This window comes from Anoplopoma fimbria, chromosome 11 (assembly GCF_027596085.1).
Source record: "Anoplopoma fimbria isolate UVic2021 breed Golden Eagle Sablefish chromosome 11, Afim_UVic_2022, whole genome shotgun sequence".
In the NCBI taxonomy this organism is placed as follows: Eukaryota; Metazoa; Chordata; class Actinopteri; order Perciformes; family Anoplopomatidae; genus Anoplopoma; species Anoplopoma fimbria.
The window spans coordinates 12,549,332-12,614,237 of record NC_072459.1 but is presented as its reverse complement, the minus strand read 5'-3'; the positions used below and the strand labels follow the sequence as shown (position 1 = coordinate 12,614,237).

The 64,906-nt window shown below is 40.2% G+C and overlaps 9 protein-coding genes and 1 non-coding gene across 13 annotated transcripts; 3 read left to right on the top strand and 7 right to left on the bottom strand.

Moving 5' to 3' along the window:
• Positions 1-18,609: 18,609 nt before the first annotated feature.
• On the bottom strand, positions 18,610-22,020 carry slc25a10a (solute carrier family 25 member 10a). Its single transcript, XM_054607328.1, is given in 9 exon segments — positions 18,610-18,647; positions 19,713-19,792; positions 19,935-19,993; positions 20,168-20,245; positions 20,315-20,393; positions 20,395-20,408; positions 20,602-20,651; positions 21,242-21,356; positions 21,931-22,020. Coding segments are annotated over 9 exon segments (603 nt in total).
• Positions 22,021-24,600: 2,580 nt separating this feature from the next.
• Positions 24,601-24,672, top strand: trnae-cuc (transfer RNA glutamic acid (anticodon CUC)). The gene has a single exon. It is a non-coding gene; the product is annotated as a tRNA-Glu (tRNA).
• A 497-nt stretch (positions 24,673-25,169) lies between these two features.
• On the bottom strand, positions 25,170-28,864 carry mrpl12 (mitochondrial ribosomal protein L12). Its single transcript, XM_054607884.1, has 5 exons — positions 28,606-28,864; positions 26,996-27,200; positions 26,829-26,900; positions 26,473-26,610; positions 25,170-25,800 (listed from the first exon to the last, which is right to left on the bottom strand). Exons 1-5 carry the CDS (start codon positions 28,662-28,664, stop codon positions 25,684-25,686), a joined length of 591 nt encoding a protein of 196 aa, XP_054463859.1. The 5' UTR covers positions 28,665-28,864; the 3' UTR covers positions 25,170-25,683.
• An 860-nt stretch (positions 28,865-29,724) lies between these two features.
• On the top strand, positions 29,725-31,065 carry zgc:103625 (methyltransferase-like 26 B). Its single transcript, XM_054608331.1, has 7 exons — positions 29,725-29,734; positions 29,827-30,029; positions 30,224-30,386; positions 30,525-30,584; positions 30,694-30,761; positions 30,853-30,931; positions 31,018-31,065. Exons 2-7 carry the CDS (start codon positions 29,830-29,832, stop codon positions 31,063-31,065), a joined length of 618 nt encoding a protein of 205 aa, XP_054464306.1. The 5' UTR covers positions 29,725-29,734; positions 29,827-29,829.
• Positions 31,066-31,297: 232 nt separating this feature from the next.
• Positions 31,298-41,499, bottom strand: hgs (hepatocyte growth factor-regulated tyrosine kinase substrate). 3 transcript variants are annotated; one of them, XM_054606748.1, is made up of 20 exons: positions 41,300-41,499; positions 39,340-39,424; positions 39,127-39,202; positions 38,921-39,013; positions 37,956-38,079; positions 37,171-37,223; positions 36,912-36,980; positions 36,652-36,776; positions 35,735-35,852; positions 35,423-35,521; positions 35,248-35,343; positions 35,050-35,088; positions 34,777-34,941; positions 34,444-34,657; positions 34,174-34,346; positions 33,946-34,086; positions 33,488-33,671; positions 33,216-33,352; positions 32,937-33,119; positions 31,298-32,815 (listed from the first exon to the last, which is right to left on the bottom strand). In XM_054606748.1, exons 1-20 carry the CDS (start codon positions 41,334-41,336, stop codon positions 32,681-32,683), a joined length of 2,346 nt encoding a protein of 781 aa, XP_054462723.1. In that variant the 5' UTR covers positions 41,337-41,499; the 3' UTR covers positions 31,298-32,680. The 3 variants fall into 3 exon arrangements, with proteins under 3 accessions (XP_054462723.1, XP_054462724.1, XP_054462725.1); XM_054606749.1 differs by having other exon boundaries at positions 35,741-35,852; XM_054606750.1 differs by having other exon boundaries at positions 37,956-38,073; positions 41,300-41,498.
• Positions 41,500-44,262: 2,763 nt separating this feature from the next.
• Positions 44,263-46,429, bottom strand: cldnk (claudin k). The gene is given in 3 exon segments (XM_054606751.1): positions 44,263-44,615; positions 44,618-45,322; positions 46,277-46,429. Coding segments are annotated over 2 exon segments (645 nt in total). The 5' UTR covers positions 45,123-45,322; positions 46,277-46,429; the 3' UTR covers positions 44,263-44,475.
• A 513-nt stretch (positions 46,430-46,942) lies between these two features.
• Positions 46,943-49,936, bottom strand: btr02 (bloodthirsty-related gene family, member 2). Of its 2 annotated transcripts, none has more exons than XM_054608186.1 (7): positions 49,884-49,936; positions 48,543-48,815; positions 48,379-48,456; positions 48,043-48,291; positions 47,806-47,953; positions 47,682-47,708; positions 46,943-47,580 (listed from the first exon to the last, which is right to left on the bottom strand). In XM_054608186.1, the coding sequence occupies exons 2-7, from the start codon at positions 48,810-48,812 to the stop codon at positions 47,036-47,038; spliced, it is 1,317 nt and encodes a 438-aa protein (XP_054464161.1). In that variant the 5' UTR covers positions 48,813-48,815; positions 49,884-49,936; the 3' UTR covers positions 46,943-47,035. The 2 variants fall into 2 exon arrangements, with proteins under 2 accessions (XP_054464161.1, XP_054464162.1); XM_054608187.1 differs by having other exon boundaries at positions 48,046-48,291.
• Positions 49,937-50,254: 318 nt separating this feature from the next.
• Positions 50,255-52,249, bottom strand: LOC129099083 (GTPase IMAP family member 9). The gene is made up of 2 exons (XM_054608249.1): positions 52,174-52,249; positions 50,255-51,459 (listed from the first exon to the last, which is right to left on the bottom strand). Exons 1-2 carry the CDS (start codon positions 52,190-52,192, stop codon positions 50,435-50,437), a joined length of 1,044 nt encoding a protein of 347 aa, XP_054464224.1. The 5' UTR covers positions 52,193-52,249; the 3' UTR covers positions 50,255-50,434.
• Positions 52,250-54,067: 1,818 nt separating this feature from the next.
• Positions 54,068-58,086, top strand: rsad1 (radical S-adenosyl methionine domain containing 1; the record flags this gene model as incomplete). Its single annotated transcript, XM_054607327.1, has 9 exons — positions 54,068-54,187; positions 54,743-54,876; positions 54,966-55,170; positions 55,257-55,622; positions 56,407-56,470; positions 56,552-56,699; positions 56,992-57,046; positions 57,196-57,299; positions 57,655-58,086. Coding segments are annotated over 9 exons (1,344 nt in total), but the record flags the coding sequence as incomplete, so codon positions are not given.
• Positions 58,087-60,146: 2,060 nt separating this feature from the next.
• Positions 60,147-61,467, bottom strand: rasd2a (RASD family member 2a). The gene is made up of 2 exons (XM_054608200.1): positions 60,918-61,467; positions 60,147-60,658 (listed from the first exon to the last, which is right to left on the bottom strand). The coding sequence occupies exons 1-2, from the start codon at positions 61,465-61,467 to the stop codon at positions 60,147-60,149; spliced, it is 1,062 nt and encodes a 353-aa protein (XP_054464175.1).
• Positions 61,468-64,906: the final 3,439 nt, after the last annotated feature.

Genomic DNA, 64,906 nt, shown 5'->3' with positions numbered 1-64,906 from the left:
TCTATCTGGCTCTCTGCACATTCATTTACCCAGCAGCCCCATGAGTGAACACTGATGAAACACTAAACTCCACCTGGTAGGAGACGCAAACACAGAAACTAACAAGTTAATGATTATATGTTGGGAGTTGGACTGTCTGCTTATTAAAAGCAGGTGGATTTCAGAAAAAGACACAAACTTGCCTGCTATAAATTCATGTCTGCTCATTAATCCTCGCCGCATGTATTACGAGACCGCTGAATCCTCGGTGCCCCTGGCTGCACCGGGTCAGAGGAGTGTTGCAGACAGTGATAGCCCTACTGAGACGGTCACTCGCAGATGTTGTACTGCATTCAGATGTTTCATTAGTGTTCAGTCAAACAGAAATTACGCTCTGCTCCCTTGAGTGTCAGTCACAGATGAGGTTATTCAGGATGGGAAGAAGCAAAAAGGACATAGGGCAGAATTCACTGAGTAGACTCTTTATTCAAAGTGGGAAAAGTTTCAAACTTCCTGCAAGACTCCTACAACTCCTAACCAGTAAATTATGTGTGAATTGCAGACCACTATACCAAAGACCAAACCTGTCTCAGCTCAGTTGATAGAAACATCTCTGGCTTCTCATGGTTGGTTGACAAGTTGTATTTATTTCTTCATCATTCGTGATATGGATACATGGTTCAAATGTTTTATCCAGAGATCAAAAGTAATTTGAAAACAGAAAAAAAAATATATATAACTCTTTCATTTTAAAATGGTGTGAATGCAGGAAGCATGTTCCTACCAATTTACCTTCTTCCTAAACATTCAAGAAAGCTATTCAACGTCAGTTTTTGAGCATCCACCATTCACACTGGAATTTTTTCACAGAAATTGATGTTTGGAGTTCTTTGTAATCCATTTAGCATAAGAGCCCTTATAACAAAACAAGCTTTTACCCGCTCTCCACAAAATCACGTCCTCTGACCACAGACTTCTCTCTCACCGTACAGCCTCTCTGTGCTTTCCCATTTGCAGTCCGCCTACAAGCCTCTAAAATCGAAGGAATAAGAAAGATTAGTCTGCTTATCTGAGACGTTCACAGTTTTATCCCCGATCCCACCTGCAGCATCAGCTGGATACATTAGCACTTCACTCTCACTCAACCCTACCTGCTCTGCCTGTTATCACACAGAATAAACACTCAAGGCTGCTCCTCAACAGTGATGCATGTCATTACTGTGGTAATAGAATGTCCGTGTTTCTGCCCATTTGCTTTGAGCTTAATGATAACATCAGCATGCTAACACACATAGACAATGCTTAAATGCAGATGTTTACCACTACATTTGAGGTTGATGGTTCATTAGTTAAGCAGGTAATTGGTCATAAAGCAAAGTATTGGACAAACTTAAATACTGACCTGATGATAATGATTCATGGTGGACCGAAGTGGTGTAACGATCGACAAACATTGCAATCCATAAAGCGATACTATCGAACTAAAATTCTGATGCATGGGATCCATTATTCTACCTGGTTTATTGACTGTAGTACCCGTATTGCTTACTGAGTATAATGTTTCAATAGTACTTACAGAAAGCTAAAATATGCCCTGTATTGCCTGTGGAGCCTTTCACGCCAAGAGCACTGACTGAGTAAGTAAGAAAGTCGGCATAATGAGTGAATAGAAAACAGCTGTGAACCTCCAGCAGCACATCTCTTACTTCTCTTGTTGATGACCTTACATCCATGCTAAAGCAAAATGTCTGCCTCATCACTCATCTTCTCTGTATGTCTCCAAGCTGGAACACAAGCTGGATCCTGGAGTGAGGCAGAGGCGCAGAGTGCCAGCAGCCAGAGGTGGCAGAAAGCGAAAGTATCGTATAGAGGGAAATAGCTGAGCGTGTCTCTTGAAGGGATGTAGTGTTTTTTGCCTAAACGGGAGTAAACAGGACAGCGGACTTTCGGAGGTGCTGAGAGCTTTTAGGAGGAGTAAACAGGCACTTTGGTGATAAACAAGCAACTGAAACCAGACGTCCCCGTTTGTCCGGGATTGTCCTGGTTTCAGGCTGGATTTTCCAGATCCATTATTGAGTCCAGACAAATCTCACTATGTCTCCACTGAAAAAATCATCATGTATACGTTTCTTTTTACTGGACTCAACAATGAACACAACACAAGAAAAGTCAATGTACCATAAAGTAGTGCTGGCAAGCATACACAAGGTGCCGTCTGGTAAGCGAATGCATATTACTTTTGTTTAAATGAGCATGTTGAGTATAGTAAACGATAGAAACCTCCTAAAGGCTGTATTTTTTTTTTTAAAGGTTCAGTTTGACCTACTAAGAACTAAAAGGGAACTGTTTATTTTATTGAAAGAGTCCACTCTAGAGAACTTTTACTTTGTTATACGATGTCAGTCTTACCCTGTTGGTGTACCCACCGACCCAAACCTGTATTAATTGCTTTTTAGCCATTTGAGGGACTTTCATTACAAAGCAGCTTTCTGGTGTTCGGACCACTCAAACACTTCCTACCAAAATTCATCACATTCACAGCGCCCCTACACACCCCTACACAACAGGTGTGAACATGTCAAGCTACGTTTTATTTATTTATAGCTACATTTATTTGCATGTCCAGTTATGGGGCTAAAAATAAAAAGTCCTCCCTTTAGGATTCTTTGCACTGATTCAGTTTTAGTTCCATCATTATGAAGCTATTACCTAGCTGATATACAGGCCAAATAATGTGCAAATCACATTAAACGTTATTTGGAAATAATTGCTTACTGTAGAATTTTATTAAGCGTCATTAACTGGAACGTCCGTCAGCTCTAATGAGGCCTCTGCTGAGACAGGCTTTCATCAGCAGGCAGTGTACAGGCCATGGGAACCAGGGCCACTGTAATGGAAACGCTCACATACAGTATGATGCAGTACGACCACTTGATATCAGACAGAAATAGGCCACGGTTCATGCATTTCCTCCACTTGGTTATCTTTGGATACCTCTGTCCCTGTATGGCATTAATGCTCTGCCCTGACGTTAAGTGTTTCCAATCTGCACTGTTTAGAGGTGATGGAGCATCCCAAGAGCCTCACAGACACAAAGCAGCACATTATCACTTTGAGTAGCTGCTAGTTTGCCTCAGGAGAATGAAAGCTAGTTTGCCTTGCAGATTTGATTCAATCATAAAGGAGGGTGCTTCACATCCCAGATGCCGAGATCCTTAGAAATGTGATTTAAAAACAAAAAACAAGAAAAGACCACCAGCAACATTAAAAAAAGATTGAAAAAGAGCCAAGAGCCACTTGCTCTGCTCACAACTTACACTTAAATATCCTTAACATGAAATAGCAAGTAGATATAATACTATTGTATGATGATAAAAGTGGTCTTTATAAAAACAAAACTGACATAATGTATGATCGCAATGAGAAGCCTGCTTTTGCCTGCCCCCGTCTAAAAGTAAGGACTTGTCGTTTTAAACATTACTAAGAATTTCAAGTGGTAAATCTGCCATTAGGCTAATCATTGCTTGCTTGTGCCCAGAAAGCTTAACATGCATAGCAACAGTAACTAGGGCATTTAGCATTACTGATGAGGAACATTGTAGAGGAGTAAATGCAGTGTATCCAAGTTCAGCTGTATTAAAGTTTGCCAGAGTGACGCCAATTACTCTTTAAAATGGCTTCAGGGAGTCCTGCTGTTGAATGTGCTCAATGATCCCAAACTTACCAAATGTAGTGAGCCTAATTAGAGTTATCAGTGGGAAGAAAGCCTACCGTCATCAGAGCTCCCAGATATTAATGATAAACCATTGCTTCATTTTCAAAAAAAGTCATTATTGCTTTTTTTTTTTATAGCAGAAATGACTAAAGGAAATTATTAAATTACAATCTAATGAGTGCTTAGAAACAATAAAAGGGGTGGATGTTTGTACATTTGTGTTTGTATGTGGGTGGGTGGTGTCACGGCACTCGTATTTAAGAAAAATCTGGAAGTTAATGTCAGATTCTCAGTTTGCACATTTTCATCGTCATCATATGTTTTCCCCCCTCAAGGATGAACCATCTTGCATGTTAAGGCACATTACAATAGGAGGGAACAGTTGTTCATACTGTACGTCTGCAAATTTGTTCCCCTGAATATGGCTTTCTCCATCTGTTTGTGACATCCATGAGGTCTGACTTTGTCTTATTGGGTAATTAAAATGTCAAAATATCCATCAAGCACAGCAAACATATGGATAATTGTTACTTCTACAATTAAATGGCTATTTAGGCTGCTCAAATGTCAGTTTGCCTGTGCAGTTTGCATAGGACAGATTCACAATATTACCCCAAACACAGCTTTACTCCTCTGCAGTTGTTTTTCTAAGAGATTAATCCTCAGCTTTGTAACATCAGCCCTTCCTGTTGTTCTCTCTGGGAATCTTCAGTTTCATTCACAACACGTATCCGAGTGAGCGAGCCAGTTCTGCTACGATGCTTAGTGTGTTTTGTTTTTTTCCCCCCCAGAAGCCCCAACTGCGCTTTGCGTCTGCCCTGATGAGCAAAATAATTGGTGCAGAGATGAGCGGTATCAGAAAACTGATATGTAATTTAAAAAAGGGGGTAACAAACATTTGCGATGAACCAAACCTCTGCTTTTAATAAGAACAACTGATTTTGTTAACTTACTGCAAACTGAATGAGAATTAACTATCCTGCAAACACATTCACACTCCCAACTCGTCAGATACAGATGCTTGGTCAGTGCTCTTGGCATCGGAGATTGACACACTAGGTAACCCTACAGTGGTGGTTTTCAACCTGTCGCGATCTTGTAGATGAGACTTGTTGGATGGGGTTAATTCCAATGAAGGCAAGAATTACATGAACACAACTTGTTTTTGTGGTAAATATGAAATAAGGTTCATTAACATTTGAAGAAAGATTGCTCAAATTAAACCTTAAAACGTATGCAATATACGTGTTTTATTGTCATATGGTGTGTTACAGGATATGATAAAGGCTGTGTATGTGTCAAATCAAGCAAACCATTTATGTATCAAAAGAATATCACTTTGCAGCTCTGTATATGAGATCCAAATTCCTTTTTCTGTCCAGGTCTCTACATCTTCTTAATCTGCTTTACAGTGTCAGTTCCCAGGACTCTTCATCCTGACAAAAACAGCCATATCCTCGGACGCCGTGGTTTCATAATGCCCAGAAAGCTGAACATGAAACTGCCGGTAAGATATTTCACAGCTGTGACAGTTTGACTCGCCGGCTTGAAGGTTGCAAGGTATTGTGGTGATGAGAAGAAGATTGGAGGAAGAAGGCAGAGAGGAGTTATCTTTGGAAGGCAGCGGGGCAATAATTCAGCTATCGTAGGGAACGGTGTGATTCACACATCACTGAGTGGAATTAGGTGAGCAATCTGAGAAGTGTGGAGCGGAAAAGGAGAGCAGGATAATGAGGCAGCTGACCAAACATGTCCAGTGAGAAGAGAAGAGGGCGGGAGTGCAAACAGTTACTGTCATGGTCGGGTCCGACTGCCAATCCACTGCTTCAACATCTGTCGTGTACTGGCCATCTGTGCCCACGACCGCAAATAAAAACCTGGCTTCAGTTGAATAACCCCTCCGAGTAGGATCGGACATCCATCCTCTAGCTTGAAGTATAGATTTCTCCTTTTTCTGTGTCATTAATATTACAAGGCTAATTTGGCTCCATATAATTGCTCAAAACATCATAAGGGCAATGAGCATATTTTATATGAGACTCAAGGATCATCCAATTATTTAAGGACTTTGTTATTAAATTACAAATGTGCTCACTCAGCACATTAAATGTCCATCTGCCTTATAGATAATGAGATATCTTCTTTGCAATGCTGACATTTTCAAAATGGGTGAAGCTGTCCAAAATGGATTGTGATATTAGCGAGTTGAAATCACTGAAAACGCTTCCGATAATGTTCTGGGGAAATGCTTGTCAGATCATTGGTTGTGTTGCTGGTGAAGAAGAATTTTTGACCTGACAGTGTTGCTTCATGAGAGCTCAAGGGGCCACAAAAATCATTAGGAATTATTATCGGCTGTTGATAAATATCCCTCAGTAAGTTATTGTTAATCAGGTCATTAGTTTTCAAAATATCTTTATGCAACCCCATCTACTTGACAACAAGACCTTCAAATGATATGAGAAAATATTCATGCCGTCTAGCACAACACACAGGTTGCCTCCAAATTTCCAAACCAACATGTTATTTAGTTCACTTAAGCAGTATGCAAGTTATTTTTTAGTACATCTCAAACCTTAGTATGAAACTAGAAGTAGGCAAATTGCATACCATTTCTGATGAAATATAATATACAAACATTGGACACAATGCAATGCTCTAGTTATAATAATGTTCATATTAGACAATGGACCGCCCTAACGCTTCATTGCAAGTGTAAGGTTCCACTTTGCATGTGAAAATATATTTTCTTAAATAGTTCAGACTTAGATTTAAGTCATCACACTGCTAAATGACTGTAATCACTTAAAAAGATGCATAATACTGTTAGTTGCTAAAATAAGAGATAAGATAATCCTTTATTTATTAGTCCCGCAGCGGGGAAATTTGCAGGATTACAGCAGCATAGGGTAAAGTGCACACAAGAGACATAGTAAAAGAAAGACAAGATAAAAATAAAATGAAATAAAAACAAGTATTATAAATAAGCAATAAAAAAACAGTAAAGAAAATCCACAATAACTGAAATATTATATTTACAGACAGAAAAACTATTATAGCTGTATGCTATGACTAGCATGCTATATGCTAGTCACATTACCTTATTATGTTGATTAAAAGAAAGTAATTGTGCTCCAAAACGTATAAGCTGTAACACAGCAGTTGCATGAAAAACAAAAAGGGAAAAATAATCTTAGCGACAGGTTGCTTGATATGGATGGACAGCCAAACACATCAGTAAGACACCCAGATAAACACACACCTAGCATGCTGAACCACGAAGTTTAATACACAGAGCAGATGTCTCCGATATTCAGGTCTAAAATGTTAACCTTAAGGCATGATCCTGCATGGTCGGCTCCGAGTCAGTTTAAATTAGAGCCGGTTGTAACAGAGCTCTCACTAATGTAGAGTCTTGTTACATCATCAGTGGGCACAGAGACAATTGGGGACACACGGCAGCCCCTCATTAAAGAGAGACACGAAGCTGTCACTAATAAGCTGGACCAAAACAACAATTTAAGAAGGTGTTTTTTTTTTTTTATTTGAGCCATGGTTTTGTGATTAAAATAATATGTACAGGAGATGAATGCCAGTTTCCTGTTCCCACACACTTTAAAACATCATACACTTTAACATTTCAGACCATTTCAGAATTAAAAAACAAATACTTGGTCTGGCATCAAATTGTTTTGACTTGAAATATAAACTGCTGTGACTGAACTCATTAAATTAAGTTTCTAAAAGAAACATAGTGAGCATATCAGCAGAACAATTTGCATGCGTTGTTTTAGAGTTTAAAATCAGAGGGATCCAGGGTGCAACAAAAAAAGCTTAAAACTCCATTGAAGATGAACTGGAAATAAATCTTTGTCCGTGCAGAAATGATAACACATCACCTAACACAAATGAAAAACATCTGTGATTCTCACAAACCTACACTCCATGTACAAAGTTATTAGACTACATTGTAAATTTCCATCTTCAGCATGCCACCAAATTTGTTGTTGCAGACACCAGAACAGCATTGTAAACTGATCTTTTCGTTTTTCCACAAGTATGTAAAGAATAGCACCTCATCTGCATTTCATTATGTAAAGGTCAAATTCGTGCAGTCCTTATCCTACTACAACTTAAAACCCTCAAAAGCTCTTCCTACTAACGGAGTTAAAACAGGATGATTGTCTTTGGGCTGTGATCCCCTCAGTGCTCCAGAGTGAACAGTGCTGGTCGTGCCATGGCACCGGCATCTCCCCTGACGGGATGATTGCCCTGTCGGCTTAAGGCTCTGTGTGATTATGCAAACTTTCACTTTGTTTTCATTCAACAGCCTGAATGCCAACTGATTCCGGGGAAATGTGCAGGAAGGGATGAAGCTGCTAAAATGTAATTAATCTTTCTCAACTATTTGTGGTCGACAGCGCTCTGCCCGGTTCCCATAAAAATACTGGCCCGTTAGACACAACGACGAAAACACCAGCAAGGCAGCAGAGTGATTGGTAGAGAGTAGACGGGCTTTTCTTTTACCTCCAAATGCGAGCGGTGTGGTTGAAAAGTGGTTTTCACCAAAGTGTTTGATGAATATGTGTTATTTGCATGATGATTATCATTTGGAAGTGCACACATAACTGCCTTTGGGGGTGCATAATGAAAAAAAGGAAAGTTGTTAACTTGACAGACCTTTCTGCAGTCTGTGTAATGGCCCACTGTATAGATTACAATTCTGTTTCTCTTTGTATTTAGATAAATGTGTAAAATAGTGCGGCAGAATTCACAAACCTATCAAATTTATATCAAATGTATCAATTCACTGCAAAGGCTTATATTCTGACATCCTTGCTACTGTAGGCACTCTGTTAGACACTGTGGTTAAAGGAGCAAAATGCTAATATCGGTGTGCTAACATGCTCAAAATGAAAATGCTAACATGCTAACCCTATAATGTTACCCTGATTGTGTCATGGTCGGTAATGCTGGATGGATCCCAAATTCAGCAAGCTGAGGCAGCAGGATGAATTCAGAGGTTTAATGACCTAATTAAGAACCATCGAGAGTCCAAACAGGCGTTAAATCCAACGGGCAGGTAACAGAAAAACACACTGCAACTCAGATGATCTGACCGAGGAAGTGGATTGGTATACGTGAAGAGTGGCTGATGAGTAAATTAGATGCAGGTGAGGAGGAGGAAGGGGAAGGCCTGGCTGAGCTGATTAGGGAAGTGGGGACAGGTGTGTAGGTGGGAGGGGATGTCAGGTGACTTGGGATGCATGCCAAGTCTCTTATTTGTCGTTTCCTCGCTCCTCGATCGCTTGAACCGGAAGTCCTTATTTCGGAAGTCCTTATTTCGGCATCGAGGAGCGGGGATCGAGGAGCGAGGAGGCATCATCGAGGAGCCATGAGCGAGGACGCACGAGAGCTTCCTTCCAGGAAGTGTTGTGAGGGCCGACACGCCCCTCATTGTTCATCTGTTATCTGATTGGACGCTGCAGCCGATCGTACTGATCTGATATAGCTCATCATCACTGGAGTTTAATACCAGAGTGATGACAGATCACAGACTGAATGGATTAAAGAGTTAGAGAGAGAGTTAAAGAGTTGGAGAGTCTGTCTGTTTGTCAGTAGAAACACTTTTACATAATTTATCTTCATTTCCATTCATTCATATGAGGCTAATAATTCCTGAGTGTCAGGTTGATGAGTTTACCCCGAAACATTGAGCCTAATAAATTAATTCCAGTGTTTAGGAGAAACCATAATCATATTCTGGATTATTTAATAATGACATCACAATCCCAATTTCAAAACATACAGACGTTAATAATTCATAAAGAGGAAAGGACGTCTCATGTCTCTTAAAACACATTTCCTCGTTTCCTCTCTCCTCAATTGGTTTCCTTGCGTCTCTCCATGCATCCCTGGTGGGCGGGACTAAGACGCAAGGAAACGACGCAAGTGAGGGAATCGAGGAGGCAATTTAAGAGACTTGGCATGTACCCATGGACTGGCAGGAGAGTCTTAGGGCATCTAGTTGGTGGTTTCAGAATGGCAGGTGTGGGAAGTGAGAGGAGAGTATGTGGGCTGAGGGAAGTGAGCAGGGGCTGGAAACAGGGACAGAAAAACACAAGTCCTCATGACACATTGAGGTGGGATTAAAAGTTAAGGGATCACCAAAATGATTACAATTCATCCTGAAGGGAACATGAATTCTATTGCAATCCATCTGAAAGTTTCTGCAAAATTTAAATCAAAATCACAAACTCATGTCGATGCTCGGGGAAAAAGCCAGGGGATCACCAAAGTCAGTAGGATTCAACCTGAAAGGACTATAAACGCATGTAGTAGTAGTAAAGCCATGCTGCTAAATAAATATTTCATTCTGATTGAAGATTTTCACATTCATTCCAACATGTTATCAATCAGATTCAGTAAATTCTGGAAGGAAATGACTTTAAATTTCTTATAAGATTTTGAGCTTACAAATGTCATTCAGAATGAACAGCAGCACATTTATGGTGTGATTGTAGGAACCATCTGCACGTTAGCAGATGTGTGAAGAAACATTTCCGCTGCCTGTCTGCCCACACATGCACGTATCATCCACGCAGCGAAGGGTGAGAGCTGGAACTTTGCTTGCAACAACACAAACTGTAGAAGTGCCTGCTGGGAGTCATTATCCAGCACTGGAAGCTTAACAGAGGCTGCAATGAGTTTACATCCTGCTACCTTTTCACCCACACTCTATGTGGATAGATTTACTCTCGCTATGCCAGAATATTGAGGAGTAAAGCACAAACACAACCTGGTGCAGTCAACTGAGGGATAAAAGCCACTCACACACACTTACGTACTCACACAAACTCTATTGTTTGTGTTTTTGACATTTTCGCCTCATCTCTGTTTGAATCTCTTCTGCAAGAGTGAATCTCAGCGGGGATAATTAATCAATTAGAGATTTAAGAGGCTTGCTGTCCTCTGGTGAGTGGGTTTAATGGGCCCATTATGTGATGACAAGGTTTTTACCGGGGGCTCTGACGCTGAGTTAGACGCTGCATGCAGACATAACCATGGCGAGGTCGCATCCGGGTTGCGGTGTTCAAACCTCCACCTTGTTAGTCTGTGAGTCGGTTATAATCATGTTCCACTGGCTGTACCTGATAAGCACCAGCAGTGTTCCCATTCAGGCCCTGTGGTATCTCTCTGTCATTTCTCTGGATCATTTACCTCTTCCAATTTTTCCCCCGAGAGACTCTTTCAACCGAGAATCACAGGACATAAAATACAAACAACCCCTGCGATGAGAGTGACTGATGTTCCGATGCAGAGGCAATCATCTCCTGTATCTGAATGACTGTATTCAAGAGCCCATCAGTAGGAGATATGTGCACACAGAGTACGTCACATTCCTTCAACTTTTTTGGACACATTTGGATGCATCGCAAAGCAAAGTGGACCTCATTAGTCAAACTATAAAAATGAAACATGAGGTAAACCAAACATAGCAATAAGTCATCCCAATTACAACATGCATTAAACATCTTTTATCTGTTTTCCTTGAAGATATACTCTCAAGTGGTGGTAGTTTACATTAGTCTGAAATACAGCAAAAAAAAGCACATCAGAGGGGCAAAAAGAGGAAAAAAAACACTTCAAAATGTATAGAGACCAAATGATTAGAGCATTTGGACATAATGAGCGATGTTGATGAACTGTATGTTTGCGTTTTCATTTGTGCACATGTGCATTCAAAGGTTGAAAATACCTGCAGACCTTCAACGATAGACTATTTTATTATCATCAATATTATTTTATTGTTATTATTTTATGGTAAACCAGACAAATGTCTTATTTTTCCTATCCGCAGCTCGTTTTCAATATAAAAAAATATGCAAATTGTTGCTTAAATTTTGTGTGGAATTATGTGTTGGAAGTGTACACTGCAGTGAATGTATGAATAAGAAGAAGAAAAAAAGAAAAAACAATTTCACAGTGTACAAATTACAACAAATTACAAGTACAGGTAAGAATCAAAAGTAAAGGCACTCATCCTGCTTAAATTATGCCTGTGTCTGACATGTCTAGCCCATCCAGAGACTCACAAGCTTAATATTTGGGGTAAGATGTTTAGTACTGTTCAGAAACACAAATCTAATATAACTCTAATGTTTGTTTTTCTGTGAGATATAAAATCGTACCTCTTTAGGCCTTCAATAGTTTTTACAAGGACCCATTTGAGATTTTTAGAGGTGGAACTGCTAAAAAGGCATAAACATCTGAGACGTGTCAAGAAGCCCCAACTAGACTTTGTTTTGTTTTGTCAGAGCTCAAGAACAGAAAAGACACCGGTTTCGTGTTTTCAATGCATTGTATTATATAATACTATAGATTGTTTTTGTGTCTAAACGTTTAATCTGAGAAGTGTCTTCCAAGTATAGCTGTCAGATAAATGTATTAGAGCAAAAAGTATGAATAATATACACTATGTATAATATCAAAATAATACTATTTAGTATATTACAAGTACCTCAAAATGATACCTGACTAAATAAACTAAAATGGATTCGACGCTGTATGAAAACAAATCAAACTCTGGAATGGTTGCAGAATAATGCCACACTGAAATGAGCCTTCATCTTTGGCCCGTTGCAGCTCAGTGTGTCACTCTGAATACATTGTGCTGAAACCTATTAACCTGCCACAGTTTTGGTAGAAAATGTCAATAACACACGGCTCTGCAAATGACTAACATCCGCCTCACTCAGGACAGCTCAGAGGCCAAGGTGTGAGCAGAACAAATATCCCACTAACTCTGTTCTTCCGCTGTTTAATAGAGGAGGCATATTAGGGTTTATAATGAGAATCTTAAAGACATCAGCATCCAAAAGAACATTTTAGCTTTAATGCCAGGTGTTATTTCCATCATCTGAAATATGCATTTATAGGTGAATCTACTGTTTATTTCAAATCAAGTCAAATTGGTCACAGGGGAAAACGTACAAGGACAGGAAATGAAAGCAATTGTTTTATAATGTGACCACAAAACAATATTTGACTCTTCACATGTGTTAATGGAAAAAGAAGTAACCCCGGGCACATTCATACAAAACATAAAAAGTGAGTTAGAAGCAGGCAGAGGCTGGGACAAGTGACTATTTTAGAGATCTATTTGGACTAAATGTCAGGCCAGTTTACAACAAACAAGGCTTTAGTGAAGGGGAACATTGTTGCATTTGTTTTCATTTAACTTATAGCCACTTTTAGAGAGCCAGAGACATTTTACCATAAAAATAAAAGCCATTCAGATCAAATGCATTATGTGTTGTCTCTGTCTGAAATGTTACACAACTTTGTTTTGGTAGTCTGGTTTCATGCTCCATTACAATTGACATAATGTTGCTGCAAATTGAATGTAAGAGAAAAAACATTGAACCTATCTCATCCATCTAAGATTCCTTAAAATGTCAGATGTGTTTTGACTAATAACATACAATAGTGATGAATAAGAGGGAGCTTTATCAGCGAGTAGATTAAGATGCAGTGCTCCTTATCAACAAATTTGTACCAAAGAAATTTGATTAATGACTTAAATGTAGTGAAAATATGGAAATAAATCATACTCTGGCTACACATCCCCTTTTTCAATTATTCATATAAACTATAATGATTTTGTATAGCTCACTGAATGTTTTAGTTCCATCTTGTAAAGTTTCAACTTATATTGAATATACGTTTGGAGCTCAGCAAACATGACATATTATGGTGGCTGTCCGCATTGAAGAGCCTTGTGGGACATGCAGGCTGGGTAAGCAGCTCTCAGCTTCACTCATACAAGCATTAAAAGAACATTCTGTTTGTTAGAGCCCAGTGTCTACAAACTGTATGATATTTTATAAAGCATAGCAGAGGTGTCAGTTTAAGCCAGTGAATTACATTGGTAATCTTTTTGTCAGTTTCATTGTAGCATAGAAATGCAGTTGAAAGCACTGACTTAAGAACTTCATGGTCTATTCAGATCTGTGGAAGAAGCAAATATGGGGATTTCATTGCTATCTCTGAGCTGTGCAGCCAGAAAACAAAACTCATAACAAACGCATTAAGGAAATGAAGATTATAAAAATAATGAAATAGTTTAGCCTTTTTTCATTTCAGGTTGCTGTTCTCAAAGATGCGAGTATTTCCCATTTAAAAAAAATCCAATAATAATAAACTTTTCCAATAAATAAATGAAAGTACAAAAAAACGTGATAAATAAATATGCATTATCGGGCTGCGCTGGCCTTAAGAGAGACAAATGCAGCCTTAAAGAGAGTAAAAACACATCAGTCTAAAAATCTGTAGTTTGCTTTGGAAAAGTAATTTAAAAAGCTTGCCATTCGTAGTATGTTGGCTGTAAAATGTGAAAACATGGATAATCCAGTGGTCTTTCCTCTCATCAATGACATACTCAAACTGACCGAAACCTACATAACAGGGAAAAACTAGAAACAACGGCTGAAACACTACACACTGACTGCAAAGAACAATGACGAACTGCAACAAAGAGAAGGAAGCACAGAGACTAAAGTCACAAGAAAAGGAGGGTGTTAACACAGACATGTGAAACAATCAGGGAGGAGGCGACAATCAAACAGGCGGGAAAACAAAGACAGCATTGAAGTTGTCTGCCATATTAAGCGGAGGAGAGTATTTAAAAAAAACTGGAAACACGGAACATGAATGTATAACAGAAATAAGGTAATACTAAGGGGAAACAAAAAAGACTAGAATACAAAATCCTCTATATGATTGATCTTCATAGAAAGGCATAGAGCCAAACTGTGACTAGTTAGCACACACAGATTTGAAGAACTACATGCTCTGTTATTTATGTAGGTGTTGAAAACACCGTATCCTGCAGGAGTAGGAGAGGATGTGTCCGCTCTCTCCACCAGCCACTGGAGCCAACTGGGCAGCCTTCAACCTTAGCGACTGGAGTAATGAGATCATGCCTCATCGATTATCAACATAGCTCCCAGTGCAACACTGGTTGATGGCTTATTAAGTAGCCAGAAGAGTAAGTGTTGAAAGAAGTACTCAGATCTTTCACTTTAGTAAAAGTAGCAATACCACAGTGTACATTTACTCTAATACATGTAAAAATACTTCAGTGCATTCAAAGTCTTACTTTTAAACATATATATATATATATTTCCCTATATATACATATATATAAATATACATTGGATTATGATTATTGATGCATCAATGGGTAAGCATCATTATTTACACATCATTATTTATAGGTGATGTATTTTTTCCACAGAGTAAATCCAACCAAACTTGAAAATGTTTCTCCATTTCAAAGCATTACAGCGAAGCACATTCTCATTCATCAGGTAATGATCATGCATACTGCATTTTCAGGACAGCTGAAGAAAAAAATTGTTGGGATTTGTTGTAACTTTAATTTGAATCTTTACATAATGGCATCCCCTGAGGAAAAACCAGAGAGAATAAAAAGCATGAGGATAAACTTCCTCCTTCAGAAAAGCTGCAGATTTGCATGAGTCAACTTTGCTGTTTATCACAAACTTCCACATAAGTGAAATTCAGAGCAAACCTAGTGGATCATTAGAATTAAGGATAGTTCCTTTTCTTTAGGTCTCAACTTTCACTCTCTGTTGTTGTAATCATGCCTTTATTATAGGACAGCCAAAGGTAACAGGGTTCATTGTCAACCACTGGGTGTCTATATCAGGATGAAAGTCAATATGATTACCTTGGTCCACTAATAGCGTATCTAGGTCCACTGATGTTATTAGGCATTGTGATGAATGCAAACCCCACAGTTAAGCCATCAGTTATGCTTTGTAACTTCACTTCCTGATGCACTGAAATTAAAGCCAACAATAAATTGCTCTGACAGGGAAAATGGACCTATGAGATTTGGATGTATAACACAACATGTTTCCATTACTGTAGCAGTTATTTTGGATGCGGGAGTCTGACCTTTCTAAGGACGCTGGATGAAAGAACCACTGTGGGATAATATCCTTTGTTAGCATGAGTCTGTCTACCAAACATCTCTGCTGTTCCAGAATAATGACCTGCTCTCCTATGATCTGTTTTGTTTTCACTGAGAACCTGTCCTGCTGGCTTTTTAAAAAATCTTTATCATTATCATTAGCAGTCGCAGCAGCAGCCTCTTGTTTTGTCTTCTCCTATAATTTCGCTGTCAGATTGAAAGAGCTCGTTAGCCCTGTTTTCCAATTAGAGAAACTCTGAGAGAACACACTGATATAAACACAATTAAAAATATTTTGTTTGTGGTTTTAGACTAGTTCCAGGTTCAAATATATACTACTTAACACTTTGCTCAGATTTGTTTAACACTGATTTGTAAAACAGAAAACAAGTTTGGGAGTTTGGGATGTTTTCGTTTTGTTTTTTTGGTTCTGCACCAAATGCTGAAATCAGAATGGTGCTCTTTACTGCCAGTCACAAGACTCACTGTGATCCTTATGTTAAGGCTTTGTGGCGTCTTCCCCATTTGGCTTTAGATCATGTTTGTGTGAAGATCACTGCTCTGGCTGGCAACAAATGGCTAAAGAAGAGAAGAGAAGGGAGGCACGTAGGCTCAGATCAGCAGTCGGACCTCGAGAGAAAAGCCTGGCTCCCACTCTCCATCCCACAAACTTTTCCATAATATGAAACCATCGCTCATTCTCTCAACTCTGTCATTGTTCCAAACCAAGGAGATCAGCACTCTTACCACCCAGTGAGAAACAGGCAACACAATACCTCAAGAGAGAGGAAGAGAGTAATATCACTGTTTTCAAGTTAAGATCTGGTTTTCCATATAATTATACAGATTTATGGCTCCTCTGAAGCATTTTGAAAGACTTTGGAAAAGTGGCAGATCGACTGTACAGGTGGTGCCATGGATAAGTACTGCACAAGTCGAGATACTGCAGACATGGATATTAAAAAGGCAAACAAAGATCCTCTCCAGCCATCAAGAATATTGGGTGGAAAGGGAGGGAAACTGGCCCAGTCCTGTCCTCCAGTGTCAATTTGAGGGGACCTGAATTGACTAAGTTACTGTTGCTATGTCTTTCAAACTTTCCATTAGCCCGCCACATAACTGCACCACATATGCAGTTTGCAATGATAACTCGAAAGTCCTTTATTTTAAGACAAAAGCAGGTTTCTCATTTCTAGCCAGTGACTGTCAATAGAATCTTTACTGTCACCAGATGTTTTTTTTCCAACTGTCGTTTGCGAGCTAAATTAGCTAACGCTAGCTTCAAGAGATGGTTGCATGGATGTATAAAGAGAACTGGAAACAGCATTGGAGGTGGGGTCCCGTTCCTATGAAAGTTGCTCAGTGGCACATGAAGTATAAAGTATAGAATTCAGATGAAAATACCCGAATCCTCTGCATCCATATAGGGCCCATAGAACATGCGCATCAGTGTTATCAAATGGTAGATTAGCAGCTTGACCTTGTTTACATTGTTACCTATTACCACCCAAAAAGTAAGAGCAGTGGTGGCCCCCGGTGTCTTCACACCAGCCTTCCAGAAAATAGCAGCTGTGCACAGCCAGGTTCTGTTTGCAGTGAATTTAGTTGTTAGAGTTTTGTAGCTTATTAGTGTTGCTCCATGCAAGGACAGTCACAGTTTAAGTAAACAGCATATGTTCTCCTTTAAAAGGATAACTTTCTCTGGGGACCTTGACCTTCATTGAACTTTGATTTTAAAATGCAAAGGAAATCTTGAGGTTGACAATTTATATATTGCTCAAAACACATTATTCAGTCAGGATTAGGCATTGATGCACATTGAAATAACATTACCAATATTCTAAATCAGGTAGTAGCATTAAAATAAACAGTAAAATTAGCATTTTCAATGGATTTAAGTTTTTCTCCTGTAATCCTGTCACATGCTGCTAAGACACGAGTCATAACGTGTGCTGGTGTTGACTTTCCATTAAGAGGCAAATATCTCATTAGTGTTTACCATTATATAAGTGGAACACAAACGTTGTTAATGCTCCTGTTGCACACCATGAAATTGAATGCCTGTCCTTTGCCCATTTTTCATCAAACAGTTGTCAACACTGTGATTAATCTTTAGTATTTGCACTGGCCATGTATCTGTGTGAGAGAGAAATGTGCAGTGTTTGATAAGACTCACAGTGACCGAAAAACTTTCTGACTATTTTAGACATTCAAAAGGAATATAAATATATATTATATATTTGTCCACATACGCAGTGAACATCTTATCTGGTTAAAATCAAAGCTAGAAATCTTTTTTCCTTGCGTGTTAAGTTATGTACCCGCAACATCTGGAATAGCATTTATTCAAAGCTAAAATCTCAAATTCAGTCAGTTTCAGGCCTTTTTTTTCCAGAAACAAACATAGAAAATGAAAGCAGGTATCTAAGCCTCTGTGTGTGTGTGTGTGTGTGTGTGTGTGTGTGTGTGTGTGTGTGTGTGTGTGTGTGTGTGTGTGTGTGTGTGTGTGTGTGTGTGTGTGTGTGTGTGTGTGTGTGCGTCATTACCATCATTGACTGCATCCCCAGTGGATGTTTCCCAGCACAGTGGTCAGTCTGTAATCTATCAGCGATAGAGTGCCTGATAAAGAGGAAACTACAAACACAAACCTGCGTCTGCGACTTCACTACAAAGTAAAGCAGAGTGTACACTGAAAAAGAAGGACTTATACGGTGCATTATGTGTCATTACCAATAAGTCATCATGCTGCTCTTTCAGTGAGCTCCATGACAACCACAGATGATACCTCTCTTACCATTAGATCAGTTTTTTGCACAGATTCCACAGGGTTATATCACCTGTCCATTAACTATAAGCAACAGAAGAGCCGGAGTTGGATTTATTCTCCCAAACATTTCCTTCTCTACTTTCCCCTTCAATGAGCAAAAAGTAAAGCTGTCACAACTATCATTCCTCAAACACCAGCATCTGTATAGACAGTAACCATGGTGCATGGAAAAATATCAGGTGTCTTTTAAAGCTGAAGATGATGGATTGTATGGAGTAATACTTGAAAAATAACACCTGGAACAATACGAAAGAAGCCACTAACCCACTCACTGCAACTGAACCAAGACTCACAACTCTTTTCTCAGAATTCGAGAGTCAAAATCTGTATCTCCACGTCAACAATGTTTCACAAAAAGCTGCTTTTAAAGTGTTCGTAATTGGTGGCTTTTGTTCAGCCTTGTACATGCTGAACCAGCCAGTTCATGTAAGTATTTCTGTGTAAGAGAGAGGAGACCTTAAAGGCAGCTAAACATGAGCAGCGTAACAGTGCTCAGACTGACAGAAGTTAAAAAAATAATAATCTAGAGAAGCAGTTTGTTTTATTGAATACATCAGTCTTTTTCTCACAACCGACGGGAGCATTTCAAGTGAAATGTTAAGAGACGTCCTCTTTAACTTATCTTGAATCTTAGCTTGACTTCACAAACTTAAAAATATTTTTCTTTAGCCAATGGTCACCAAAATGTGTCTGGTACTAAAATGTTGCATCATACAACAACAAACACAAAGTAAACATAGGCAGACTATTTGTCAATGTAACGCCGTTCACCAGAGTGCAAAGAAGGCTTAGTATTTATAAAGTGTAATTGCCTGTTGCTCGACAAAACAGGACTAATCAGCTGATATATTATATTAACTTTAAAGACCTCAGGCTTCACTAAACCTTCTTTTCACAACCTTTGTGTGAGATTTATAGCTGTAAATTTCATCACAGGTTATGTAACTCAAGTCATGTGTTTGTAATGCTTTTGGAGACAGAAAAAATAAAATAAAATCGCACATCAATTTTCTTTTCATTGTATCTGTGTTAATTGGTGTGTGACTTCTTCCTGGTTCCTGTTAGTGATATCTAGTGGACTCCTGCTGAGCTGGCCATGGAAGAACAGCCTGAACAATGAAGACGTCCGATTAGGAGAACCAGTGAAATTGCGAAGAATTCCTCACACCTTCAGATGACTTCCGCTGCACCGAAATGCCGCCTTAGTTGTTTGATGAATATGACGGTGAGGACTGTGTGAGTGATGAGGCGGATGGCTGCGGGAAACAAGACCCTGGACACAAACCATATCAGGAGTTCAGCAAGTGAAAAGTCGTTTTTCAAAAACAATCACACAACAGAAATACCGCTAGATATATTAGCCGAGAAAAAAAGGGGGCTTTTTCTGTAGTCAACAGTAAAGGTGACATCCACCTTGTAAAAACGCCTTCGGGCCAAGTCTTGCTGTTTCTGTTCGACAGCGAAACACATCCTGCAACAAGGAGACACACAAACTAAGACATGTCAAGGTGTGTTATCCTCTCTACACCTCATGAATAAAACATCCATTTCAGAGTGTGGAGAGGGAGATTCCCCAAGCAAAATATGCAACTGAAGTAAGTATACAGAGAAATCACAAGACAGCATGCATTGCACAAATACTCACCCCATATTCCAGTTTCGAGTTAATTAATCTTGTTTTAACAACATTATCTGTTTGGCAGAGGATCGTGGCACAGCCCCCCTGTGCAGAAACAAAGTCTTATTTTTGGAAAATGTGATATATGTATAGACACAGTGACAAAGGTGAGACACTTAAGGCAATTACACTGGCCAGGAAATGAGTGAGGATGTTGTCAGTCAGGTAACCGGCAGCCAGAACCAGCTGCTTGGTCATAACAGGACAGCTGCAGTTATTTCCCTACGTGTCGCACGACATAAAAGGGAAACAAACTTTGGCTGTTATTTGAAGTAAGATAGGGTTTATGAATCTTACCCTCCTTCCAAACACGTAATAGTCCAACTAGCGCACGAGCATTGAGTGAGTTTGATGACCACAGACAGTTTATAAAATAAAACCCATTTTCAATCATCACTTACTTTCTCCTGACCTCTACCAGAAACTTGACTGATTGAGATTATTCTACATCCTGCACAGATGATGGAAATAATTCAAGCCTATAATTGCATGAGTAACCTTCAAAGTGATCTATTGAATAAAATGAAAAATCGGCCTATTAAACTGGAACAGTGAGCAGAAAAGGTAACAGCTTCTTCTGTTGGTGAAGTCAAATCTAAATCAAACACCGAACCAACCTTGAATTTCAAATTGCAGTACTACTTGGTATTTGCTCTACCAAAGAAATTAAAAATAGAGGGAACATCTTTTTTTGTAAAGCTACAACATTCTTGTTGAATTATTTATTATTTCAGTGCTGAAAAAGCTGTTTTTTAACATCTGATTTAAGCTATTGAGTAATAAAAGTGAGATTGCAGGTTATGACTTTAGAGTCCATGTCAATAATGTTAAGTACAAAAGAGCTTTAGTATCATACAAACTAACAAATTCTCTGTTTTGATAGTAATAATGAATCCATCCACTGAACTCCCTGGACATCCACAAGGTCAGTTTGGGTCCAGATTAAACCACCTGCAGTCCTTGTTGGAGAACACACATTAAATAATAAAACAATATATAGACCAACAACAGCCAAATACTGTCAAGATGTAAAACATTTACCTCCAAAGGCCCCCAGCAAGACTTTGTGGTAGAAAGACATGAGATCTTCGTTCTTCATGTTCATCTCGTCCCTGACAGTTTCATAAATGGCAAACTGTGACAGAGAATATGTCATCTAGGAGAAAAGAGTGAAAAAAGTGCACCTGGACGTCAGTCACACTTTAAGTGGAAGCAACAAGTACCTGCACAAGTGTAAAGTCTGCTCTTATCTTTCTCAGGTGCCAGTGTGCATCAAGCAAACACAATTTGTAATATGATGGTGATATTCAGATGGTGGTAATGTCAGGAGCCAGTTCTAAACATCACCACAAACATTCAGTCAGTGTGCTGAATTAAAGAAAATCAATTCAATAGCTGGTTAATAGGTGCACATCAGCATTGTACGCACTTGAAAGCATCCAAACAAGCCTATTGATTGTTATGATCACGGTATTTCATTGGCACATAATGGCCAAAGTGACTCGACAACTTCGAATGTAATTGGGTAAACTGAATCATTGGCATAAAACAGCAAGCAATTCTGAAAGTCAGTGTCAACAGGATAATAAAAAACATAATTGTATTAACATTTTCTAGATGTAACAGATGTAACACAGGCAGATCAATTGGGCCTAATTGGAGAATCTTCCTAATTTCTGAAAGTAAAAATGCCACAGTGGTAATCAAATTAAAAATCAATTATCATTTACCTTAATTGAATCAGGTGGGTGTGTTGAAGATGTGGCCACTCTGGAGGAGACTCCACCAAAATACCAAAGAGAAATACGATTCTCCTGCATGTTGTTGGTGAAACAAAGTCCAGAGTAAGAAGGCAAAGTGTCGGCTTCTCAAATGTTTCTGTGACGACTTTGTCCAAGGCTGGTTTCATCCTTCAACGCTGCTCGGATGAAACCGTAGACCAACTCAGTGCCAGCCTCCTTTATGTAAACCTGCATTTTATCAGAAAGAGCTGTACATTGTGGATTAACATATGGCTGAACTTGTCCAGTGGAGTGCGTGCAGAGCCTCCATCTCTCTGTGCCAAGAAAAGGGGTGCAGCTGGTTTGTGTGAGGAAGAGTACGTGACTAATGTAAAATGTAATGTGAATGTGGTATGCCAGCATCCAAGGATTCTACTAACACACTTCAAAGATCATTACGTTTAGACAAATATTTGTCAAGAATATTCACATTATACACTCAGTCTTAGGGTCACACAAAAGGTCATGAGGACAAAAACAAAAAAGCATGTCTATATTCTCATTCATATAGAAATATTCAACAATACTTTGTACAACTGCAGATTATTTTCTGAGGTTTTGGTTCTTAAGCATGACATGATTTTAATGAGGAATGCAGCCGTGGTATGGATGGGCAGCCTGGCACTGCATCGTGTGTGCCGACTCAGAGAGGGAGGAGGCTGATGACAGATGACAGTAACAGTAACTGGGTTAAAAACGTTAGAGCAAAGGCAAGATATTGGCAAACGCTCAGTGCTGCAGGATCCAGCTCATGCAGACACGTGGCACAATGAAACCCAACGATATTACGATTTATTTTGTCCTGTGCTCGGTTGCCATTAGTCCAATAACTGCATTTCACTGCACACAAATCTACGTCTTTAAATGTAAACTTTATGTATGAATCTGTTTACATTTGCTTGATGGTCTATTCTACCACTGAAGAGAATGATGTGTCTGAAAACTGAGTTCCCCAATGTGATATTCTGCATTTTTTGATTTTTACCCAAGTGAATGCTAAGACTCAACCAATGTTTCTTTAAATTACTTGCACTGATTGCCTACACACGTTACATTTTTCTCTGTTATAATTTTTCCTTTATCTCAGCTAAGCTTGATTAAATCAAGTCAAGTGCTGCCTTCCTGAAGTGATACACTATAAAGCAGCTTGAAACATCATCAATGACACTGCAGGGCTCCCATGACTCTAACCAGAAATGAATTACATCAATAATCGCTTTTAAATCAGTTTTTGAAATCCATGTTTACAGACAGTCTTTTTACTGCTATATTTAATTATTGGTATTAATATGTTATTTTATTTATTTGTAAAGTTATAAAGTTATGCATTTGTGTTCCTTCATTCCTCCTTGTGATCCCTACACATCGTCTTTATTAGTCTGTTTTGATAGACAATCTGCTTTTCTCATTTTGACATTTCACGGTTTGAGAAAGCATTGGAGTATCTAATATAGTTAATGATGCTTCAGTTTCAGGGTTCTGGACACTGTCATGGATCACTCGGACACTTGAAACAGCCATTGTTAACGTTATTAGTAACTCCTGTGCTTTTCTTACTATAACAAGTCAAAATGTGTGCCGTGAAGAAGGCGTATATGGTTTTAAATGACATTATGCTTTCCTTTTTCCTGCATGTTTTAAGTCAGGACTTTCCATTTCAATATTTTATTTGATATTCAATAAAAATTCCACTTACATTTTTATTGCCTTTTTTTGCCCAATTTAGTGAGCACTTTCTGTTTTTCACTTTCTATTTTCTATCTGCCAGTTCATATGCTGTTATAATAATTTTCTTCTTCTATATAATATTCAGTGTTTATTGTCCATGGGTAGAGTATGAGTTTAAGATATCTTTCATTATTCTTTTCTCTCCATAACTGGAATGGCTTCTTTTTTTTCTGGGCAAATCATCCTGCTAGTGTCCTTATGGGACCAACCATTTAAAAATCTCAAGTGTCAAACACAGCCTTTAATACAGACTACACACACCACCTGGTGGCAATCCACAATCAGTGACATAATCAAGTCAAACAGTACAGAGTTCAACACAAAATATCTCCAGCATCCAGCCTATACTCACCCTGAGAAGAGGTCCAGAGGGTGAAAAGATTTTAAATCACTGGTGTGGGTTTACCATGGACGCACAGGGCCTTTAAATAGTTTGTTTCCGTCACCACCTTCTTTTTATAATGATGCCTTTCTTTCAAAGAGGACAGTTTGAATCCTCAGCAGCCAAAGCACAGGTGTAAAAAATGGCTTGAATCCATTTTGCGGCTTCAGTTCCAGGGTACAGGCCCTTTTCACAGTAGTCATATTCACATGGTGTTGCAGGGTAACCACAAGTGTAATTAATAACATGAACACGTGTTTCATTTCGGTGGCTGAGGGCCTTTGGAATTGTTCATGCTGGCCCACTGAAGAGAATGGGACCAAAATCAATTTAATCAAGTGTTTACTCGATGACATCTCAGAATGAGTGTTGGCCTATTTTGCATGCTGTCTTACTTTGATAATTAAACGCAACGGAGCCATCATTAATAACACCATTTTTTTAAAACCTACTAAGAGTCAGCTATGCGCATAAGATTTGAATCCTTTTTTTGTGTAGCTGCACGACCGTCCCTGGTGGTCTAGTGGTTAGGATTCGGCGCTCTCACCGCCGCGGCCCGGGTTCGATTCCCGGTCAGGGAACGACTGTTTTGTGTTCTATTAGTGTACCGCATCTACTGCTAGTTGAGTTCGCTTAATTATCACTCATCGATAATTATGTCAATACATTGAAATGTAGGTTATCTTTGTATTTCAAACCTGTGCGAAAAGTAAATACCATAAACTGGTTTCCCCTTCTTCCTGGACAGTAACAGATCTCTGTACATGGTGGACATTTTTGAGTTTAAACCTTTTTATAAAGTCTATAGTTTACACAGGTAACACAAGTGGATTAAACGTACTAAGGTCCTTTAAAAAGAGATCTTATGAACTCTAGTGGTCAAAAACCATAAAGCAGGATGCAATCTACTATAGTTAAAATATTCATTTCTACCCTATAAAGTCTGAACTTTTCAGTTTGTGCTTAATGATATGTTTAAGACAATACAACACACATTAAATTGATACATTTACATTGTCATCATTAACCGTTTACATTTTTAGATCCGCTATTTAGCATAAAGTCACACACAAGAACATGTAAAAGAAGGGACAAGTATGGATATTTCAACTTTAATCACATTATTAACAATTCTATAAGTAATAAGGACTTAGCCCTGCCATCCTGAACTAGATACAGTATCTGGTATTCTTCGACATAGGGAATGGTAACCATGTCCCTACTGCATAATCTTTCCTTCTGTGAAAAGTTAAACTTACACACTCACACACACAAAATGACCAACTGACAACTTGGCAGCCAGGCCAGTATTTTGTAGCTTGTTTGCTTCACAAGTATCAGAAAGACACATGAGCAGACAAAGTGAAACACAAACAGCGGGGCGGCCATTCGTGCAGGCTGTGTGCCTGGAAGAGTTCAGTCTGAATTGTACTGCCCCATCTGATGCTGTTAAGAGACAGTATTAATGTCAGAAGGCATTTATTTGTTTCCCAGGATGCTCCTTTTTGTCACGTAAAAAAAAAAGGAAATAAGAGAATGAGGGATGAAGTGCATGAGCAGCAAAATGGGGGAGAACAGGAGGGCACGTAGATCTACTCCAACACGACGGTGCCGCCTGCTGCCTCCAAGGCTGCTTTCAGTTTCTCTGCCTCTTCTTTGGACACGTTGGCTCGGATTTCCTGAGGAAGAGCCTCCACTAGTTTCTTAGCCTGGTTTAGGAGAGACAGATAAGAAGATTTAGTGTGATGTTACCCAATCTGTGAAAATAGGAACTAGTATAATGTCCCGAGCCAATATGCAACATGTTGAAGAAACCAATAATATACATTTTTTTTTAAAAAGGGACAAATATTAGAAATTCTGATCGTGGTGTTGAATAGAGGTTGTCAAAATATTCCTGCTTTATCAGATTAACAATGACACTTGTGTTTCCAGAGATATTACACCATAAATAATAAAAGGAAATCTGTGTGGCATTTTCTTTTCTTTATACAGACCTTTCCTGTGGTCCTACATTACTGTGGGGCTACTTTTGGCACTACACAGCTATATCATTCGCAAAAATACAAGTATTGGATTGATAGTGTAAATTAATATTAAGGGCAAACTGGAGTTTCCTTGTAAACAAAGTTTCTCCACTTAACACATTGTGTTTACCCTTGAATGTTTCAGTTTCATTGAATATTTTAACTTCTGCATTGATTACATTTATGTTTGCTATCATGCAACCGTCCTCTACAATGTCTTGGTTTCTTGCTGCATTTATTGGCACATTATCGCCACCTGCTGTCAGTCAGCAGACATTATTCCTTAGAGGAAACTCCATAGGGTACCTTTAGATGACTCAATATCAAGGAATAAGCACTAATGATGAGACTTACCTGCACCAGATTCAAGCCTTGGATGCAGTTCTTCACTTCCTTTATAAGTTTTACTTTTTCAGCTGCTTTTAATTCTGTCAATTTTACTGTGAAGTGAGTCTGCTCCTTCTTCACTGGTGCCTCCTCCTCGTCTGCAGCCTGGTTTCACAGAGACAAAAAAATTGAAAATCAATTTGCGCACTGAAATGACAAGAAAAGACTGAAACTTGCAGCAATAAAACATGAATATCCTGTGTTAAAGAAGGGTTGAATCAAATTCAATTTTGTTTTTGAAGTTGTAGTGTAACGTGGTGATGTAGCAGATTAAGTTATATTTCAAAGTGTTATAAGTTATATCTGTTACTTTCTGTACTTACAGCTGCAGGTACAGCCGATGCAGCCATCGCCCCCATTGGCATCATTCCAACATCCTGAATGTTCAGAGTTTTCTGCAACAAAAAAAAAAACTGATTATAACTCAAGATGCGCCACAACGGTCCAACAAGACTTATTATGGTTTGGATTCAGCGACTCTTCCACAAACCTTGAGGAGCTCGTTGAGGTCCGACACCTCTAATAAAGTGAGGTTGGCTATGTCACCGACGAGCTGTTGGATTTTGGGGGAATACTGTTTGGGTGCTCCGTCTAGAGGCGGGGTGGCGATGGCGATGGCGTCTGAGTGGGTGGCTGGACTGGTCTTCAGAAGTCTGAGAGCACACAAGGCTGGTGTTTGCCGCTGAAGCTGTTGCCTGGGAAATAAGAAGACGGATTAACTGAGGTCCAGCCTAACCAGAGGTTCTCGACTTTGTCTATGCAGAAGCAGAAACAACAATTTACCCAAAAATTGCCCCGCCTTACGAGACGATAGGAGGTTTACATATGGTACAGGACTTTAAATCCTTGTCTGAATGTTTTGGGCGGTGTTTCATGCCAGACATGCACTCCCGACATGTATTCAATGGATGCATTCCCAATATACCAGTGACCAGTTATTCTCAATTTGGCTTAAGTTACTGGATCGTAATGCACTTTTGGGGCTGCATTCACACCCGTCTACCTGTGATCGGCTGACACATCATGAGGTTTGTGCACATTGTGAATGCTTGTGGCCCCTAATGACAAAAATGGGTCTACATGAGCACGCTTATCGCAGACCAGTTCAAACGATTATTCTTTCTAGACTGATTTAAGTATTTTTAGGAGATTGAAGAGGTTAAATTATTCATTAATCAATTACAAGAATCAGAATGTCATTGAATTGATTACTTGACCGACCAAGCTACTATTTTGATAACTGATTATATCATTTGAATCAAAAATAACAAACACTCTTGAGCCGCAGTTTCTCAATGGTGAAGATTTGCAACTTTTCTGTAACTTTCATCTGAGCAAACCTGATATAATAATTGATGGTCAGTCAGAATGACTACAGTTCGAATACACTACTTTTTGGTTTAGGAACTTGTAAATTTGAGTTGTGGTTGAGTTGAAGTCCTAAAAAATCTGCTGGGCAGATTGTGATCCCTCAGATATATCCTATGACTTTGAGGGGAGGTGGGGGGGTTACATGAACACCAGGATGAGAACCAAAGCTGTGCTGTCCTGAAATCAATAACTGCTGTCAGTTCTGGTGGTTCCTTAACATATAACCTGTATTTATCATAAACAACCAGTGCAAAGAGCAGGTTAAGAAGTGCAGCTTGCTGTTAGTTTAAACAGCAAAAACAATTATTAACAGTAACACGAGTGTGACCTTGGTGATGTTAGAGGATTCATGGAGGAAAATGTCAAAACAGATGCATGTTTTAAATGTTTACAACCAAACTAATAGAGAGGACAACGTGTTTCATGTGACTAAACACAGGATATAAAAGGTCACGGCTGCACAGTTAGAGCCTTAAAGGTGCTCAGCTAACGTGTCTGCCGGCTAAAGCTAACCTCAGCCAACACACTTCACGTCACGTTACGTTACGTGGCTGCAGACTAAATGCAGATACTGTATTCACACGAGCGACGTGTTTTACAACCACAACAGCCGGCAGCAGTCGCCGGGTGTCTGCCCTTGAAGATGCATGCAGTCGGCTCATGATGCACCGTGTACCGTTGCCTCCGTTTACGTGACTGACTGACGCCCGCTGGGATAACGTTACGTACCGGTGCGAGGTGGCTGCAGCCCGCAGCGCGGTGCGGAGGCAGCGTCTGGTGCAGTACATGGTCGCGTTGACTTGGAGCCGTTTCTCCCGGTGTCCCTTCAAAATGATACTAGCCAAGTCTGTCACAGCCGGGTCCCCTTTTCACTCCCTCTGCCTCAAAAGCACATGGCGTCCTCTCGGTCCGCTCCGCTCCTGACCTACCCGCAATGCATTGCGTGAACTGGTGGAACATCTACGGGAACCCATGAGGGACGTGCGAAAAGCGTAGGGGAAATGTATAAATACATAACTGTGCTTATCGCTGATATTTATACAGATTATACAATACATAGTGTAAGGTATCAATACATGGATTCATAGATAATACTAATAACTAATGTAAACAATACCTACATTGATACATTGCATACTGTTGTAATGATTATAATCTAACACACAGGCCTTTGATAGGCAATACCTTTATGAAAGTTATATATATATATATATATATATATATATATATATATATACAGTACCAGTCAAAAGTTTGGACACACCTTCTCATTCAACTACTTTGAAGAATCTAAAATATAAAACATATTCTGGTTTGTTGAGCATTTGTTTGTTTACCACATAATTCCATATGTGTTCCTTCATAGTTCGGATGTCTTCAATATTAATCTACAATGAAGAAAAAAATAAATTAAAAAAATAAAGAAAAACCATTTAATGAGAAGGTGTGTCCAAACTTTTGACTGGTACTATATATATATATATTAACCAACTGAGTTGTGTAGCAGGTCTTCACTTTGAACACTAGATGGCAGTGAACAAACATGGTTCTGAACATACAAAGGTACGTTATGATACACCACCATGCAATATGACCCCACACATTATGACGATGGTTATCATGTTGATTGGCATTGCTATCTAGACACAAGCTTATTGTATTAATTGATTTTGGTCCCTCTGTTTGTGTGTCACACCTGTACTGTAAAAGTCAGTGCTGAACACTGGGGAGGAGCACAGAGGTAATCCTCTTAACCAGGTAATCTCTGCAACCATCTGCTGTTAGGATCATCCACCGGATCCAGTCTCCACCAATATGCCATTTCCCAGCTAGTTTCTGTCAATCAGCACATGTTAAGGTAAAAGGAACCCTCTGAGACAAAAAAAAGCAATGCATAGTCTGGCACACAAGATGAAAGGGTAACATGTCCTTCTGCTTTTTCTCATCCAGACCATGCTGCTGTCTCCGCTGGCAGAGAGGAACTGGGAGGATCTGTGTTTGATGCTTGAAGATGTGCTGGAGGACCAGTCCCACAGGCAGCTGTTTGCCTTAGAACTGGGCTCTGGAACTGGGCAGCATGTCATACGCTTTGCCCAGAAGATGCCCTTTGTTACCTGGCAGCCATCAGACATCAAAGAAGACTCTCTGGAAAGGTGTGTGTTTGACAGAAAATGTCTTCCAATAGTTATGTTTGCAATATGACATTCATACAGTCAAGTGTGTGACAGTAAGCTACGCAGGCAACAGTTTGGGCATTTTCCAGTTTTGTGGATATAGTGGAATAGTAGCAAGTTATTTATTCTTATATTGAAAAAAAAAATCTAAGATCAGGTATTTTCTCTTACAGTATTAAGGCATACATTGCTGCAACCCATGCAAAGAATGTGCTGCAGCCTGTCCACCTGGATGCCAGCGAACCGTGGGAGAAATGGGCAGGCCTTTCTCACAACTCCTGTGACGTTATTATCGCCATTAACTTACTGCAATACAGCTCATTTAAAACAGCACAGGTAGGCCTGGTGATGTATACAAATAAACAAAACAAGATATTGAGCTAAATAATTCATAATTATTTGTGAAGGGCCACAAAACACAAATGTGCCAGACCCTGTCTCATGAACATTCTTTTTAAAAAATAATTTCCCTAGAGTGTTTTTACTGGAGCAGGTCAGATCCTCAGGCAAAATGGCCTTTTGATAACATATGCGGTAGGTACCAGCAGTCAGAAAGTTTCTATGACCTCAAAATAGCATGATGTCATCATGTGAGTGTGAAGTGCAAAAGCTGAACCATTTCCAAATCTTAAACATGTTCCAGGTGTATGCTATCAATGGCACCATTACACCAGTGTGTAATGAACACCTGGATGCAGAGCTTCGACAAATGTGAGTGACCGTTTATTTCCTCTAATGCAATATGGCAAAAAAACATGTACCTGTATGTTTAAAGACTGACATGTTTAATGCTTTTACGCAGAAATCCAGAGTGGGGTCTTCCGGACGTCGATGTGCTGAGACAGCTGGCCTATGGGAACGGGATGCGCATGGAGAGGATGGTGAGTCACATACTTGAGCACCGTGTAACAATACCTGGTAATAACTTAAATATAACTTTCACCCCCATGTTGTTTTTCATTTCCAGATTGAGATGGAAGAATACTACAAGTGCCTCATCTTCAGAAAACTTTAAAGGAACCAAAGTGTACAAATTCTCTTTTTGTATTCTTATGCACAGTACTAAGTTATATGTTAAAAGTACATTTCATCATATAACTCATCAATGTCATGTTACGGCCTTTTACCCCTCTTATCTTTTACCCATGATTAAATGTGACACTATATTTACATGAATAAAAGTTGTCACACCATACATCTCATTCTTTTCCCATCCTTAAGAAGGTTATAGAAAGTTAAAGCAAGTGGACAATAAGAACCAGATATTTATTAAATATCATTTTAAAATTACTTTTAAAGTCAGACAGATCAGTATGATGGAATAAAGAAGTTTACAGATAGCAACTGAAGGGTTACAGAAATCACCGATTGGGTGCGTGATACATACATGCGGCACATAATGTTTGCTCTGCAAGCATTTCCACATTTCTAGAGAGCAAAGTATACTTTACAAAAGAGCTCCCACCTTTACTTACTAAGTAGATGTCCTCATCTGTGACAGTAATAACCAAAAGCAGACAAAATGGGGTTCCTGGAAGGTCATTTGCAGTTAATTATAGGTTGATGTACTATGTTTTTGTTTTGTGGCAAAAATGTTATCAAATCATTTAAATAAAGAGATGCTGGCTGCTAGTAGAGCTTCAGTACAGCTTTAGTTGGTTTTATGGTCACTCACTGTGTCATTTCAATTATTTAACCTATGAAAGTATATATATATATATGGTTGTTTTAATCTTCTATATATATATATATATATATATATATATAGAAGATTAAAACAACCACCCAGCTAATTTTCTAACTGAAATAGGTTTCGTTATTCAAGAAACTACATAAAGACACTTGTTATTCCAAGCAGCAATGCCAAAACAAGATGGCCCCAGTTTGTGTGCGCATGAGAAGGGATGGAACCTACAGCTGCAATGGCAAGCTGTAAAATCTGATGGAGATGTGAGTTGGTGCCATTTATTTCAGGCCTTTGACTGTGCTTTCTGTCGCTAGACATCACTCTTCATCCTCACACCCACAATCTCTTAAACAGCACGTAAAGATGCCCCTCAATCACTGCCCAAACTGTAGGATTTGTTGCAATAATTCACTTCCATTTCAGAAAAAAATAACTAAATTGAACATGCAAAGTTTGCTTTAGAAAAATATGAGACAAAGGATGGTTACGTCTTGTCTTTTTTGTCCTGAATTATTATTATATTTTCTTATCTTTTTTTGTTTTACTTTAATACCACTGACTATTTTTTACCTTCAGTTATTCATTTAATAAGGAAATACTACATACATATTGGGTGGAAAGAGGGAGGAAGAGGGAGGAAAAGGGTTATGGTGCCCTCTCTTGTGGCTTCACCCTGCATTCCCATACTTCAGTGGGGGAGAGGCAAGGAGAGCAACAGTTCTGCAACATCATCACAATATTTTACATTGCCACAACATCACAGCAAGGTGGGAGGGGTGTGTGTGTGTGTGTGTGTGTGTGTGTGTGTGTGTGTGTCTGTATGTGTATGTGTGTGTGTGTGTGTGTGTATGCGTTTCCAGAGGGCAGAGAGTCCGGAGAGTGAGAGGAGAGACCAAAGGAGGAGGGAGGGTGTAGTGTGTCAGACCCGGCAGCATGCAGGCTTTTAGTCAAAGCAGATGAGCTGTGCCTCTGCGCTGCCGGGAACAACCTGAGGGACCTGCTGCTGCTGCTGCTGCTGCTGCTGCTGCTGCTGTTGTTGTTGTTGCTGCTGCTGCTGCGGACCACCAGGGGGAGCCACCTAGCAAGAAAAATGGTAAAGGTTAAAATAAGAGGATTTGTGAGGATTGAAATAACCTGAAAAGTAGAAATCAATAATAAATCATTAAAGTAGGGGGGGGAAGAGGTAAAAAGTGACGGACCTGTTGGTACATGGGCGGCTGGCCTTGCATGTACTGCTGCTGTGGGGGCATATTGGGATCCTGTCCTGGCAATGCTGAAATCATGTTCTGCATGCCGTATGGCTGGTAGCCCATGTAACCCATACCGTTGGTGGGAGCAGGCTGGGGCATGGGGGGCATACTCTGGGCCTGAGAGACCGCATTCTGAATGGAACAAGGACAACATTGAGTGGGTTAATTATTTATCTTTGAATATTTTGGCTGTAGTTTCTTTCATGAAAAAAAGTGAGTCAATCAGACCTGGTAGCCCTGTGTGGGTGTGGGCTGATAGTTGGAGTAGGGTGGACTAGTAGTGGGCGGAGCCTGACCAGGAGGAGGAGCAGGCTGCCCATTAGTGCCTGCAGGCTGGTACATGTATGCATTTACCATATTGGGATCTGGAGGAACAGAGGACAATCAGTCATACACAGGAATACACCGAGGAATGTTTCCTGATTGAATATTTTTGTCGGATGGCAATAAAACATGGCAGATTATCTTGTTGTGAAGCCATCAAAAGGACGTCTTCTCACCTGGGGCAGGACTGGGCATGGCCTGGTACTGTGGTGGAGCAGTCTGGCCAGGCTGGTTCATATAGATGTTGTGCATAGGTGAACCCTCCACAGAACCAGCAGGGCTGAAGGTACCCGGGTAGCTGGGTGGAGCACCAGGCTGGTACACCACCCCTCCCGCCACATTTGGGGGCAAAGACTGCATCTGCGTAACAGCACATTCATATATTATCAGACATTTAATCACAAAGAGTTATAAAGGGTTAAATGTGGTGTCTAAATCACCATTTTATTTAAAATGTCAAAACCAATTAAATAAATTGTACCGCTGATTTGAATAACAAATAGCACAGTTAATTCTGGGGTGCAGTGATTCTCAATCATGCCACATGAAAGCCTATGTGTCTTGCCATCGTGTTGCGCTGGGAGCTACACCCTCAATCACCCCGCTGATCCCAAATGACGCATGCAGTGTGTACCTGGGCGTAGGGCAGAGAGAAAGCAGGCATTTGGGCTCTCATCTGGATCGTGTGCTTCTGCTGCTCCAGACGCATCTGCCTCTCCTTCTCCTGTTCCTGAAGACGCTGGATGGCCAACTGTCGCTGCATCTCCAGGTACTCCTGCAGTTCCAAGACAAACACTTGTAAGCGTGGTAATGAATAGTGTATCGATGTGTTAGTTTTCCGCGAAGAGCCTTATTCCGTTACCTGTTTCTTCTGCCTCATGATCTCCAGTTTTTGCGCGAGCTGGATGTGCCTCTGTCTCTCCGCTTCCTCTGTGGCACGACGCAGCTTCTCTCGGTGTTCGTCCCGGAGTGCGTTGAGGGCTGCACGAGCATCGCGCACCTGAGCCAGCTTGTCCTGCAGCCCCTCATAGTACACTGCGGACAGCATACATGATGTGATAGGTCAGGGAATGGACACTCCACAGAAATGCATCGGTACACACACACAAACTCGTGCACAGCCGACACTCACATCGCTTCTCATCTAGCTGGTTGAGGATGTCCAACAGCTGTGGATGCATGTTGTTAATGGACTGGAAGAGTGAGAGCACAGCACTGTCGTTGGTGATGCTGCGTCCACGCATGTGGTTGCTCTTCATGCGGTTGAGGAAGGTGGTCACGGAGTTCTGCAAGGCCTTCAGAAACTGCTCATGGTTCTCCTCCGACTCACCGTTCTGGTACTGTTGCTGGAGGCGAGGACGAGAGGGAAGCACGAGAGAGTCATTTGAGGTTTGCACACTCCAGTTCAGCTTGACATAAAACATACCAACCAACATCGACTCTCAGCACAAAAGTGTCAACGTACCTCCACTATGCTGACCGGCTGGACAGGGACATGAGTTTCTACTGGCTGACTGATTGGTGGAAGCGGCTCAGCCAATGGCACGGGGGCAGGAGCTGAGGGGGTGGGACTCTTGCGAGCCTCTTCCTGCTTCTTCTCCCAGTATGTTCTGTTCAGGTAGCGAGCCAGCTGGAATAATGTGACATATTACTGTCAGTGTTACAAGAATGATCAAATAAAATTCTCATTGGTCTACTTTAATGCAGGTATTGAAGAAGAGAAGGGTACGACATGTACCTCAGGGTCTACATCTTCAGCTGATGGAGCAGAGGAGTTCTGAAGAGAGCATATAATTCACATTGGTCAGTGACAAAACATATTTCCATAATTTGCTAAAAAAATCTGCAGACGGGTTGTTTAATCATGCAAAAAATGTTTGGTAGAGTAAATAATGTATTTAGCCAGAGAGAAAGGCAGCATGAGAAGAGGTCTCACCACAGGAGAAGTGTAGAGCGTGCTGACTGGTGGAGCTGAGGAAGTCACTGGAGTGGGATCAGCTTTGGGATACATTGTGTAGGAGTTCTTATGCCTCTGTAGGAATACATACAGGCATGCATCACTGTCTCTTTAGAGCAAAATTACAAAGCAAAATGTCAGCCGTGCAACCTACCATGCGCTCCTTCTCCTCAGCCTCGCTTTGGGAGAGGGCAATGGCCAGCTGAAGCTCCTCTTCCTCCTGCAGGGCTGCCTCATCTCTCTTGGGAGGCATCTAGTGAAAGAGCAGAGCAATTGTAGGATCCAGAAACAGCCCGCTAACTCTAATATTGGATGAATTAATGAATAATCTAATACGGAGCACAACGACGCCAAGGGGATCTGTTCTACTACGGGGAGTACCTTCAATCTTGACTTCCTTCCTAAAAACAAAATGCATTTTAACTATGAACAGTTACACGATCGACTAAGGCATCTCATTTTTTACTTCTACCTGGGATTGTTGAGACAGCGGGCTGGTCAGGTACTCAGGCGGCAGCTCGGCGGGGCCTGGGGTGGGGGCTTTCCCTTCAGCTTTCCTAAGAGGAGGAGAGAGGGAGGGGTGGCTGGTAAAGAGAAGGGATCAGGGAGGACAAACAACCTTGTCAGTTAGAGGAGAGCATGTTGCATGAGACACTACAAAAACAGAATACAAGAACATTCTTACAGCCGTCAATGCTGCAAACACACAAACCCATACTGAGGAATGTTAAGCTCTATAGTCTGAAGGTTTAACAGTGCAAAATCAGTCAGTCAATCAGTCCCATTAATATGAAATGATGGCCATCTAAAAAAGTTTGTGTTGCTTTAGAGCCATTTATATGCAAAAAAAAAAATATTTCGCAGCTTTGCTCAAAGTTGGTATAAACCATTGAAACTGCACAATGTGTTCACAAGTTAAAGATGTTTTTGTCAAACAAATAGTAAAACTGTTTATGGCCTATCAAATAATATTTTTCCAGGGTCACCTCAGTGTTGAATACCAAATCAGCAAGTTCTACATTGTGATAGAATGCATTATACATGGCTAATAAACAAACAGGGCTAAAAAAAAACAAAAACAAACAAAAAAAAGCAAAATATTCCACAAAATGAAATTCAACGCATGGACAACAAAAACAAATATTTTTAAATTACTCATTCTTAACCAAAAGGCTAGTGAGGCTTTCAGTGAACAAAATATAATCCAAAACCAATGCTTACATAGGCTCAGCAACCGAAGTTGACCAGCATAACTTGAGATAAAATACACTGCCAGTGTCAAACTGCAGCTAATGAAGAGGTGCTCTTCAGATATAGAGACACTGTTCGGAGTCACCATCCACACTTCACACTCTGAGAGACTTGAGAGTTGTGGCGACTCACTTGTTAAGCAGCTCAAAGCAGGGCTCACATACACGCACTTCCTTCTCAATGCCAAACTTGGGAATGGTGGAGTACTTAGACGAACACTTGCCACAGAAAATCTGGCCGCAGGCTCGACAATGGTGCTGGTAAGAACAAAAGAGCACAAATCAAGGTCAACTTCCACACATGCGCCGTAAATATTTAGTCTACTCACACACAATGAATAAAGAAAACCATAAAATCTCCAAGCACCCTAGTTTCAGGAAAGCCCAGCCTACCTTTCTTGTCATAACTCCAAACTGGACTCTGCACCGGTGGCACTCTTCAGCATCAACCCAGTCAGGGGCCTGGACAAAGCAGGAAAACATCACATATTAATACAGATATTGACACTGCAGCTTTGTGTAAATCATATTCTCTTCTAAATAGTTCAGTGCCAATGACCAGCACCATACTAGAGCCAATTCTACAAACATCACTGACAGATATCACTAATTCTCCATCAGCAAAACAAGAAAAAAAAAAAGAATGTCTCACTCTCTCAGCTGCAAACATGGCATCACTCTCCTTGAACTCGGGGAACACATGACCTGTGAGAAATTAAAATAAAAACAGACCTGTTAAACATACAGTATGATGATAGTAGGGCATTACAAGAAGTTAAAGAAACATAAAACAAAAGGAAACACCAAGCCAAATGCAATCCTTGAATGTGTAACATACTTGGCAAAAAAACCATTTCTGAATCTGATAATATTTGTGTAATACAATGTGTCATGTTATTGATCACTGAGCTTTCAGTTCAGTTTTAAGCCATATTTGTGCAGGACTAGTATTACCGTGGGATCTCATTTAGAAATCACCCTCATGTCTGTGTTTTGTGCAACGCATTTGCAAAAATGTGTGTATTTCTACTCAAATTTACTGCTATTATCTCCCGAGTATCACAGAGATGCCAATTCACAAGACTTTCGGACTAATATTACCACATGACTTCTGTGTTTGGAGAAATATGGTACAGTAATTTGCAATGGAATTTTTACTTGGAAAAACTATGGACACGGCAGCTTACCACAATATTAAGATCCCAGACGACCTATGCAATTATTACAAATTACAACAGGTCCCCAGTTTATACTAGTCTCGCTTTAGTCATTAAAACATTCCTGAAACACATGTTAATGTGTTTTTCTTAAATGTAATTGTAGCCAGGACCAGGAAACATTTATCTGGGTAATAATACTTTCAGAGATCCTAAAGCTTCCTTTCAGCCGAGCTTGGTGGGAAAAAAATAAAGTAAAACACAGCATGTGTCCACTTACCTTCCACCTTCATGATCTGATAAGTGTCTTGGACCACCTTATATTTAGGTTCGTTGCGGAAGGCATGAGACCAGGCCTGGATCAGGTACAGGATCTTGTTTCTGACATTTGGTTCCGTCTGTATCTGGTGGTAAAAGAACCACACAGTGAAATAAAAAGTCTCAACACTTTTAAATCCCTCCTGTGTTCTACACTTCTGTTGTCACATAACATTGCTACAAGTGAGATTTTCAAACACAAACTGAATCAAACAACTTTGTGTTTGGTGACAAGAGCAGAGGTGGGAAGTCCCATGTTCTGATATGAAAATAAAATACACTCTTGTCACAAGGCTATGACATCATCAGGAAGCAGAAACCAGGATGGGCATCAGGAGCCATGTCACATGGTGCAGCAAAGATCCAATCAAATATTGCTAGCTCACGCTGTAATACAGCAAGCTGCCTGATGTGATGAAGCTCAAATCAGTGTAACAAAACACTGTATCCAAACTTCCCACTGCTTGTTTACATAATACACAGTTGCACAGATATTATTTAGATATTATTTGAACCCATTTAGAGGCCAAACCAATAGTCTACAAATCGATTCAAAGCAAATAAATTAGCAAAAATATCCAGAATGACAGTTGATTTATTGTTTTAGGTGTTCTACCAACCACAAATTCCAAATATTAAATGGTTCCATCATCTTAAAAATGAGGATTTGCGGCTTTTCTCTGTTTTATATTATTGTACACTGAATATCTTTGGATTTTGGACTTTTGGACGACAAAAATAAGTGGGCTGATAACCGAGTTCACCTTTGTGATCAAAATCAGCTTCACCATGAAAAGATAGTATTGACTAAACTAAAGTCAAAACTCATTCAAATGTGTGTTTATAACTTATGTTGGGATTTATGAAAGAACCTAACTATAGCAAGGAAGTGTATGAAGTTCAAGAAATGAACACAATAAGGGTCACCTTGAGTAACTCCTTTAGTTCCTCCATAGTTTGTTTACTCGCCACCTCATCGTGGACTGTCTGACCGCAGTTCTTCACCACTGACTCCAGGACCTGAAGGGTGAGGTGTCATAATCATTCACTACGGAAACTTTGTTACAAACATTACAGCTCTCCCCAAAAAACAGGTAGACAGCCAGACATTGTCCACTGTACACATGTCTTACCTCAAGGGCATAGAGGGCCACATGTGGATTTTTGTCATTAAGCTTCTTCTTAATGGCCCCGATAGCATACTTAGCTCTGCAAGGACAAACACAATGCTCAATAGAAAACTAAGTCATCAAAACACACACACACAAAAAAAAACCAATACTCAAATCAACTTCATCAGCTGATGATTATGATGAATGTGGAAGGAATTGTGCAGAATCACTCACTGTGCGTCTCCTTGTCGAATGAGATCACAGATCTGCAAGATGGATTCCCAATCGGTCTCCAGTAGCAACTGACTGGTGGCTTTATCTGCAATTAGTACAAATGGTTAAATCTTTATAACATATGTATTACGATTATTATTATATTGTATAATAATTATATTATTATCGACTTGCTTCATGGAAACCATTTTCTTATAATCTCTGTATCTATATATAAATATAAAGTATGGTAAGCATCCCTATATAAACTCTAGCTAAAAGTATAGCAGCTAATGCAACAGTCCCGCAATAAATCCTTCCTTCATGATGGGTATAATATTCAGGTTTGTTTACCTGTTTTAGAGTGATGTTCAATCAGCTTTATGGTCATTTTAGAGGCTGTAATTAGTGGTGATATTAACTTGCATTATGTTATACTGAGTGTTACTAATATTTATGAAATAAAATGGCAACCAAGTGTCGGTATTTATACACAGAGGTACTGTATCTTGTGTAAGGCTTCTTTTGATTTAATGCAATCACACAGTAATGTTTTCTCATGACATAGAGATAAATTAACTACATCCATGTTCTTTTATAATGAGGAAACAAGTTCAATTTTGACCTGTTAACCTTGTGGTGTGCAACACTGTGATACGAGAAAAGATATTGTCTGGGAATTCACTTTTTCGTTATTGTAATTTTATATAGATGTTGTCTTTGCTTAGTTTCAAAAGATGCCCTACAATTAACACAATGTTTGGACTTATTTCACAATGTTTGAATTTAAATATCATTGAATGCCTGCACTTAAAATATTGTCATATTACTGCTTCCACTAAGTGTTCCACATTTAATTTTGCCAGAGAAAAGCATCACTGTTTGGCAATTGTTTTGTGGCAATAATTCTACCAATTGTATCTTTGGGAATATGGAAAAATGCACTGCTATAGAACCCTATCCACTGACATGATTAAGGGGCCTTAAGGTTGGTTGGCTCCTGAGGCAACACTAAGTTTTAGGAACTTCATTGCACAAGTCGACACAGGGCTTACATGGTGGATATTTCTAAATTCCTGTGTTTCAAACGAACACACCACAGCGCGGGGCACGCAGAAAAAAATATTGATTGTCCATCAGAAAAAAATAATGTACAACATGCACAGAGAGCTGTTTATCAGCTGGGGGCCAGCAGGTTCATTTTCACCCTGGCCCCCCCTAGAAGATCAACCTGCAAGAAAGAACTGTGCTAATACACAGTTATTAATATAACTTAATATAACTTTATTTTAAGTGCAGGCATTCAATGATATTTAAATTCAAACAGTGAAATAAGTCCAAACATTGTGTTAATCGTAGGGCATCTTTTGAAACTAAGCAAAGACAACATCTATATCAAATTAGACAATATTTTATCATATCACAATGTTGCACACCACAAGGTCAACAGATCAAAAGTGAACTTGTTTCCTCATATAAAAGAACATGGATGTAGTTCATTTACATTTCCTGTAATAAGCCTAGTGAAAGTTAAGCCAATTAATCAACCTGTTGTGGAGTTTAACAAAACTTAGGACAAAACTACAAATCAAAGAAGATGATCTTACATTTAGCATTGTTGTGCTTGCTTTCCTTCTTAAACAGCTGAGTCATGCATGAGTTAACTACAGTATTACTAAACAAGCAACATAGTGTCGTGTGTGAGGATATGAACCTAAAAGGAAACCATCTTAGCTGATAACACACACATATGGTAACGTGGCGTTGGTGAGACTTTAAGGGGGGAAAAACGGACAAATAAGATCTTAATGCTATTTAATCGGGGTGGTAAGTTTCAGTCAGCCTGTCCAGGCCTGCAAACAATAGCAGCCTGAGAGCCACAGCCCCAGCGTCTGTCACAACAATGCGCTGGGAAAACATCGCACTTTGACTCACAGTTGGCTAAAACACCACCGACTTAACCAATGTGTCGATGACTTACCCAGAAGCCTCTCAAATGTGCCTCCACCTTTTCCCATCTTGGATTCAGAGTCTGAAAGCGGCTGTCGAGGTCGTCTTGTTGGGCGGACGGGTCCGGGTATTTCCACCGCTGAGGGTTAGCCTGTTAGCTTCTCTGTTAGCTTCTCTGTTAGCCTCTCTGTTAGCCACGGAGCACAGCTGTACGGCTCTTCCTGCTTCCCACTTCCGCCGCAGAAACAACAACATGGAGCGTTTCCTTTTCTCCCTCTAGCGACTGGATATCACAATGGCAGGCACATTTTAAGATAAGATAAAATAAGATAATCCTTTATTAGTCCCGCAGCTAATTACAGCAGCATAGATATAGTGCAAACAAGGTACATGGTATATTTTAAATAAGTAAGTAAGAAAAATAAAAATCCACAATAACTCAAAAAATAATCTGAATAATTATATGGCAAAAAAATATAAAGAATAATCAGCTTTATTGGTGAATGCGTGCACATAAAAGCAATTTGACTTCAGTTTATTTGCATCTCTCGCAATGTACTTACACAGAATTACAAATAACAGTTAGAGGACAAGGACACCAAAGCAGGACAGAATACACATTACATTACATGATCTTCAATTAAATTAAGACAAGACAGAAATCATTGTATATTGCAACAAGGAGAAAAGAATGAAAGTGATGGCCCAGCTTGACCCATGTTACATTACATTACAGTCATTTAGCAGACGCTGTTATCCAAAGCGACTTACAATAAGTGTATTCAACATAGGTATTCAAGAGAACTACTAGTCACCAGAAGTCATAAGTGCATCTCCTTTTTTAAACAAGCATCTAAGAGCATAAACCAGAGCAAAAGTACAGTGCAGAAACAAACTAATACGAATACAATAAGTGCTAAGTGGAAGGCTCAGGGTAGTACTTCTTGAAGTACACAGGGCTAGTAGTGAAAAACTAGGTGTAACGTTAAATATAAATATGATTGTTATAATAATGTCCCTGACAACTATTTCTAGTTATATTTCTGAAGAAAATAGTGTTCTCTACTTCTTAATCCACTCCCTTTACAGTATGACACTTATATATACCAGTTAAATGCTAAATTAAGATTTTACAAATCTATGACTTTATGAAATATGATGAATTGTGAAACAATAAGTTAAACTACCCAATATTTTATAAAGTAGGCTTGTTAAAATTAGCTGAATAACTATACACCTTTGAAAATCTTGTTTTTCCTCACCTCCAGCGATACAGTGACGCAGAGGTGTACTCCAGGACTGGCTACAGGTGCATTAAGCACACACATTTCTGTCCTCACCTAATCAGTGTGCTCATACGTTAAATATAAATATTAATGTTATTATAATGAAGACAGAGGTGGAAGGACATTTACAGTTGCAGTATACAGTTATGAAGTAAGCTATTATTTCTAGTCATATTTCAGAAGAAAATAGTGTTGTCTACTTTTTACTCCTCTACCTTTACAGTATGACAGTTATGAATACCAGTTAAGATTTTAGGAATCTATGGCTATATGAAATATGATGAATTGTTGAACAGTAAGTTAAAATACCCAACGTTAAACAAAGTAGGCTTGTTAAAATTAGCTGAAGAGTAACTTAACATCCTTGTAAATCTTGTTTTTCCTGACCTCCAGTGATGCATATGTGTACTCCAGGGTTCTGTGACATCACTGTTGGCTTTGGTTACAGGTGCATGAAGCACACACATTTCTGTCCTCTCCTAGTCAGTGTTCTCATAGGTTAAACAGGCTTGAAACTTTCAACAAGAGAGGCCAGCTAGGCACTGCTTTCTGTTTCTCATTAATACGCTGCTTAGATATTTATATTGTGCACTTGTCTTACTCTATGTTTTCCCTGTTGTACAGTAAAATAGCACAGTGTGCCTTACTGTATTCACAGCATTATTCTCCCAGCATTGGTAGAGGTCTACTTAGGTCATGTATGAGTCACTACCTGGAACAGTGGTGCCCATTGTTGTTGTAGTGCTGTAATGCGTTATAAAGTGGCATTGTGTTGCTCTGTCCTCTGCTGATGAGGAAGGAAAGGAAATAATTTAACCGTTTAGAGCAAATAGATAGCACAAACCAGGGTGAACCTTCTGCAGTTAATCTAGTGTAAGAACATGTAGCTTAGACAATGAAATTCAGCATCTGCATGCATTGACACAGTATGTACAAGAACCAAAGTTGAAGGGTCTGTAATGTTTTAAATTTAATTTGATTTTAAAACTCTCTGTGGATGATCATTTACTTCAAAGTAACAGAGATTCTGACAGAAATACTGACAGAAAGGCACACACGTGTTACAAACTCGCACATCCTGTGTTGATCTGTTTGTTAGTTAAAATCAGTTTGGATTCTAAGATAGGTGAAGGGACGGCTTGTCTATTTTGATTTGACAAAGAACAGGAGGTACTTTGAGATCAATTGTGTTAAGAGAGTCTGGTTTGCTGTACTTGTTGTTATCCCTGTTGGAATCCCAAGATTTTTATGTTGTGAAAGAAAGATAATGTGTTTTTTTTTGTCCCTGGTACAAGGAAGACGAGATGGAAGATAGGAGATGGAGTACCAAACGCACACGCACATGCACACACACACACACACACACACACACACACACACACACACACACACACACACACACACACACACACACACACACACACACACACACACACACACACTTCTCAACAATATGGCACCACAAGCAAACGTACACACATCCCCATTGTTCTATTGTTCTCCTCCACTCAGTAGAAACACATTGTGTTTACATAAAGGAGAAAAACAAAGATTTTCTTATTAAAACTACTAAAATACTTCTCTCAAACACATGCAGTTGTAAGATATTATATCTGTTATGATACAAATGTGAACACACACCAATTGTCTCAGCAGAGAATTTGGAGCACCAAAACTTTTATTGTGTTTTACACTGACGGACAGAGAACAAGGTTATTGAAGGATATCAGGTATGAAATAATAAAATGAGTTCAATTTTCGCTAAACATCCTCCTGCGGCTTTTCAGACAAAAAAAAACTAACTGGAATAACATTAAATATAAAATAATTACAAGGAGCAAAATCAAAATGAGAGGAATCAGGTTTGTCATCGTTTGGGGTTCATTTGCGGGACTTGAAGGCATTCAGACATTTTGGGAACTTAAACATAACCTTTGACCTGTGAGGCGGGTGCCCTGCGAGGACTACTTTCTCCACTGCTAAAGGTGGGAGAGCCTGGCATGCCTGGGGGACTTGACCCGGCATAGATCAGAGATCCCCCAATGAGGAGCAAGGCTGAAGCCCCCAGCCGATGTAAAGGGCAGGGCCGAGCTCACGCTTGTGAGGGGCCGCCACATGTGGATCATAGAAATCCCTGATGATGGAGTGGGCAGTCCAGCAGACGGGTACAAGGTAGAGGAACCCTGCGATGGCAAAGAGGGCTCCAGAGATGCGAGCAATACGGGCCTTGACGCTGTTTACACCAATGCACTTAGTGCACTTGACTCCTAGGACCCCCAGAGCCAGGGCCAGGCCACAGATCAGGATGGAGAACACGGTGAGGCCTCGGGCAGCCTGCATGTCACTGGGCAGAGCCAACAAGCTATCATACACCTTACACTGGAACTGACCGGTGCTCTGCACAATGCAATTCATCCAAAGGCCTTCCCAAATGATCTGAGCCGTCACTATGTTGTTGCCGATGAAGGCAGTGACCCGCCACAGGGGCATGGCACAGACTATCGCCCCACCCACCCACCCTACAAGGGACATGATCAGGCCCAGCAGCTGCATGCCTGTGGTCGCCATGGTGAAAGGTGTTGTTTGAATCAGATGGATTTGTCTTTGTTTTATTTCAGTCTCTGTTTGTTGCAGAGGGACAACTTATAGTCCCACAAAGAAATGTGACAGTCTACAGTACTGGAAATATTGTGCTCCACCGCGGGATCCTCAGTCCTTAAGGCGATGATAGTGTTGAGTTCAGCTCGGGTCAGACGAGGATGGGTATCCTGAAATTCAGAAAATAACAAGAATCAATTATGACATTTCTTACCCAACACACACATGTTGCTACAAAACTCACAGACACAAAATATTTCTAACCTCCCACTACGACAACAAGCATTACATTAGTAAAGTATGAAAAGCATATATTTATCATAAATATTTGGAAACAGCCTGCGAGGCCCATGTTTAGTGGATTCCAGTGAGAAGCACAGAGAATAGCCGTCTTTGACACAGCTGTGGGTGTCGAGCTACGCCTTGCCTGGTGAGTGGATTATCTCAGAAAAACATGAGGAGACTCTGAACACAAGCATCTTTCATGAAGGCTCGTGGAGTGGGCCAGGAGGACCTATGTCATCTTTTTATCTCTGCTCTCTGTATCCACATTTCATCAATACTGTGAATCAAACCCTCCCTGCACAATCAATCCAGGGGTGGCTTGATGACCAGGATGGATGGAAAAATGTCAAAAGGATAAGCTTTACCCTTTGGCCCCCTTCTAGATAAACATGTACCCAATAGATCCCAATCTAAGATCTTTTTTTTTTTATTTGATATGAATAAAGTGTTTTGTAAGTGGGCAGATAACAATGGATTGTATGAATCCATGAAGCCAGAATAATCAGTCTGACAGGACCACAGTTACAAAATATTGTGCACAAATGTATGAAGTCCCTCAAAAGCCCCACTTTAATAATCTGTGCCTTAGATTTGAAACAACCAACAGCTCTGTCCATTGGGATACTTTTCAGGAAATGATTGCAAATAAGCCACGAGTGATAGTAAGCCATACACCTGCCTTTAAAACTAGGACATATTTAATTTTGTTATACTGTAATAAAATTGTGATACAGCTAAACATATATAATACAAGAAAAACTACGAACAGTCTTTATGTTCCATCAAACTTATCTCATTTCACACAAATGAATCGGTTTCACAAATTTATGGAGATTTACCTCAAAAGAAGTGTATTAGACTATCGCTGCTCCCCTTGGTCCAAAGGCTGGTGTTGCTGGTCCTTTTGCTTGTGTAGATAAGTTTGGTTGCCTGGAGTTGTGGACGACTGACGGCCCTGAGGATTCAGTTCAGTCCACAGGAAGGCTGAAGAAAATGGGAGGCTCTGTCTCAGAGGTCAGGTGAACTGAAGTAGAAGGGGGTCGATCAGCTTGGACACCCAGGACCGGACTGGAGATGGGGCTGCCCTCCGAGATGCCAGCGTTAGTCTGTGTGGCGGTGGGCAGAAGCATGCGCTTGTGTACACGACTGTGTTAGTGTGTGAATGAGTGAATGTGTTTGAGTGTGTCTCCCAGTGCCTGGCATATTAGCACAATGCCCTGCTGTTTCGCTGTGCCCTCCCTCCCTGCTCCTCGTCAACCTCTGTCCCAACCCGTCCATCCAACTCTGCAACCCGTGTTCTCCTCTTTTTGACTCACTTGTTCGTTTATGAGAGTCTTCTCTTTTCTTCTACCCTCCTCTTTCCCTTTCAATCTGTTTATGGCTTTCATTGAAGTTTTTGAGTGTAGGGAGTCAGTCCAACCTCTTGTTCACTGTTCTGACAGGGAAAAATGTGGTTCATTGTGGTATTTTCATGTTTTTTTAATTAAATATATATATTTGACACACTGGATTTGATACTGAAAAGATAATCACATGCACAACAACTGTATTTATAATGGAGAATTATAAATATAAAAATAAAAACAATAATATGATGTTTAGATGCTGCAGAAACTCGAAGAGATGATTAGGGGAGCATCGTTTTTGCTGCCATGCAGGCGACCAGGACTGAAGAATGGATGAAGCCTGTCAGTGAATGTATCTGTGAAGGTGTGAATGTGGACTCCAGATTCTGCGCAGTAGAAGGACACGCGGCCCTCAGTGTAGTCCAGAAACACGCCCACCTTCCTGGGTCTCTGCTCCAGAGCCAACGGCGTCACGGGAGAGGTGTTGGCAATGAACTGGCCTCCAGGCTTCAGGCTTAAAGTCCAGAAACCGTTTGCTGGGCAGACAGAGAATTTGCCCTTCCTGTTTATGGACTGTTTGACAACACCCAGATTCCACTCGATCTTCTCCCCGACCTCCACCACCCAGTAGCACCTCCCGCCGCTGAAGCTTTCTTTTGCCAGCACGTTTGCCACACGGTCGAACCGCTTGGGGTGATCTGGTACCTCTTGAAGCTTGTCCGTGTGTCTCACCTGTTTTCTGTCATCTGAGACGGAGAGGAAGGGGTGGGCTGTTTTAGCGCTCAGATTGACATCCACTAAGAAAGAGGGATTAGAAAACGTCAAGAATGGGTCAAATCATCCATGTTTTATGTGTGTTCAGTCCCTTATGTTTGTTTTTATGTGGACAAATCCTCACCTATGTTTTTCTCTATTCTTTTCAATTCTGCCAAAGAAGAGCCAAAAGAAGAAAAAAAAAAGGAATTTATTGTAGAATGCTCATTTGATGATTTTATACACAAGATAAAAGTAGCATTACTCACCCGATTTGGAGAGCCTGTTGACTTCTACCTTAATCTTCTCCATTATGTCTGACAGTGCTCGTCTGGTGACCCCAACACATGGGTCAGTTTCTATGGTAACCTTGGACCAATCCTTCATCTCAGAGGGGCAAACAGTGGGAACAATGTTCTGCATGACATAAAGAGTTTTTCAGTTTTCACGGATGGAAGCCAGTCAACAATACCATGGTATTATATACAGAAGGTGAAGGTGATTACCACGGTAACTTGGTTCGTATCGTCGTCTTGATCACTTATTACAGGAATATGGGGATCGGCTTCAGTGGTCTCCTTCCTCAGCTCCTTGATCTCCTGTTCGATCTCCTTCACTAGTGTTTCTACTCTCTTCTCCTCCTCTCTCTGTCTCCCCTCAATTGCGTCAACCACTGCTTTGTGGTTCTTCTCCATAGCGTGTACGAGGGCGGAAAAAACCTTCTGGCTCTCACGCACCTCTCGGAGGTAGGAGTTCTGATTGGACGCCATCATGAATCATCATTCAACTGTGCACATTTTTGTTAAACAGAGATTTTAGTGATGTAGAGGTTTTCAACGCACCTTTTGGAGCTCCAGAGCATATTTCAACCTTTCAACCTTCTGCTGCCTCTCCTGAATCATTTGCTCGACATCTATAACCTGTAACAGTGACATACACATATAAGTTAGATTTATTAATTATCAGATCACTTATGATTGAATTGCTGACAAATGTGATGATGTACCATTTCCTCATCTGGTGGTTTCTGTGGTCGGGTCTTCCTATAGTTATCTGAGACTTCAGCCAGGATGCGGTTGACGCTGAGGTCAGGCCTGTCACTAAACAGTCTCCTGCAGCGGGGGCAGCATTTGGACTGGTGTCGTGTCCAGTAGTGGCAGAGACAGGACAAGCAAAAGTTGTGTCCACATGGTATGGTCACCGGGCTGGTGAAGATGTCTCTACACAGAGAGCACAGGAAGTGCTTCTCTGGAAGAAGGCTAATTGTAGAGGCCATACTCTGCAAATTACAAGAATGAGGAAGCTTTTTTCTATTTTTTTGTTTTGTTTTGTGTTTAATCTCTGGTGAATAAGCTTGCACTTTAATGTATGTTGTGTAAAAATTGGTACATTATGCAACACAGAAATAACCAGTAACTTGACTTGAGAAGTGTCATTTGACAAACAAAAGGAAGGAGGGCATCTTTGTATTTTATGCAATACGCATCTGAAGTGGATTCACATTTCTTAGGAAATAATAATGTTATAGAAACAAGCCTGAATATTATAGATACATTATAGGTTGAGTATTTGTAGATTTATTATAAGAGGTGGCAGAAGGTGGAAACCCCTGATTTAATCTTTTACAATGTCTTTTCGTTAAAGTAATTTTTTGAAAAGGATATGTATTTGATGCCATATTGTTGCATGGCTATCTTTCAAAGCTTCATACTGAAAATTTGATAAATGCATGGTAATATGAAATCAACTATTCCATGTTGAACTATACGTACTTCCCCCTTACTGCTTTAAGAAGGAGCATTTTCTCTAAAATGTGAAAGGACAAATATTTTCTGCTTAGCTATGCATCATTCAGACTCGCAGGACAAATGGTAGGTCATGTTCTTGAGAAGAATGGCACTCCTCTCATATTATGAAATGGTACACAAAGTACAGGACACTTTTTTTAAATCAAGTAAAGTAACATTTAATTCACTGTTTAAAGCTCCCCATGGTGAAGCCTAACCCTCTGATTGTTTTCTCTTCTTATTCTTATTGTCACAGACGTTTCAGTTAAAAGGAATTTCTTTGTGATCGAGGCAATATACTAACAGAGAACAGAAGCAGCTAAAATGTATAATGTAAAGTATGTGGTCAAACAGGTAGGAACCACACTCTTTGTAACGTCACTGGGGAGCTACAGAACTAAGCAACACAAAGCAGCAACTACTGAAATGTTATGTTTTGTCCTCACATTCATAAGTTCATAAATTATTTTAAGTTCTGAATTAATTGAAAGAAAAATACATTTTCCAAAAGTAAAACAGAAACTAATGTCAAATATTTACTGAGCAAAGCGTGGTCTTACCTCTCCAGGTTAAGCTTGTCAAGAACACTGCGGTTAGCCTGCACTGCTTCTTCTCACAGTTTCAGGTATGTAGTGAGTGCAAATGATTTACACTGAACAGGTGCAGTAAGGTGTGGGTGTGTTGTGGGGCAGTGCTTTAGACAAAGGCACTCTCAGCTGAGACTCCACCCTGAATGTTATCTGAGCTATTCGTCATCTAACCTACAGCGCGACACCAGGACATGTTGGAGGTTAAATAAAAAAGCTATGTGGTTGACAAAGAACAAACTCTCACATAATGAGTCACAAACCACATCTTAATTTATTCAATTTATAAATTTACAGTTTAAACAGCCATGAGATTATGCTGTTTACCACCCCTTAGGCTGCATAGTATTGGTCAAGTTTCAGTCTCAACCCAAAGGGATTGAACATTTCCTTACATAGTTTGGCGTTGAGTCAGCCTGAACGCTACATAAGCAACACAGTTAGATTACTAAGAACCCATGAAATCTTTTTTTCTTTTCCATTTATTCTTAAAAAACAGGCCATTATCAGTCAATACCACACTGTCATGGACGAGGAGCGGCAAAGAAGCGATTGATGAAGATTGAGTTAAAGTTGAGTCTGGCAGGAGGGGCCACTCTGTTCTCCATATGCTCGATAGCTACCTGGGCTGTTCCTCCTGCTGATCCACCTACTGCACCTCCTATGATCCCATAAAGAACCATCCCTCCTGGCCCCTCTATGGCCCCAAACAGTGCACCCATGACAGCTCCCACGACGAAACCCGTACCCAGTCCTCTGGCGAGGGAGGTTCTGAGCCACCCGTTGTCCATCTCTGCCCTGGCTCGGATCTCTGTGCCCACATTGGCGGTATAGACGTCCTTCTGGTGATACAACTCCTCAGCTATGTATTTTTTCTCCATCTCAGTCCACACCTTCTCTATCTCTACGGTCCTCTGCTTCCTGAGCCTCTTCACCTCTTTCTTCACATGGTCCTCTGCCCTCTGGAAGGTCTTGCTGGAGAAGCAGACCCCTCCTAATGAGGCCACCATCCTCTCTATCTTATGCAGAAGCTCTCTGTCCCGGCTACGATCTCTCCAGTTCTTGCTGAACACATGAAAGCGTCCACCGTACTGCTCAATCAGCTCTCTCAGGGGCCAGTCGCTCTTCTGGACCCGGTCTTCCAGGGCAGCTCCCTCAAGGTTTCCCTCATAGGCCAAGAGCACCATGCAGTGCCTCAGACAGCCTCTTCCAAAGCGTTCCTTCATTAGTTTTGGGGTTCTCGTTTCATTCAGGGAGATTTTCTCCATTTCAAAGGTGACAAGAAAGGCATGGGGACCAGGAATACACAAGCACTTAGACCTCCTCAACTCCATTTTCCTCTTGACTGGAGATATGTCCTTGTCGAAGATGTTTGGTCCATTGATCACAGCCACCCGTCTACCAGCTAGTTCTCCGGTATTCTTCTTGCTGCCAGAAATGCTGGTGACATTCTTAGCAAACTCTTTCCTCCCAAGTATGTGATTTGTTAGTAGGAACTGCGAGGGTCCACTGGTGCCGACCACCATGAGCCTTAATTCTGTAGAAAATCCTGTGAAAAAGTGAAGTTTAATTTGAGATTAACACCAGGTAAATGTAAAAAGTATTGTGCATTTGCTCATTGTTTTTGTGTTTCATTCTCTTGCCATGGTATGTTGAGGCTGCGCTCTGAGCTAAATGCTTAATTTGGCATTGCAACATGCTCACAATGTCAATATTAGCATGCTGATGTGTAGTAGATATAAAGCAATGTTCACTGGCATAGTTTAGCATGATATCCTTTGCCAGTCCGTACAGAATGCATAAGTGCTGCTGAGGCTGATGGGAAGATTCATATTTTGACCTGATAAGGACGCTAGAGGATCACTAAGTAATTAAAGTTCATCCTGAGGGGTGCATGAATGCTATAAAAAGATTCATGTCAATCTATCAAACATTTCACACTAAAACACAAATTTCAACTTCACACAGCAGCTAGAAGAAAAGCCAGATGATCACCAAAGTCATCAGGATTTATCCTCTGGGTAACAGAAATGTCTGTACCAAATGTCATGACAATCAATTTAATTTCTCTTGAAATATTTCAGTCTGGACCAAAGAGGTTGTGAACTGACAAACAAACCGACACTGCAATGCTGCTAGCGTGGCTAAAAACTAGCGCTGATAAATACTGCTCAATGCTGCTCAAGGGCAAGCAAACTGAAATGACCCCACCATTTGTAAAACATATTTGTTAACCCCTGGATATGTTAATCAGTGATCTTACCTTTCTTCCTTTTATCCATTTGGCAGATCTTCAGCACAGATTCACTCTTTTAATTTGGATTATCACAAAGTTCTCCAGCTTCTACCCGGACTGAAGTCATCACCAAAAGGGTTGCATATATTCAATGAAAACACATCCCTCTCTCTCTATCTCTCTCTCTCTCACTCTCTCTCTCTCTCTCTCTCTCTCTCTCTCTATCTATCTATCTATCTCTCTTTGTTGATTAGGTAATTGATACCAGATTTACTATTAAGTGGAAAATAACCTCAGGGTTGGATGCTGGCAGAGAGCATATTCACAATTATTGACAAGTACCTCATAAACTACGCCTTTAAAAACGCCTTTTATACTTTTGCAGTTAGTTCCTTGGTAAAACTGTCGATGGAGGAGGGAATTAATACATTTTCTTTCTGTTGGATGTTGACTGGCTCCTTTTTTTATTTAAATATAGCCATGCATCATAAAAGTGATTTGTATAACCATCGTCATCATCATCCACAAGCGCTGATCAGAAGTAATTATTTGAAGATGACAAGCACTGACTGCAGAGGTTAGTTTAAGACATATAAAACAATTCATTAACTGTAACCCTGATTGGTAAATCATTTTATGAACATTTGAACAGAGTTGATCATTTGTTATTCTGTTAAAATGACATAACAAGCACCCCTCTCTGTCAGTCCACCAGACAGTGTTTTTTTCCTGGGATCTGAAAAATCAATAGCTCATTAAATTAGCTTGATCCTGTGTGACTAGAGCACAAATTTATATTCTAAATATAGACTAGTGTCTTGTTGTGACTAGTTGTCACCGCAACACTAAATAAAAGTGTTTCCAAAAACCTGAAGGCCAGCCTCGTGCTAAAAGGTCAGAATTCAGATGTGCATGAACACTCTGTGGTTGTGGATGATTTTATTTATAAATGTCCTATGGTACTTATAGAAGGTTTTTGGATCCCCAGAGTCTTCTTATAAACTGTAATAGCAGCTTAACAAGTTCCTTATTAGAGTGATCAAGCACCTGGACATGCACCATTACTCCTTTAAAAACCGAAAAGGCAACAAAAAAAAAAAAAAAAAAAAAGATATCTTGAAATATTTAAAAGTAAATTTAAGCCATTTTGGGGAGGTTTTGGATACTTTGGCACACAAACAGACGCCTAGAAGCACTGCTTACTAATAGCTTTGTAAAAACCTAAATGCTTTTCACATTAACCTTACATTTGGTACACTTGTGAACAGTAGTGTAGGAACTAGAAAATGTACCATTTGAAGAGCTGTATTATTCATATTTTAGTATGTTCAGAATTGGAGAACAATCAGGTGCCTTTTTAATAAATTCACTGTCCTATATTTCCATGGATATTATGTCAGTAATTTATGTTCATACATTGAATGGTACAAGTGTCCTCTTCAGATAAAGCCGTTATCAACCACAGTTATATCATGTTTATATTATAAATAAGGGGCTGAAATGGGTTAATTTAAACTAAACTGTGTAGTCAAAAGTATTTGACTTTGCAGTTTGAGTACTAACTTAGTTCAGTACACTGCCATGTAACGGTAGTCCTTACTTTTAGCGCAGTAATAAAGCGCCTCTGTGTGGTCAAACCGCGTAACACACACACACACACACACACACACACACACACACACACACACACACACACACACACACACACACACACAGAGGAAATCACATTTACGTGTTTCCTGTTTGGAGCGACGTCACAGCAACCAGGAAGAAAACAGACACACATGAGTTGAAACTTTTGATACAATTTGAATGAGCCTGTCTCGTGTCGCCACTATCCGGGACCACGTGTCCAGCTGCAGGACGACCTTCGGGCATACACAGTTACATGTTGCCGTCAGACAGGCAGAATGATTAAACACACGCTGTCGATCCCAGTCTGCGCCGCTTCTCTGACGCTACCGGTGGAGGAGTCATTGAGGATGGATGTGAACGGACAGACTCTCCACCTCTCACTAAGCAGGCGTCTCTCTATGTGCACGTGAGCTAGCATTGGTCAATTAAACGGATTATATAATGATATGCAGAGAAATATGCATAATAAATGTACAGGATTACAGCAGCATAGAGTTTAGTGCAAACAAGAGACATAGTAAAATAAAATAAAAAATAAGTATTATAAATAAGCAAATGAGCAATAAAAAACAGTAAAGAATCCACAGTAACTGAAATATTATATATACAGACAGAAACTATTATAACTATTGTATTGCACAGTGTATTTGTATTGCAGAGGTTTTTTTTAAGTGTCATGTGGTCTACTGGGAGCAGAGCTGGTTGTGCAGCCTGACAGATTCACTGTCCTGTATTTCCATGGATATTATGTCAGTAGTTTTTGTTCATACATTGAATGGTACAAGTGTCCTCTTCAGATAAAGCCATTATCAACCAATTAAATCTATTTTATCAGTATAGTTTTTTTTTTATTGCAAATACTGTAAAGTTTGCCCAAATCATGTCAAAGTCACCTTCCTCCTCTTTTCTTCTTCTTCTTCTTCTTCTTCTTCTTCTTCTTCTTCTTCTTCTTCTTCGTCAGTGGCCCTACTGCCTCAGAAGGTGCTCCTACTGCAACTTTAACAAGTACATACCCAGAGAGAACAACGACCACATAATGACTGAGTGTCTTCAGCGGGAGACTGAGACGTTGCTGCAGCTCAGTCAGGTCTCCTGGTATGGTGATTGTCTTTCTTCCACATGACATCAGCTTTTTCAACACGTGCCTTCACCCACCCTAAGTTTTGTTTTTTGTATCCCTGCAGCATCACATCAGTGTTTTTTGGAGGTGGGACCCCAAGTCTGGCTCACCCCTCAACCATTGCTGCGGTGCTCCAAACTGTTTCAAAGTGGGCGTATCTCTCAGAGAAGGCTGAGGTCACGCTAGAGGTCAATCCTACTCCTGTAGGGAAGACAAAGTTAGAGGACTTTTGCCTTGCAGGGGTGAACCGTTTCTCCATCGGGGTCCAGGTGAATATATAATCTATAGAAGACTGATGACAGCAGATTAGTTTATGAACTGTGTAGTTGCACACATCACATTTTCAATCCTTCAGTCTTTGCAGGATGAGGATTTGAAAGTTCTGGGGAGAGACCACAGCTCTCGTCAGGCTTTGCAAACTGTGGAAGAGGCCAGGAGGCTGTGCCCCGGGAGGGTGTCGGTGGATGTCATGTTCGGTCGGCCCAAACAGAGCGTTGAATCCTGGGAGAACGAGTTGTCCGAGCTGTTGAGGGTGTGCGACGACCACGTGTCTCTGTACCAGCTGACCTTGGAGCGAGGCACCCAGCTGTTCAAACAGGTGCTGGGAGGAGAGGTGACCGTGCCCGATGAAGACGTGACAGCAGAGATGTACCGGTGTGCGAGGAGGACGCTCCACCAGCACGGCTTTCTGCAGTACGAGGTGTCTAACTTCGCAAGACAAGTAAGTCCTCAACAGAAAGAAAGCTCACTGATCGTCCTCCACACCTTAGGAGGCATTGATTCTTTGATAAGGATTACAGGGAAGTTTATTCTAAATGCAAGGTGCTACTTCAACTAGAAAACATAATAAAATAAAGATAAAAGAATGGAGAATATAGTAGTAGTAGTAATAGTAGTAGTAGTCTTTTATTCAGCCATCACCCACAATACAATAAATATAGCCTATATACAATCTTGTATGCAATAACATTGAAAAGGCATAAGCAGAAGTATAATGCTTATACTGTATATGCCTATCTTACATTTTTATCAAACAAGATACCCTCAAGGAAATAATATTATAGAAAAGAAAAGAAAAAATCTTTATACATTTAATTTACTCTTGTTACCCTCAAAAATAGCTTTATAAACAAGACAGATACTCGCATAATTAATTTAAATTTAAATACCTTTTATAGCTTTTTTTTACTTTAAACTTACAAACATCTCTCAAATCATATTTACATTTGTGTATTGAAAAAAACCTTTGTACACAGTCTGGCAGTGAAATCAGTAAACATCTAATGATGAGTTTTAAGAACAGTAATATATTTTATAAATTATTATCAGCAGGTTGTAGAGTGAGAGTTAAAAGAGACAAACAACAATGTTTTTGTTTTGTTTTTGAGGAGACGTCACCATCACCAAGGCAGATGTCTGCTTTGTTTCGCACCATATTGCCTCTCAAACACGTCTGAGATGAACAATGACGCCGGCACGATAATGCTCCACTTTGTGTCACTTAGAAAGCAGTGAGTCATCACAACACCAGCTATTGGAAGGGAAGACAGTACATCGGTGTCGGCCCAGGTGAGCTTTAATCTAGATTGAAGGCACTGATCGATGGATATCGTACTGAAATTTAATTTTTAACATTTTTGTCTTTGGCAGGAGCTCACGGGCGGTTCGTTCCTCTGGGGGAGGGAGGGGTGCTTCGGGAGGCGCGGACCCAGACTCTGGAGCCTGACGTGTGGATCCGTGAAGTCCAGCAGAGGGGACATGGGACACGTAGGCGTATTCAACTCAGCCATCTTGAACTGTGAGCTGTTGCCATTACAGGCAAAAGTGTGGGGTCTTGTAATGAGTGTTTTTTGGTTATTACACAAGGGGGACGCTGCCTTTTCCATGTGAAATCTAACAATCATATATCTGCCAATCCCCAGTGTGAGAAATAAAGTGTTGGGAGTCGCTGTACATGTTCTTGTTCTTTCAGACATTCTGTCCCTGTGAAACGCTGTTATCAGACTCCATTGGCTCACTCTGTGCTGTCCTTGTCATTATCGAAGTCTCGTCACAGACAAGTTCTCTGATTAAAGATGTTTCTTTTGCAGACTGGAGGAGGTGTTAGTGATGGGAATGAGAATGACAGATGGCATTAATCACAAAGTGAGGTTTATACCTGCATGACATGCACTAAATTAAAATATTCTACTTCCATTTTCTGTGTGATCTTTTCTGTTAGTGCAGATGATGTTCAGTGTTCAGCACATCTTAACGTGTATGATAATATTGATCACTTTCTGATATTTTAACAGCACTGGGAGATGTTTAGCCCTCAACTGGGTCTCCATGAAGTCTTTGGCTCATCCCGTGATGTCCAAGAGTTGCTGCTGAGTGGACAACTCATTCTTGATGACAGGTGACTTATGACACTTTATAAAACATGAACTTAAATTTTTTTTTTTTTTCCACTGGTGAGAAAAAGATTATTTTCATTCTCTATTTGATCTGCTGGTTATTTCTTCGCTTCATTGATTCATAAAATGGTGGAAAATGCTTGTTATAATTCCCCAAAGCCCAAGGTTGATGTCATCATACAGCTCATTTTAGTTATCAGCAGTCTTAAACTAATATAAGAAATGCATCACATTTGAGGAGCTGGTATCAGGGAACATTTTTGCTTTAAAAACAATCGATTAATCAACTAACAGTTGCAGCTTTCCACTTGTGTCTGAATCTCTTAATCATTTTTTCCCCTCTTTTCTTATCATCAGAGGTCTGCGCTGCTCCTGGGATGGACTGGTCTTACTGGACAGCATACTGCCAGCTCTACTGGTGGAACTGGAAAAACAAATCAGTCATAGGCTACAAAAGGACCACCATGCTGATGGACAAACAAAAAGCCAAACCTCAAGCCAATGACAGTAGTGTTAATACAGCAGGTGACATCAGAGAAGGAAGGTTTGGGTGTTAGATTGAAATTCACATTAGTTTTATGTTCAATATTGGAATTCCTTATTTATGGTTTTGCAAGTTTTCATATTATATTAATTTAGTTTTTTCTCTTCAGTGTTACCTGTTTCCGTGACATGGGAATAGTTTTTTTATTTGATCTTGTTAATGGAGAAATGAAACAGGCCCCACAGGCGTTTATATTATATTGACTCATCTGGTTTGGATGAGACTCGGAACAGTTGTTTTTAATATCTTTTTTTTTTTTAGTATCCAGGGGCTATTATTTATTTAATATATATTTCTCAGTAAGTAATTTTTACTGTCATCTTGTTCTTTAAATAGACTTCAACTCTCTTTTGGAGCATAAATGTATTAACTGATCCATCTTATAAAATCTTTGTTAGTAATTTTGTTTCACGGTTTTTTTTGTTCCTTATTTAGAGCCAGAACGATTAATCGAATAGTTGTTTCATTAAATTTATCGCCAACTATTTTGATCATCAAATAATCATATAGAGTCAGCCAGCTTCTTGAATGTGAATATATTCGGGTTTCCCAACTCCTCTATGACAGTAAAATGCATAGAATTGAGTTGTGGACAAAAAACAACGTTTGAGCACCTTATTTTGGGCTTTGGGAAACACCGAACGACATTTTACACCATTTTCTGACATTTTATAGACCAATTAATTATTTGTTTATTCGAGAAAGTAATCGACAGATTAATCTACACTAAAAAATAAAAGTTAGTTGAAACACTTTCTGAAGTATTTCCTTGGAAAAATAGAAACCATTTTCTGTTGAGTCTGAGCAGATCTTTGAAGGTAATTCTTCTGGCAAGCTCACTGCTTATAAACTCAACAAACTAAACCAACAAATGTTAAATAACCGTCTCAGGAGTTTTTCTAGAGTTACCAAATGGTTATACTTAATAAGTGTCACTGTCGGTTTGATGTGGATTCATTTTCAGCAACATTTCAATTAAACTCGCTCCACAAATCATCATCTTAAAAATAGATCTTACAGGATAGAATATAAATGATGAACACCAGTGGTGTATATCCTCTCACTTCCTGTTAAGAACTAGTGCTCTTACAGCCGGAGAGACTCATAAACACAGTTTGTGCTCAAGTGCACATTTGACTCCACCATGTTGTTTATGTATTTTAATATTCATATAACCATCACACAGCTCTCTCCTTACAGAATCCACTTGAAAACGCTTGCCTGCGCAACCTGACATAACTATGCCGTTGGGATATTGTCATCATGACGCTGCTATGAGCAGGATTACTCGATTTCTGTAGTGATCACGCTGCTCTCGGGGCTAAAATTGGAGGAACAGCTATGCTCTATGATTCATATTGATGAGTCCTCTGCAGCACCAGTGACTGCAATATGGTTTTAGTCTACACCATATAAAGACATTTGAAAAAAACTGACGAGAACTTTACTATCTTCGCTTTAAGAACACAATTGCATTCATGGGCATCAGAATTTCTGGTATTTCAGAGAGAGGGTTTAGAAAAGAATAAGTGGCAGATGCGTCATACATTGCCAGACTTTAAAGTGGTGAACTGAACACAGTCGCTGTGGCTTTGTCTCAGTCAAACCATCCTTTTCACAAACCAAGGACTCTCTGATGTAAGAGCCCACACAATCGTTTCTCCTTAGAAACCAGAAGAGTGGGTTGGATATGTAAGAAAGAAAAGGAATTTGTTTCTACTCTGTGGCAGAGCAGAGTTTGATGTATGCTCTCTCCATGGTGCTGATTTCACAGAGTCCAACACGTCTCTCACCTCCCCCTCTTTCACACACACAATGCTTTTCCACTCCAAACACCATGGTGACCAATGAGTGTGGGGCCCCTGGTGCTGATTAATCAGGCGTTGTAACACCTCAGCCCTTGATGCCACTCACAGCGCCACGGGAGGACTTCAAATGTGAACAATCTCTTTTGTGTATTGTAATAAATACTACAAGACGTTGAAGGCCGCTGTTTGAGTCATCTCCTCACATCGAGTAGCTCCCTCCCACACACTTATGGCCATATTACGCATCATCAATTTGAAACATTGATGACGTCAGTGAAAACGACCTCACTGTATCTTGTCTCACTGACCTGTTTTCTAAAATTGTCTGAAATAAACTGAATGATAGACCAGAAGCAAATATGACAATTGGAAATATTTTTTTATTATAGGATTATATAAATAGCACTGGTCCAGCCAGGTGCGACAGAGTATAACTCCTTACATAATATGACATTGCAGCATACTACTACAATTGGTTTATCGAGAAGGCGCACGATTCATTGAATCTGACACCTCTCGGGTTTGTTGTGTTTGGTGCTTGATCTCAGCACCAGCCGCAGGTCGCTGGTGAAGCTCGGGCGGCGCGCCAGTGGGTCCAGGGCGGCGCAGGGCTCGCCGAGCCCCCGACTCCCTCTCCTGCCTCGCTGGCCGATGCACATCGACTGGTAGCTGAGGATGGATACGATCTGGTGGCGCGACGGATTCGTCTCGCCCGGCAGTCCGCCCAGAGTGGCGAGGGCCCTGAACGCAGCATCCATCCCGGTGCCGTCTTTAGCAGAGGTTTCGAAGTACGCGACATCCTCGCCGAGTATCTCGGTCACCTCCGACAGTCTGACGGCCCTCGGTGACGTCAGGTCGGCTTTATTTCCGCATATCACGACTGGTACTCTCGCGGGATGTTTTAAATTCAGTAACTTTGCCCTGGCGGCCTTTATCTCGTTGAGCCGCACGCAGACTTCATTGAAGGACTCTCTGTCATCCAAACTGAACACAAGCAGGAAGGTGTCACCTGGAGAGAGAGAGAGAGAGAGAGAGAGAGAGAGAGAGACTTTAATTAATAACAATGTGATACATTTCACAGTGAGGTTATAATGGCATTTTAATGATCAATCATATTCCTAATAACAGTGGGATACATTTCACAGTGAGGTTATAATGGCATTTTAATGACCAATCATATTCCTAATAACACCACAAATGCAAAGCTTCTCTCTTGTAAAATGGTATCTCTAAACATGATATTGATTCTTGATGATGAAAAGACCCACCTGTCAGTATGGATAACCTCCGTTTAGCAGGGAAGTCCCTCTCACTAGCGGCGTCCAGAAGATCGATCTGATATGCCTCCCCTCCTATGTGGAACAGTTTTCTGTGGAAATCCTCGGTTGTGGGTTCGTAGTGCTCCTCAAAGTCTTTACCCAGGAACCCCCTGAGGATGTTGGTTTTACCTACTTTGGGTGCGCCAAGCACAACTATCCTGAGACAGTTCCTGCGCTTGGCCAGTCCCAACTCCAGCAGATCCACGGACCTTTTGGGGAGTCGATCGGTCGAAACCTGCCTATTGCCAGAACTGGAAGATCTACTTGGGGAAGCCACTTTTTGATCTTGTTGTTTTAAGCGCCCTTTAACCGTTTTGATGATGCCCATGCTCGTCTTCGATATGTTTGAGACTCTTGGGTGCTGCGGTACTGGGGTGAGAGGTGCTCTCTGGAGGACTGACTGCGTGATGTCTGGTTCGTGATGCCCGGTGAGGGAGTTGAACATTTCGAGGATGCCACCAACGGGAAGGTAAATCTTCTCAGTTGCGTTCACCTCCATGTTCTTTCAAGTGTCTCCAGGCACCAAGACGAGACTATCAAACTCTTACCAACCCAGTTGCTTCCCCATGAGTGCGTCGTAACAAAGCCGAGTGGCCCCCTCTTATACACCGGCACCCAGCGCAGTGTGTGCGTCACCGCCTCATCCAGGGAACACACTCCTTTTATAGAAGCACAAAAACACAGCATCCACTTTACACTATTGTAGCTTTTTCCCCAGATCTGGAAATATCTAGAACGAGTAGTTTGTTTAAATGTGTTCAAATTGAACCAAATCCGATTTATATTATGCTTTTGAACATTTTGTCCCGGGACAAAACCCTATGTTAATAAAACATTCTCATCTGTTCTGACCTAATGAATGTACTATGTAGGCACCTCACGTTCAGGTGTTCTTGTCTCATTTTGGATAAATGGATAAATAAACTGATGGATAGAGAGTCCAGATTTCTGCCGCAAATCGATGTTGTCATGGCCACTGGAGGTGTGAGCACTAATTCATTGTGTTTATTCTCTAGCTGTCATGGTGGCAATAATTATTGGTACGTTTACAGGTCTGGTTTCTTTTATCTATTTTTCTCTTTATATAAAAATCCCACAGTGTTCTCCCAACAGAAGCCACTTGAAAATATGGTCCTGCATAGCCTCACATAACTGTGCATCTGGGATTTAGTTATTCATGAGGCTGTTATGAGCAGTACTTGCAAACCTCTTTGTTTTCTGCCCTGATCACGACGCTCTCAGGGACAAGATGGAGAAGCAGCTTACTCTCTCCTCTAGGATTCATAAAGCCTGGTGATGCAATCTGGTTTTATTTTCCACTGTATAAAGACATTTAAAACATTGCTGTTGATGTCACTATAAGGGCACTTTAAATCATACCTCTGTTTTATACTGAAGGACATGAATGCTTTAATTTGCCTCAATGAATATGATATTTCTATTTGAGAGTAAATGTTTAGTCAGGTAACACTTGAAATTTGAAGGTCTAGTACATTTGAACAGTACTTTATTCGTTGGTTGCAGGAGCCAGAACATATTGAATAATTGCAGCTGTTTTTCATCAAACCATCCTGTGCACAAACCAAGGCCGCTCTGAATGAACAGCCCACATGATAGCTCTGGATATCTGAAGAGTGGGTTGGATATGCAGCCACACAGACAGGACAGAATGATTGCCATGGAGAATGGAATCTCATTTCGACAAGTGCATTTCAAACAAAACTGAAAACCATTTAGTGATGGGAAATGCAACAGAGGTTTTATGTCAACAAAACCCAAGAGTTAATGCTGTTACTGCAACGATAATGTCCCTTGGGGAAGTCCGCAGTCGTGCATCGGTATAATTACCAAACGGCTCTTAGTCACAGTACATCATAGGCTAATTGCTGTTATTTCTATATGCACTGACACACGCTGGTTACATGAATAAATATTGAAATCACTTTCACACAAGACTCGGCTTAATTTGTATTTATAGAAATAATTGGACCCCATCATGAACCCATCAAATAGTCACAGACTGTAGCATAATTTGGATTAATTTCACTTCACTTCACTTTAATATGGTATTTTTCTGTTTGTGTAGAACTAGCTATTGGTCTCTGTGTGATACTTTTCAACACCACGCAAATGTGGACAAATTATTGTTTCCGATTATGAGCAAAGGCAAATAGAAACTGAACAAATACTCTCAAGCTTAACATTTAATAGATTACTTTTTTTGTTATCAAACATTTCCCAAATTCACTGATGTTAGCTTCTCAAATGTGAATATTTGTTAGTTTTCTATGATACTTAACAAAAATTGGTTGGTATGCCCAAAAGTGAAGGCAAATTGATAAAACACGACTTTACAACAAATGATTCAGACTCAAAAGAACCCGTTATAATAGATATTGAATCTGAATCTGAAATACCTTATTGATCCGCGGGGGGACATTGGTCTGTAGTTGCTCTTAGACATAAGCACGAAAACATAGAAACAAAGGACCGTGTAGAATTTAACTATATACATAATTCTACAATATATAACCCAATATATGTAGATAATATATGTAAATAATAAATAAATAAATATAAGACATATGTGCAAATATGTGCATCAAACACAGTCAACATACATCCACAGTGTAAACAAGCAGGGGAAAAAAATACTGAGATTAAGTGGGTTGAATATAAATGTAGGAATAGTATAAATATAAATTGAATAAGAATATTTTTTTAAATGTACGGTAGAAATTAAAAAATTAACGGCCGAATTATAGTTCGGCCGTTAATTATAGTTCAGTTTGTTTTATGGTAGTGAACCTGAGGGGCCTTGGTAATAATCTTCAGTTTAATATCTCAGAAGCAAACAGATACAAACCCCACCCACCAGAAAACAAACACACAACCACTAGAGGGCAGTAAAGAGTTAGGATTCAAACGACAGGATCCTGCAGTGGACAGAACAGTGATCACACACATTTCATGTTGTTGTTTTTTTGGCATATACACACAAACACAGGGAGAAGTCAAACTTCCTCTGCAACATGACGTCACCTCTGTGCGGTAGCAGGTCCTCTCTCCTCCCCCTCTCCTCCCCCGCCTGCATGTCCCCCCTGCACTGACCTCATCAGGCCTTTGTTGCACAACAAAGAGTGTTCAGGCATCTGTTTTCAGGAGAAATAAAGACATAGGGTGCCAAGACAGGGAGGAGGAGGGCTGGAGGTGGATATATGAAGTTGGGCTCCACCAACCTGATCACAGAGAGTCAAATAAAAACTAAACAGGGAGCTGCAACAAGTCAGTTTGTCCTCCCACACTACAAACTTATTTGAACCCTTTGTGAGGACTAGAAATACCTGGTTTAAACAGCAGCTTCACTGCTTGATAAACTGATTTCTTCACACTTTGACTCTTTGTTGTCTCCAAGAGTCATGCCTTTGTTGTTTCAAGGTGGAGCTGGTATTTCCTGTATATCCTGCTCAGCCAACCAGCCACAAGGCCCACAGCTCTCTCCTGCTGCTTCTCCCTCAGCTTTAGCTAATCATTAGACACTCAACGGCACGACATGATCCTTCTGTACTTTAACATAGACAGCTTGTAGACGGCAGAAGATTGATTTCATGTTTTAACAGAACACAAGCCAACGTAAATACGGAAAAGATTTAGGTCCTGTATAATGTATACAACATGTGACTTCAGACAACATCCCATTAGTCGTGATGAATAAGTAAAGAGATGGGATGCAACTATAAAGCTGATGAAGAGGAATTGCAGTCCGTTGTTGAATCCCTCTGGGATGACCCTGCTAGGATGAGCTACCAGCATTGAACTATGGGAAATGAGAGGTTCTGTGGTATGCTCTTATACGTTCAGACCCACTGTATATGTTTATGTCTGTGTAGTCTCTGTAATACTAAATATTACATCACTTGCAGTGATGTCTTTGCACA

Bases quoted from the DNA above. Each gene is read 5' to 3' on its own strand.
- rasd2a (XM_054608200.1), bottom strand. From the start codon at position 61,467: ATGGAGGTGAACGCAACTGAGAAGATTTACCTTCCCGTTGGTGGCATC. The intron at 60,659-60,917 runs GTGGGTCTTTTC...CTCTCTCTCCAG, and splicing joins GAGGTTATCCATACTGACAG to GTGACACCTTCCTGCTTGTG.
- btr02 (XM_054608186.1), bottom strand. From the start codon at position 48,812: ATGGCCTCTACAATTAGCCTTCTTCCAGAGAAGCACTTCCTGTGCTCT. The intron at 48,457-48,542 runs GTACATCATCAC...TCACTGTTACAG, and splicing joins AACCACCAGATGAGGAAATG to GTTATAGATGTCGAGCAAAT. The intron at 47,954-48,042 runs GTAATCACCTTC...TATGTCATGCAG, and splicing joins ATACGAACCAAGTTACCGTG to AACATTGTTCCCACTGTTTG.
- mrpl12 (XM_054607884.1), bottom strand. From the start codon at position 28,664: ATGTACTGCACCAGACGCTGCCTCCGCACCGCGCTGCGGGCTGCAGCC. The intron at 26,611-26,828 runs GTAAGTACAGAA...CTGTGAAACCAG, and splicing joins CATCGGCTGTACCTGCAGCT to GCTGCAGACGAGGAGGAGGC. The intron at 25,801-26,472 runs GTAAGTCTCATC...CTCCTAAACCAG, and splicing joins AAGGCTTGAATCTGGTGCAG to GCTAAGAAACTAGTGGAGGC.
- zgc:103625 (XM_054608331.1), top strand. From the start codon at position 29,830: ATGCTGCTGTCTCCGCTGGCAGAGAGGAACTGGGAGGATCTGTGTTTG. The intron at 30,585-30,693 runs GTAGGTACCAGC...AACATGTTCCAG, and splicing joins GCCTTTTGATAACATATGCG to GTGTATGCTATCAATGGCAC. The intron at 30,762-30,852 runs GTGAGTGACCGT...GCTTTTACGCAG, and splicing joins GATGCAGAGCTTCGACAAAT to AAATCCAGAGTGGGGTCTTC.
- hgs (XM_054606748.1), bottom strand. From the start codon at position 41,336: ATGGGAAAAGGTGGAGGCACATTTGAGAGGCTTCTGG. The intron at 39,203-39,339 runs GTGAGTGATTCT...TTGTCCTTGCAG, and splicing joins ATTCGACAAGGAGACGCACA to AGCTAAGTATGCTATCGGGG. The intron at 39,014-39,126 runs GTAAGACATGTG...CTCACCCTTCAG, and splicing joins TGGCCCTCTATGCCCTTGAG to GTCCTGGAGTCAGTGGTGAA.